Below are 72089 nucleotides of genomic sequence, written 5' to 3'. Positions count from 1 at the left end.
GAATAGGTGTCCAGACAGATAGGATAGACATACAGAGATACTTTCCTTTAATGTCAGACTGCACTGCTTAGTTCATTATTTTAATAGAGATTCTGCTGTCGTTCTGATGTAACATCCATGAGAACATGGACTGAAGAATGATCTTGGCATGGTAAACGCACTTGAAGTAGCGTTGCGACAGTTTGTAAGATAGTGTCCTGTCTATAATAGCTGAACGACTTCAATGCGTTTTGTGAACGCATTGAGATTGATTTTTCCATGAACTGATGTATATGGATGGGATCATATGTGAAAACTGAAAGGTCATGGGAAGTTCCCTAACTAGATAAGTCCTAAAATATGTTCTCGTCGCTAAACAGCCCGGGCCATGGCGAATGAGATGGCCTGCTCGAATCCAGCCTTCGCCTTTCTTTGTTATCGACAAATGATATTCTCGTATGGTACACGATTTGAATACTGGTTTCACTTAGTTGCCTAGAACAACTATTAAAAACTGTTGACTGCTTCTCTTGGTATGATATCGCGCTATTTTCGTACTTTATGTACTTTCTTAGTTCTTTGGTGATTTGTTTCATACGTCGTTTTGGGAATTGGCATTGCCTTTATTGACCTGGAACGTCCTTATTGGTTGAAGAGGGTATACGAATGTCTGTTACGACGCATAGATTCTAATTGAGGAAGTTTGTCAGGAACAAAGCAAGGGTTTGTGGCTCTCCAGTCTAACGCCCGCCTTCCCGGTCTTACCCTTGCAGGTCGTCGTAAAAGTTCCTCAGTGTCCTCTTAAACAAAATGAAACAAATTAACCACTTATAACGCAATTATTACCTATAGTGAAATCTATTTTTGTTGTCAGCAGAACCCAATTTTTACCCAATATAAATTATGAAACTTTCCAAGAATGAAAGTAGGAGTCTCTTTTTGAGAAAAAGAAACAAATAAATTACATCTAAAAATATCTTCACATTTTGTTTTTTTTATTTTCTTTATTATTATTAAGTCTTTTCAGGTTGTAGTTTAAGGTGAGTCTCACTGGATATACTTTTTATATTGTTTACATATTTGCAAGAATCATATTACGTATTGTGACAGCGCCCTTAAAACCAAAATCGAACCCCCACCCATAGATCTCTCCGCATGATGGCAGAGGTACTTGTCAAGATATCACAACGCGTACATGGATGAACTGTTTGAAAGTTATATCCTTAACGTTCAGTGAGCGTGTGTTAGGTTGAGGTGTTCGTGGTTGTACTTAATATTTACTTATATTTACGTCTTTTTCTTCGCTTTAGCCTAGGCAGTACTGAACAATATTTCACTCACAGGTCTGCGCTCAGTTTTATGGAGGTGGGGACTTTGGTGTATATCCTGGAAAAACTACCGACCTCTGGCAAGTTACATTTCTGTGAATGATGGAACGATATGCAGATCATGTTGGAGGCAGAGAAGTGGCCACCACCGCGAAAATTAGACCGCAGAATGCAATGGACGCCAGAGAAGAATTGTCATCAAAGCACCATCAAGCGGAAGAATATTTCTTAGTTTTAACCAGCCCACGTATAGACAAGACGGCGATAGTAATATATCCATCTTAGCCGCAAGCCAAGGCTGCTCTTTCACTCTATTATTTCGTCTCTGTGAGAAAATAATTTATGTATCTTGGATTTTGACATTGTAAATTATTATTTCCTAAAAAGCAACAATCAAACAGTCCATCCACATTGTGTGTACATGGCATGTTTGGATGCCTTTGTCTGATCCTGTTGATTATAATATGGAATCACAGCATGTTTTAGATATTGTCAAACGTCAGCAACATGCCCAGAATATTTATTATCAAACAGACACCTTTATTCTAAGTTACTTCAATTGCCGCGTCGTGTCTGAAGGAACTAACCTTCTTAAGCTGTGCTACCAATACACAAGTTGAACAGCCATTTACAATAGTGGGGTTTGAGTTCGTACTCTTTTATCTCTGAAGGTAAAAAAGTTTTTCTGCACCATATGACCTGTCAACTAAGTTAAGCAAATATTTTCCTTACTTTTACTATAACATGGGGGGAGGAATAAGGTCCGGAAAAAGTTATTTAGAGTAGATGAATGATGGAGAATAAATGCTGAGGGTTTGTAAACTTAAGAAGTTTCTGAATGAAAGTTTTGTCATTTGTATATCCATATAACCTGGCGAAACGTGATCAGTGAATTAATGTCAACAAAAGTTGGCATTTTTGACAACTCACATGATGGAGAAGGACTATTTTTACCTTTAGTATTCAAGAATTTTTCACTTTTACGATGGCGGCCAGCATTATGGTGGGAGAAGGAAACCCACGGCCATCCGCAGGTTGCTGAAAGACCTTCCTATTGCTGCGTGTCATCGCGCCATCGTTTCATGCCATCGTGCCATTGTGATGAGCGGAGGAGGATACCGTCAGATTCCCCAGCGTATACTGTGTACGTATTGGCGCCATCTGACGTCAGTGGGAGTGAACCAGCCAGAGGAGACTGGAGTTTTAGAGGAGTTTGAGGTCTGCAAATATTGCTATTCTCACAGCTGGAATCCACAATTTGTGTCTAAAAGAATTCTGCTTAATAGATGCGCATAAGATTTTCTGGCTAGAAAAAGAAAACGCGACGTGTGACCGCAAGCTTTATGACCAACAACAGCATAACAACACCATCAACCCATTAACCTCCTTGTTACAGCCATTATGCTACAATACGTAGCTGACATTGCAGTCTTGCCTCGGATTACTCGTTACCAAGGTTACAATGGATACACAAGCAAACTGATTGCTACAATCGATACAATAAAAAAAACCCCACAAAATTGTTAGCTGAACGGAGACTTTTGTGAGAAACTCTCCTATACTAACATAAGAAACAGTGGTAAACTCGATGCTTTAAACTTTACAGGAGAATGTCTTCAGAGTTGTACATGTGCACTGTTACACTTGTTAGAATATTCTTAAGGAACTCGCCAGAAAAGTTAAACATTGCAATAGTTTGCATGCAACATCAAAGCGCCTTGGTGTGAGTGAGGGAGTGCTTGGGGTTTAACGTCGTACTCAACAATTTTTCAGTCATATGACGACGAAGGAATCCTTAGGGTGTAGGTAATGTGCCTCCTTGTCGCAGGTCGGAGTTCCACCGCTCTTTTATCTAGTGCTGCTTCACTTAGACGACTCACCGAAGGCAAGTAAGCTGCCCCGCCTGAGCCATTATACTGATACGGGTCAACCAGTGGTTGCACTATCCCCTTCATGCTGAAAGCCAAGAGAGGAAGTTCCAACTTCCTCTTTTAAAGGTGTGACTCAGGATTGATCCCGGATCTACCGCTCCCGAAGCCGACGCTTTACCAACTGTGCTATCCGAGCAGGTCAAAGCGCGTTGGATGACAGTCATGTTCCTAATACACATGAGGTATGAGTTCAATCCTGGCCTTGGATAGGGAATTAATAGATTCCCTCACCCTCTCTGTTTATTGGGCCTGGATGACAATAAGCAGTCAACGACACTCATGTGGCCGACAATCATGAGGCCGACACTCATGCAGCCGACACTCATGAGGCCGACACTGATGTGGCCAACACTTATGAGGCCGACATTCATGTGGCCGACACTCATGTAGCCGTTCGTGAAAAACGCTTGTTTTCCATCTTATGGTGTACGTTTGTGTATGTGCACTGTACATCACATATAGGAAGATTCGTCGGTAAACTTGCCACGTGTTGGTGGTATACGTAACTATACCATTTTGACACGGGTTTGACATATGTTATCGTGCAATTGGTAGGTTTACAGTCACATTATACTGACACCGGGCCAACTAGTCCTATTTCCTTGCTCTAACCCCTCAGTGCTGAGCGCCAAGCAAGACAGCAACAAGTATCATTTTTAAATTCTTTGGTATAACCCGATCCCAGATTTGTAACTTTGCATTGTTGACAATCGCTGTCATTCTTCGAAGTTCTGTTTCATACGCTATGTTTCTGCACGCCTCTTTGACTTAAAACCAAAATATATATATATATATATATATATATATATATATATATATATATATATATATATATATATATATATATATATATATATATATATATATATATATATATATATATGTTTTGGTTTTAAGTCAAAGAGGCGTGCGGAAACTGGTCAGAATTCCTGACTAGTTTCACCAGATTTGTAGGTTACAACATCCTTGTATTGTCATAAGTAGAAGAGATATGTCGCATACAACTTATGCTAGGAGATACACTCTTCGTCACATGAGCTTGTCGGCGAGATATCTTCAATAGTATTGGGTGGATTCAAATTTGGTTTAAAATTTTATTAAGGATACTTAAGACTACGAACCATAGAGAATAAAATCAGAGCAGCGATGGCAGAGTTAGTGAATGCATGATCACGTTTAACTGGTGAAAAATTTTCTTGAGTTAGGGTTTTATTTAAACTTTTCACGTAATTGGTTAAAAAGCAGGGATTTACGCGGGATCCCCGGCAACATTGCTCAAGCAAAATTAGATAAAAAAAACGTAGTGACGTTAATCACAGTGTATTAGACGTCACTGGTATGGAATTACTCGAAATACCGAGTACTCGTGACTTTCAACGGACAATAACATGGACACCTTAATAAATGATTAGACCACGTTGCACGTAGGTTCCATTCAACAATTTTATTGGCTACTATTTGTTTGTAAGATATCTCCAAGGTTGATTGAAGGAATTTAATCAGATTTGGTTCCAGGCTATGTAATATTTGTCTGGAACGTATCTGCTGTGAACTATCTGGCTTGCAAACCTGTAGTCCAACCGATTCTCTGAGTATATCTCACGAGTAAAATGTCTTATTGTACGCTCCTCACATCAGTTGTTTGAGAGTAATCGTTGTTCGTACAGTTTAATTGTGACTTTCCACTCCTTTCTCGTCAGTAACATGTTAACAAAAATTCTATGCAAAGGCTTTAAATGTTTAGAAGCCTATATGCCATAAAAACATAATCAATCAATCAATCAATCAATCAATCAATCAATCAATCAGTCAATTAATCACAAGGAAAATATTTAATGCTTTAAAGTTGTTGTATGTTAAAACTGATAACAACACAATATTTTTAGTAATTCTACAACAGTGACATCTGATATATTGCAACTGACATTAATGCAGTTTTCTTACTTAATTCTGCTAAATCCATGGTGCTAGGGTGAATAAACCTTAACTGATGAGGTAATTGGACAACATGCCGCATTTCACCGTTTGCGTGTAACCATTTGCCAGCTATCACACTGTACGACTTTAAAAGCAAAGAACACACTAAAATAAGGTGTACGTAAAATAAAAAGAGCCTTAAAAACTGTAAAGCAAAATAATTCGATTTACTTTTTTAGAATTGTTAATAATATAATGGTTTAAAACATCAGATTTTACTATGGTCTGTAGTAAACCAGAGGGTATCACTGACGTCACATCTATATTTTTAACTTAAAATAGATCATTTTAAGGTCCATTCGACGAGTGTATTCATAAATCTACATGTGTCTACATTTTAATGATGAAATATAGCAACATATGTGTGTTAAGTGGCAGAAACCCGATGTGATGTCACTGGTCACAATATTACCAGAACAGGCCACCTTAGAATTCAAACATTCCAATGCATTTTACTAGGTTCACAAAAATTCTAAGAAAATAATTTCGAACCATTTTCATGGACAGCGTTTTTTTATCTTGGTTTTTTATGGTGGTCTTTTATCTCACGTATACTTCACATTAGTGTTCTTTGCCTGTAATTCTGTTCTTACTGATAGTGGCGCTGTTATAGAATTATTCACGGGAGACATTTGTTTTGGTTATTGGCTTTGGATTTGAATATCTAAAATGTGAAAATTATAATAATTTAAATGGCTTGTTGTGAGATTCAAAGTATGGCGCTGGACCAAACGTTCGCAATTAACGACTGAATTCTTATGCGATCTGTGTACAAATCATCACAAAGTCAGATGACGTTAGATATGATATGGTTTCAATGTCTAAACTTCTTCGATTAAATTGTTCTCAGTTTTGTTTATAGGTTTGATTCTGTGGCTTATGGTTAGGGCTAGGGTTAGCGAATTGGCGTAAACAAATGTTTGGGAAGGATAATGGATGAGAATAAATGAGATAAAAGTAGATAACTCAAAAGGATTTTCAACTGCAAAGACAGTCAAACTTATAGCAAAATAAAAATTTCTTATCGGACCAAGACGCAACATCCAAAATATTACATGTTCCTGAAAAGTGAGAAAAGCGTCTCAAATATGTTTACTGAGTTTAAGTTAAGCTGATTATTTCAGGCATTTGTCGCTAGGGTTTGTGAAAACTAGGCTAGAAAATAACTGGGGTACTCTGTCCCATTGGGAGAATTGAGGCTGAGAGTGCATGAGGGGAGTGGGGTCAAAACAAACATAAGACAAACAAAATTAGATGTTTGCCATACAATATTAGCGCGAAGACGCCATTTTGCTCTCTATATAAGAATGTTATGGACATACATAGTTGTTATTGTTACAGAGAAGTCTGTGTATAGCTGAAACTGAGACCAGATATATTCGCTGCATAGCGACTGCTCACAAATGAAGAAAACCACGAGGTAAAAAGACACAGTAAACAAAAATAAAAAAAATAAAAAATCAAAACATACGCAAACATGGTAGACATAGAAAGGTACGAGCGTTCGGGCTAGACCATAACATTGGTAGCCTGTACACATTCCATTTAGGAACATGCACTTGTTAGTACTTTATAAACTTTTTTGAACAGTAGATTTTCTTTATATCCATTACGCAGTACGTGTTGAGTTCGTGCATATCGTCTTGCGTTGTTTAAACATATTTGCTGACTTTTCATAGTAACTGCAAACAGATACACAGCTGTGTGCAATGAGGTAAATTAACTGTCCAGTCTCCAGTCATAGAATTATTCACGGGAGGCATTTGTTTTGGTTATGGGCTTTGGATTTGAATATTTATTTATTTATTTGATTGGTGTTTTTTGGATTTGAATATGTAAAATGTGAAAGCTATAATAATTAAATGGCTTGTTGTTTGGCGCTGGACCAAACTTTTGCAATTAACGACTAAATTTTTATGCGACCTGTGCATAAATCATCACTAAATCAAATGACATTAGATTTGATGTGGTTTCAGTGCCTAAACTTCTCGCGATGCCGTACAAATTAAGCAATTGACGATAAAGCTAATTACATATTTTAAAAGACCTCACTTAAGTTACCTGATTAATCCTCTTCTAACAATAGCGATGAGGAGATTATATGTATAATATCGTCTTTTTATAAAACGTTTATTCTCCTCGGTTTCTAAAAGCCACTGAAATTAATCATGTTTGGGAAAGTTTACAATAGTAAATATGACAGCACACTGGGTAAAAGCAAAGAATGGTTTGGCAAAATGGTCAGATATATGCAGTGCAACATGGTTAAAGCAGAACTATAAGTGAAATACAGCAGTGCTGTTAATTACTATTTACCTGACGTCTACAAGTGCCTAAATACTATGTTGTTATTACATTTAATAAACCTTAACTGAAGACAAAGCAAAGAGACTGAACATCAGCCAAAATATTACTGAGGTAGTCGTACAACTTTTTAAACAAGTTTTTTAAAAGTTTTTGTTCAACACAAGATGTATGTTACGTAATTTGAATTAGGTATAAACCTCTGATTTTTATTACCAGTTTTAAGGATTCAAACATACCAGTAGGTTTGGAAGCGAGTATGCGACTGGCACAATGATGGGATCAAAAGTAATTATGTTCTGTTGTTGTTCAAAAATAACGATCTAATGTATAAAGCATGCTGTCTGAAACCCCAACTTTCCAATGACAAGATTTGTTGTCCAAGACATTTTGGTGACGCCTTGGCCCATTTTAAAGGCATTAAGCTTAACTTTAATGATAAAATCGGGAAAGTCAGAGCTTGGCTCCCTACAGGTGTGGCGCTGACTGTTCTTGTTTGCCTCCTAAGGTTCCTGAATAAATGTCAACCAGTTGAATGGTTTATGTCGTTACGGTGTGTGAGGACACATATAGTGAATTACGAAGCCACAATGTCGCTTCCTCCATTGCCACATAATGGATGGATTCCGTCTGGCCAGTGTGGGGGCTCAGACAAAGGAATCATTATTGATTTAACGTTCATTGTTTGCGTCATAAGTATCGAATAAATAATGATATGGCAACAATTAAACCATATTTTCCTGGTGACACGCTCGTTAAGTTCACACACGCTCAGCTTTTGCCCCCAATGGGCTATTTTTGGCTCCTAACGCAGAAGAGCTCCACTTGGTCGAGCGGGAAAGATGGCGCGTTGCTTGCAAGGATGTTCAAACACTTCACGTAACGGGTTAGCAAACAACGCTGGCTGACCAGCTTTACGGGTTATTGCCTTACGACGGCACCAGTAACCTTTGATTGAAATTCTGCTCACACAAACCTTGACGGAGTTTAATGCCCTCTGCACGTGTTATGAAGGGGCATTTGGTCTCTACGATCTCCCCCAAAGTGGGCGATTGTGTAACGGTCGCTTTTCACATACCAGATTGCCTATTTGAGAGTCTAAACGTCAACAGGTGGATACAAAGTCATAGAGACCGACGCCAAGAGGTCTACAGCTTGACATCGCCGGAAAATTTGTATTTTATTAAACAAAGGCAAAGTATAGTGTTGAAGGGAGGGAAAAAAGTTCAAGCGCCTTTCTTTAAAGGTGCATGTTATCGCGAATGACAGTCAACTGTTGAGAAAACAGGCAAAAGTTTGACCTGACCATTTTGTTGAGGGCAATCGGGCACTTAGAGTCTGTACTGATGAACTGATAAAACAACGGTAACCCACCTGTCTAGGTGCATAGGACGGGTGGGGAAAGAGCGACCAGCCGACCACTGCCAGACGCTATAGCTGCCCGCGAAAAACAGCTGCCCATCTCGGGACATTGATCTAAGTAGCGCCAAAACAATAAATCTACCATTGTTGGTGGCCGCAATTTAGAAAACAAACACTGTATTACCGTTAGAATGAATGACGAAACCCATCCCAGGTGATTCGCACGGCCCGCGCGAGCAAGAGAGGGGGTAGGGTGCCAACGTCAGGCCCCGCAATTCAAATTTGAAGGAGGGAAATCGCCTGGGTGCGGTATCTTGTAACATATTATTGCGTTTGTTTATTTCACCAGTAGTTATAACGGAACTGAACAAGCAAGGGTTGATAATTGAGCACAGTTTTTGGGGCCATTGTTGGGGGAAATTTAGGGTCCGAGAAATCAGTTAACACGCGTCCGCCTCTCCTGCTCACCTGTCGATGTGAAAACCGCTATTATGACGGCTTATTTACCGGCCCCTGTGTAACCCCGCCACCATCACTAATTAATCAAACAGATTCACAAATGGGAATTTCCATTAACGGCTGAACCCTTGTTATTTTCTAATTATTTCCCGTTTTACATGAAAATACCCCTTGTCGGACTCCAATCGCTTTCCAGAAACTCCCATCTCTGATTGTCAGAAAGCTCTCCGAAAAAAGCAGATGTCGGAGACGAGGCAGAAGTTTTCATTTAAAAAATCCCTCTAATAAACATGTTTGAGATGTCAAAAGATTTGAGAGTCGTTTATTCCATATAAAGAGGCAATCGGGAAAGCGGTTTCTATTTTGTATGCAGAGCGGAGTTTGTTCTGGCCGCACGGCACAGTCTGTAGCCTTCATCGCTCGCTTCCTGGCACACCCGTGCATGCGCGTAACTAGAGTTTCCTCTTAAAAATCATTCATAATAGAGAATCAAACAAGTGTTTATGATCCAATATCGGATCCGAAATTAAAGTCTGAGGCGAAAACGTGCGCAATATTCGGGCGACGCGCATGCTGCAATGTCGCAGCTGGTCTTAAACTAAAGTTTAGCATTTTCGCTCGACTCGAATTGACCAAAATCAACATCTTTGTACTTTTATTCGCGATTTAATGATCTCCAACCCAGCTGTGTGTTATGTCAGGTTTAGTTCAGGCAGAAATCCGCGCTGAAAACTACGCCTGGAAGACGCTGTTCGGTGTAAGTTAAGGAGGTGTGTCAAACAGGCGAACTGGCTTGAAAGTTTTGAATTTCCCTCGCGCTGACTGCGCTTAACTTTGTGCGCATGCGTGAGCTCTATTCAGCCGAACAGAGCTTGGCGGAGTTAACAGGGTAACTGGGGGTTGTGTTAAGCGTGCCGGAGGGTCGCGTCTATAGCCCCCTACAGCCATGTAGACTTTAGCCGGTCGTGTTTCACGTCTCAGATGATTTGAAGGCTTAATATGAAAGGATTCTTCGTCTACATTCTGTGTCTATTGTGAGGGACTTAGTGACGCGTAGTGATGAGGCGTTGTGGGGCTGTGATTGAAGCGTCAGAATGCCTATAATAATGTGAGGTATTTGTGAGACTTTTCTGTGCCTCTCATGCTGTCTTGTGCCCTGGTAATGCATCAACCAGTTGGTGCAAAACGGCCCAGAAGTTTTCCATTTGTGAAAGAGAAACATCTGTTCAAATGTATCTATAATCTCGCCCAATTATTTCATCCGTTTAACAATTATTCAGATGTTTTGAAACGCGCCTGGACTTGTGTGCTTTCGTTGAATATCACATCAAAAAGTCAGTTATTAAGGGGAATTTCCCCTGAACATCTTCCTTAGGGTGAAAAGAAACTGAGCATCCGTGGCCTGTAAGGGTGATTTATTACAACTGGTGATCTGGAGAATCAGTTGCAGAGGAAAGTAAAATAACACTTCAAGCTTTGATCGTGCAGTTGGTGTATATTCTGAAGTACAATAATAATTGATCCACTTATGCTTTGTCGAGTACACAAGGTACAACTTAATTGTTTACTAATGCAAATGTCATATTTGAACGAATTTTGTTCGAACTTTAAATAATACAAGATTTATTTCTTTACATAATCGGTGTTTTACGCCGTATTCAAGAAAATTTCATTTATACGACGGCGACCAGCATTATGGTTGGAGGAAAGTGAGCAGTGTCCGGTGGAAATCCACGACCATTCGCGAGTTGCCGCAGACCAGTAGTGAAAAGTGATACACGTGTTACCGAAAACAGAGAATTCTAGTTTAGGGTGTTATTTTGTAAAACGGTTATGTTAAAAACACCTTGCCAAATAAAGGATCATATTATCCTAGCTTCTCATTGAATTTAATGATGGTTAGCTATTAAATCTGCCATTACAGTGAACTCTGGTGATGTCAGATACGTTTTATCTCAGCGTAATTACTTAGACAGTGCATTTTTTTCATATTTGTTTCAATGAAATAGGCGGAACACTGGTGTAATATGTTTACTGTTTTTCATGTTAATGCACGTAATCTACGTATGCTGTAGATCTTGGTCAACACGTGGTATAAGACCACTCTCTTGTGGTGATCCTCCCCTTTACAGCGAAATAATACAGCATTATAATCCAAACCATGACTTCGAATGGTGCAAAAATGCATTCATCTTCAAATGAGTGGGTCTTTGTTTTTGTTGAAAAATCACTCTAGCGTGAGGGTAAGCCTACATATAAGGTGCGTGTATTTTTTTCGTTCCATGTCTCTCGCCTTTTACAAAGAAACACTGCAATTTAAGTCAGTAAAATAGATGGGTGTTTTGACACGACAAAACAAAGACAAAGCGAATCAAAGCTCTGACTAAAGAATGATTACTCGAATCCTCCTACAAATAATCTTTGGGGCCTGCCATTTTTGCAGACCCCAAACTCATTTAGGGTTGTTATTAAGACTGTTCAAGCGTTGTGGTGTTAACGCCGTGCTATTGCGCATGCACCATGGCACGCTATGATGATATAATGATTAATAACACTTCAGAAAATAATATTCCCTACTAGTGTCGTATTACACCGGGCTTTAACAGCTAACGTTAATTTTTAAAGTAGCAATGGAGCTTGGAAACAGTCATTGTGTGCATATATAATTGCACTGAATCGGCTCGACATTTAATGTGGAGAACGACAAGTATTTTGACGTTTTGATCAAGACTGATCAGAGTTAAATAGCCTGCCTGGTTTTATGAGCTAATATGAATCGCCGTTGAGTAAGTGTGAATGGTGTATGTGTGTATATAAGGTTTCATGGTATATCTAACAAAACAGTGTAGATTGCGTAACGGTCTAAGCGGGTAATCTTACGTTATGTGCCCATCTACACGGAGATACTTCTGTTTACATACTGTCTGATTGCGTGAGAGTCCTGCTGGCGGACGTGCAGCTGGGTAACTGTTGGCTCAGCAGCCTGACAATGAGTGAATGACCTATAGCTAACAGGCGCCTCACTAAACTGACAATATAATGGGGCTTCAACAAACGTGGATGTTCAGGCAAAGTTGTATGGATCGTATACGTACAAAAAGTGAGCACTGCCCACAATACTGTATGATCAATGCAGTCCATGATCAGTTGAGCAAAAGTGAATATGGTTAAATTATGGGTAAACTTATTATAATATAATTAAAGACGCACAGCATGTAGAGAAAACACCAGAGCAGTGTGATAGTTAGCAAATGGTCACACGTAACGGATCAAGTAAGGTCTCTTTGCCATTTTAAGTCGGTTAGGGTTAAGATAAACTATTTTGTACACAATTTGTTTTTGTACACACCAAACCTGTGTCTGCCACTTGGTACTCTGCATCCCGTAAGCGCCATCGCCAGGCGCTACGCACTTGACAAATGGTTCTGAGATCTAGAAAGCATGCTGATATCTGCCAGATTATAAAGTTACTTTAAAATGGTTTCTTTTTTCAATTATCGTCATCAGGGGACCTTGATGAGGTATCGCATGTGACGGCCATTGTAGTATGATAAACATAGAGTCCGACCAATGACCTCTACGGTCACCTGGCTTTGTATTGCTAATTAAACTCAGTATGGTTGTTTGAAAGCGGCCATTGTCATGAAACCCGATTCCCCTCACCGATCATTTTTTGACCAACGGTCAAGTCTGACCAGTCGCGTGACAATTGCACCCCCACGAGCCATCACCTGGCATCTACAGGAGAAAAGAAAAACTAAATGCCAAGCCGTGGCACGTTACCAACAAAAAAAGGGTCTTAGAGTCAATTTTTATGTTTTTGTTATTAAGTTTGAGTTAGTGAAAGTCAAGTGCTCGGACTGCCGCGCTTCTTGTTTAAAGACACAATGCCCAAGACGCTGTTTAAATCTGTTTTTTTTTATTCGGCATTATCCTAACAAATGAGTGACCACCCACTCCCACTGCCAAGTGTTCAGTCACACTCCGGAGAGTCGAATTATAACCCACTTAGTCACTCGATTACCTGTTAATAATCGACCAGTTAATATATGTCAGTTTTAATTAAGGTTAAAACGTTATCGACAGAGGTGGTCTACTTTTATTGCATTACTTATATAAATTCAGTATATTTACTATCATTTTATTTTTCTGTGATTTTGTATTCTTTTGTTTTTTTTTTTTGTTTCAAAACATCGGATATATTTTGCAAAATATAAGGAGGAAGTGACGAACTATACACGTAGCTTCATTACTTTGGGAAAGACATTATATTTATTAGCGTACAAGTTAAAGATAAAGCGGGGCCTCCGTGGCTCAGTTGGTTAGCGCGCTAGCGCAGCGTAATGACCCAGGAGCCTATCACCAATGCGGTCACTGTGAGTTCAAGTCCAGCTCATGCTGGACTGGACGACAGTGTGATAGTGTGATAGACGTACAGCATAGAGAGTACAACCACAACAGCGACGACACTGTGATAGAGGTATAGCACAGAGGGTAAACCAGAGCAACGACGACAGTGTGATAGACGTACATCATGGAGAGTAAACAAATCAGAACAGCGACGACAGTGTGATAGGCGTACAGCATAGATCGTAAAACCACAGCAGCGACGACACTGTGATAGACGTAGAGCATGGAGAGTAAAATCAGAGAAGCGACGATAGTGTGATAGACGTACAGCATGGAGAGTAAAATCAGAGAAGCGACGACACTGTGATAGACGTACAGCATAGAAAGGAACAACAGAACAGCGACGACACTGTGATACTTGGCAAGGGTCACAAGTAATCGGTGAAATACGGACTTCCCTAAATTTACCAGATTTACGGTTTTATTCTAACTGCTCATGTAAATTTTTAAATATAGTAGCAACTTATATGCCACCTGGCACCATGGTTTTAGCAGAATTAGTTTTAGAAATACATGCAGTGAGTGGATGTTGATTCCAGTTTATTGATGTCGCTGGTCTAGAATTACTCAAAATATTGTACTGTCATCACATTTAAAAAATACATTAAAACAATGCAAAGCACAGCGTTCTATGTCAGTTTATAAGTTATTGTTGTACAAAAATAAAATCTCTGCAGTCGCGCAAAGCTTCCAGCCAATCACATATTCAACGTCATGATATTACTGAATATGATGCATATACCCCCTACAGCTCAGGGTTAATCGCAACTTGACAAAATCATGAATTTGCATAATTTCTTAGAAGATAATTATAATCATTGTAAAATTCAAGAAACTTAGAATGGGGACTTTTCGTGGAGTAACATTCAAATTCCGCATGGAATACAATGCACAAGACTACAGCATGGAGAGTAAAACCAGAGCAGCGACCACAGTGTGATAGTTGACAAATGGTCACACGTAACCGGTGAAATCGGGCCCCTCGTCAGTACACCTCAGTGAAGATTTTATTCTGACTGTTCATGTAAATGATAAATCAGTAGCAATTTGTGCGTCACATTCTTATACAGGTTATGAAGAGTGAAGGCGCTGTCCGTGTGTCGTAAAACGTCGGCATACTTGTATACTAAAAATTAACATATACTGTTCTTATACATAGACTAGAAGCCAATATATAATAAAAGACTAATAAAACAGCATAGAGAGCAAATCATAGCAGAAACGATAGTGCAGGTGATAGCTGGCAAATAGTCACACACAAACGGTGAAAAGGAAGACGTCATTCCGGATAGCCAGTTACACTTCGCTTAATTTTCACTGCCCTTGGTATGTCTAGAGAAAGTCACAGGATTATTAAGTATAAAAAGGCCTATGTGTAAAATAAGACCACTGTGGTTTAACAGGCGTGTAAACTGTTGGTTTACACATGCAAACGTGGGGAGTTATTTCCAGTTGATCTTTGATTACAAGTCTCAAAGAGTCTTTATAAGCTAACTGCAGGGTGCTGTGATCACGTATGATGTTTTCACGCCAGAGGAGAGCGGGGTGAACACTTCATCTGGACTGTACAAATTGTCACGTACCGCCACGCGCCCGTCCGAGAACTCGCGCGACCTTGTCGGGCGCGTCTCGGCGGTTCCGCCTGAATGATTTCGCACACTATCATGATTTTCGCTTCACCCGAGCTTTTATTACGTTTTTGAGCGCACTTATTTGGTCGTAATTTCACCATATGCTGTCACATTAAAGTTTATCGAGGCGTTAACATGTCATCTTTTCTTCTGCACAAGGGATCACGGCGTGACCTGGTCATAAGTCTGTAGGTTTAAGCACGGAGTGGCTTAGTGGGGACTCGCCTAGGGTGCGGTGCCCTTAAATCTACCCCCCGGGGTCACGATGCTATCCTGAAAACGCAAAAACGCGGGGTTCATGTAATCCGACAGCAATATTCAGAAAGTCACACAACACGGTAATTATCGTTTTTCTTTTTGTGTATCAGACTATACGCCGTGTGATTCAGAAGATGAGTTTCAATTTAACGAAAAATTTAACGAAAGATAAGTTATCAAATATTTTACACTTTTTGTGTCAGAGACAGCATAAAATGGACACATGTCCTTCGACCGGTGTTACGTAAATCTTACTTCAGACTTCCTGCGCTGTATGAATTTGGAAACCTTTCGGAAGCTATAGGGTTTTGTCTCATATTAATATTAAACATGCTGTTATAACCACTGCAGTTTCAGTTGAACATCATACTTAAATACTGATTCGTAAAAATACAAATGTTAAAAAGTTTTGGGTTCGTTCTACATTTTTGTCGAAATATTTGGTGTTGAGTCAAACTGAAATGCTCGTAAATATTTGTGAACGTTTGTAAATTCTTGTGGGTACTTCCCACTTAATTCAGGGCCATTTCGTTTTCACAAGCCTCTTTTGTTCAGCAATCACGCCCACATAAGCTAAGCAACATGCGCCACTACATCCTGATTACTGATATCGTCTATAAAACGCCCAAGCCATCTCAGTAAACACCTAACTACAACGGCTTCAAGAGTAATGAAACTAACTGGTCACTCTTTCGCAAATTGCATATGGAAAGCCAAAATATAATCATAAAACGTCCGTCATAAACAGAAAATTTTTCAACCCCAAAATGTAAACTAGTGTATTCGATCTATAAATAGAGTACACGTGTTGTAAGGTCTGATATATGGTACACCGCAGCCATTTGTCAAGCTCAGTTTTCAGATAATCAGATTTTAAAAATCTGATTAATAACAGTTTCTTTTAATATGTTGATTTGCGAAAATGTGGACTCTACAAAGCAAATGTTTTACGTTAGAAATTTCCGCCTCTGCATATTCTATGGCAATTCCAGTTTAAACCTCTGTCTAATTCAGTATGTCTTTTGTCACACAGTGTTATACTTAACTGGATGTGCGTCAAATGTGAAGGAAAAATGTGACAATATAATTGAAGGCTTACAGATGATAACGATCGGTCTATATTTTTTAATCAATCCCTTAAGGGGTTAGGGTGGGGGTAGTAATGGTTTTTTTGTTACAAGCCTAATAACCACATTGCTTTGTGTTTCAATGCAGTTGAAGCGATTGTACACTGTATACAGTACCTATTTATCCTTTTCGCCGGTCATGTATAGATCTTTTGCAGAGCGGTCTAGGTGAACAAACACAGCGCTAACCAACTTTGCGCCCAAACCGGAATATAATGGTCGTGGTAGTTAGAAGTCTCACATTCAAATTAAGTCTCTATTCAAATCGTGTACCATGCTAGAATGTAAATACAACGGTTAACAAGGTGAATTCTTTTACATTTTGTAAATTTGTTGATAAGCTTGGTTGACTGGTGGTTTGTGCCGTGCCCCAGAAAAATTCGTTTCTATGAGAATGGCGTGGTTTAACATGGTGGAAACCGGTTCCAACGAAAACGTTTAGCTGTTAAGTTCCTGACATTTATTTTGGAAGATTTCTCAAACTTTGGGAACGATATATTTCCGCGGAGCCGTTAAGTCATATTCATTCATTGCGTTATACTATATGTGCATGAAATAAAATGCTCATTTCGAAAAGGTAGGTATATTTAGCATTCCTAAGGCTTCATACATAAACACTTGTAGGCTTACGACAGAAATAGCCTTGCGGACAAAACTTATACTTGCAGACAAGCTGTATAATTGTAAGCCAGTTGAAGCCAATGTATACCGAGCCTTAAAAATAATGAACACTCTCTCCACACAACTTCTGATGAAACTTATTAATAATTACTTACCGGTTAGGCTCAATGTGCGTTATGAAGAAGGCTAGGTAGAGTTCACATGCATCCATATTTACATGTTCTTAGCTTCACAGTGCGGCCTTCATTTTTCACGAAAGAAATTCCGTAATATTTTAGATACATGTAATAAAAGACCATAGATTTTTGCTTGGGTTGTCACTTTGAGGAAGCTTTTGCCTATACTATTGTCTTTGGGGAATAAGAACGCATGTCAAGTCTATTACAATGGGAAAATGGCGATAACAAATGTGGTATTTAAAAGTAATATAATATATAAAGAAAATGGCAATTAGTTTTACGTTTCATAAAAAAATAAGGAATAAAGAAAATAAATCACAGACAAAAAAACAACAACACAGTATTAGTTTATGGTCTTGGTTTATTTTAAGGCGCCGATATGCCAATAAAGTTGCACCTTCTGGTAAAATAGCCGGGAGCCCGTTGACCATTACTCATGTCGTGGGTGGTGGTGGCCACGCGCTTAACGCTAATGACCTTTTGTATATGTTTACCTGTCAGGTGCAAATAAGTATAACTTAATGAGCGCCATTCGGCCAGATAAATAAATCACACTGAAGTGAGGTATAATGTACGCTTTGGGGGATGGGAAATCGAGGGGCTGGCTGCGCGGCAGGGGGCAGGGTTTGTAGGAGAGCGGCGCACCGTCGGGCTGACATACATGGGTTGTTCTATTGGAGATAGACAGGAATAATTGCCCCAGACGGGCGGCAAATTTGCTCCTTACGTTGTATTATATACGTGGGCAATTTCTCTTTTCTCACCGATAATTTGCTGAGCGTGAACAAGTGGTGTTCGAGGGCAGATATAGATGACTTGTCAAAGCTGGGCCATTGTCAAGCCGGGTATTGTTGTCCCCGTGGATCCCTGTGGCCGGGCGGTGGGGGTGGTGTCGACGGGCGTGGGGGAAGAGGAGGAGGTAAAGGTATCTGGCTGGAACAGAGCGCGCGGCCCACCGACTCTCTTGTCGGACGCGTGTTGGTTGCGGTCAATGAACAAACCGCGTCTTTCCTCAAGATATCTTCATCAAGTCTTTGACCAATAGAAGCCAGAACTACCCACGGGCAGAACACAATGTCCCCAGGGAAAGCCTATACCTGAGCGCACGTGCCCTCACACAGCCCTAATTTATCAGGACCCACTCAGACCAATTTCTGTCCACTTTCTGACAGCGTTCTGCCTTATTGGATCGGACACCTTTCTGATTGAACTGGCCTTCAAGCACTTGCAAAAACGACAACAATTTGTCCTTAGCTGATGTATTATTATAATTTAAATATAAAGCATTTTTTACAGTTTTTTGAAGTGTTTATTAAACTTCAGAAAACTGGAGTGGAATATATTTTGTAATTACAGGAGATTTAAAAGCGATAATATGTCCATGTGTGAACAAAATAAAATTACTTTGTGTATACACATGAGTGTGGGCTGAAATGCGGATTGTTGAAGAAGAATGGCCACGTGATGTGTTTTGGCCTTCGTCACTTGGGAAAATTTGAATACAAACTTCATTTCATTTGATTCAGGAATAAACATTTGGTTTTGTTTGATCCGGATGCAAACCGCATGCCGCTTTGGAAAGTTGAATACAAATTTCATTTTTGTTTTAACTCGGCGGATTTGACGCAAACAGTATGCAGTTTTGGAAAAGTCGAATAAATAATTGTATTTTGGTTGATTCGGATCCCATTTTGGTTGATTCGAATCCCATTTTGGTTGATTCGGATGAGAATCGCATACAGTGTTGGAAAAGCTGAATACAAATTGCATCTTGTTTCATTATAGACGTTGGACTCGAATGCAAATCTTATACAATTTTGGAGACGTTGAATACAAATGTCTGTTTTATAATAGACGGTGGGTTCAAATGCAAAGTGTAAATAATTTTTGAAAAAGTTGAACGCGTCAACTTTGGTCTTCTTTGATTATAAAAGGTTATTATAATGCAAGTTTGCAACTATGGAAAAGTTGAATAAAGATTTCACCTTAAATTGTTTTATTATTAGGTGCCAAGCTTGTTTCGTGGATTCGGATGCCATGATTGAAAGACATCATTGCATCAGTGTATTTTAGCTGGAGAGGCTATTATTTGATGAGAAAATTTATTGCACTGATCAAGTGAATATAAGCTGTATACGTTACAGTTATTTATTTGTTGACAGAAATAAACTCGAGTATCTTCGGTTTAACCATTAATGGTTTTCTTTCCAGCTTCAAGGACAAAAAGAGTTATTTTTTCACCTGTGTCATGCATGACGTGCATATGATGTCAGACAGGCTTCTTGGCCTCGCGTTACCCATAAAACATAGTAGCATTATTACATATCTTTGATGGGCTGTTGGGGTATATAGACTGCCATATGTTCTGTAACGTATGCATCCTCTCACTTTGTATCTATCAGTACGTATCATTATGTTGATGTGCACGATATGTAAGCAAGGTTCAGAGTTCCAGATCCCATTTTGTGATGGCTACTGATGGAAAGCTACGAATCATATAAGCAGGGATTGTTCATTCAACTTGTTATAGAAAACACCATGCATTCGGTGTGAACGACGCTATATGGTTCAATACCTGCATATGATTAATCGAAAATGGCTTTTCTAGGAGGTCAAAGTTCAACGGATTCCATGGATCAAGTCCTGTGACGTATTATATCGGAAGTGCATACACCTTTTTGGTTTCTTAGTGTCAGCTGTTGATTTTAAGTTTAACTTGCACACCAGAAATCCTGTGTATTTCTTAATGTTTTTGGATTTGTAAAACTGCACTAGTTCATATAACACTATTCTGTGGAGAATGAAATGCATTACCGCATTATAATAACAAATACATTACTATCTCTAATAATTCGAGGTCGATTCCAGAATACCGAGGTGAAATCACTTTTAAGCCATTGTGGCTATAATATAGTTTTACGTAGCCTGATGAATTGCTGAAACATGCTCTCTGGCAATTTACATACCCAAATATTGCTATACATTTGAAGACAAATACTCTCAAAAAAGTAATCTATTAATTTTAACAGAAAGTCAGTTGTCTGAGTGATGCTAGAAAGTATTCTGTTATAATAACATGATACTGTGTCATATTCAACATAATATCATGTTATTCTAATAGAATCTCTATTTTTTAATTTATTTGGTTGGTGTTTTACGCCGTACTCAAAAATATTTCACTTATACGACGACGGCAGGCATTGTGGTGGGAGGAAAACGGGCAGAGCCCGGGGGAAACCCACGACAATCCGCACGTTGCTGGCAGATCTTCCAACGTACGGCCGGTGAGGAAGCCAGCATGAGCTGGACTTGAACTCACAGCAGCTGCATTGGTGAGAGACTCCTGGGTTAGTACGCTGCGCTAGCGCGCTTACCGACTGAGCCATGGAGGCCCCAAAAATAATCTCAGTGTTGAATTAGAATATAATATGTGTGTTGTATTTAACTAAATAACCTATTGCAGTATCAGAATACATTCAAGCATCACTCAGATAACAGACTTTCAGCTAAAATTAAAAGATTCATTTTTTTCCAGCTTTTACCCCCAATGTGTGACTGAAATCACCAAAACTAAGACTCTAATGGCCAAAACGGTGTATGTGACAGCACAGAGGGTGAAACATTTATCTCTATCAGTGCTGTATTTAAATATAATAACTCTATCAGAAACAAAACAGTTGTTAACTTTAGTCAGATCAAAAGCAAGTAAAGAAGCACTGGTATGCGTTGAAACCAATCATATATGTTTCTAATAATGCTAGGACAACAGTTTTTCCGGCGAATCAAAAATGAATAAGTTTATATCAGTTGTTATTTATGCGAAGAAGAACACAAAAGTCGTAAGATTACTTTATAAATAATTTCCAACATTAACAAAATCGGGAATCGTTTTTTCTACAGCAGGTTTTGGTAGAATCCTGTACAATAAAGAGAGCTGGCGTGGCTGAAGCCCGCGGGAGATTTCGGTTGTGGCGAAACAGATAAGAGGCTGTATACATACAAGAGCGGCAATTAGTCAAAAAGTCAGCTGTAATGTTTTTTTTTCTTCTGCGTCTAACAAAGTAAATATGTCCACAAAGCCTCTGGTACAATGTCAGATAATATATTATGTCTCTGCGTCACCATTATTAAGTTGTTGCTATAATCACCCGACACCCTGTGGGGATATGGCGCTAAGCAGCGGCTGGACAGGGGCCAATGATAAATGGCCACACCGGACGTAAGGCCGACACAAGAAAATAAACATCAAAGTTTTTTTTTAGCTAACGCTTACAAGGGGCAATAATTTATACCATTGAACAAGGAAAGGGGAAAAATGACTTGCGGGTTTGCAAACGACTTGTTCGAATGGCCTGGGTCCCCGAGTTGTTTTGTGTCCGATCCAGGATATTGGCCAGGGTGAAGCCTTGGAAGGCTAAGGTCTCCCTTTTGGGTCAGTGTTCCATTGATGCCCTCCCGTGGGTCGGGGTTAGAGGTCAGCCCGTTCTCCGTAGCCCTGACCAGACGGTCACCCCGCCACTTGACACAACTCCCCAAAACGTTCACCAAGCCCTGTTGTTTCTCACTATACAGACGCAGGTAATCTTGGGGCATTGTTCTCTCAAGATTTGCTAAGCTAAACGGCCGTCAAAAGAACTTTCCACCTTGGGCTAGGTCCCAAAACGAAGGGGCCACGGTTGTCCTTTTTGTCAAAAACCTTAGTCCAGACAGGAACAAATTGACGCCAATTAACGTTACTGAGTCGAGGGGTCAGAGAACGCGTGTATGTGTGTATATCTATGAAGACTATATCATCTCTTGTCCACACCAAGCAATGGTCCGGCTTGACCGCCAGGGGCAGGACACGGAGTAAACTCTGTCTGGGTCTAAATGAACAAAAGATTGCCCAGTGTCCATAAGAATGACTATTGTTCATCCGTGCCTACGACTTGTGCGTTAAACCAATGTAGTCTCAACAATAACATCGCCAGTGTCCCAGTGGTCAAAAACTGAGCATTGTTTTCATTCAGGTCCGAGCTCGTATCATTGTTTCTTACATTTAATTCGTTCTCAGCTGTGCACACGACAGTATTCTTATATACCCTAAGCAAATATCTACAACGTTTTTGGAAATTTACGGGGCATTCAGAGATTCCAAGTAGAAAATAATGGCGAACACACAAAGTTTCTCCAAATTAAATGGGCGCAAACCTTTGAAAGAAACCCGAAATGTTCTTGTTTGAAATAAGAATGTGATAGTTTTCAGCAGGTTTTGTGCAAATAGGATATTCCGGGAGAGAAATTAAATGTATAAGGAAATTTCTATTGATGCCTCCGATCATGAAATGTACTTTGTAAAGCAGTGTAAGCTGTAGGAAAATTCTTTTATGTTTCAAATGATTTAGCTCTAGTAACATGTATCTAAGTTATAATCCTTGGAATTCATAGCCAGATTCGTCTTCCAACATGTACACAAATGTCTAAGATCATGAAATAGGTAAACTGATTTTTTCCTAATCTTTTTTTTGTGTATTTCACCAAAAATGTATAGTTCTTAACCAAGTCCTCCATTTATACGTCATCTTTGAAAACTTTGAGTTTTACACTCTTAACGTTTCTGTTGTTAAAAGAAGTCGTGTTTGAATTAAGGGGAATTAAGTGTGATAGTTGGCGAATGGTCACACGTAACCAGTGAAATATGGCCTCTGGTCAGTTTACCTCAGTCAGTTTTAATTTAAGTGTTCATGTAAATGCACAGATAGTAGCAATTTACACGCCCCCCCCCCCCTCCAACCCAACGGCTTAAGCGGAATTAGTTTTAAAAAAATGCAGTGATGTTAATTGCAATTTATTAGACGTCACTGGTCTAGAATTAAAGACACAATAAGGTTATAAATAAGAATGGGTTTGTGTTGAGATATATTGTTTTTTAAATGATGCCGTCGACCTCTATGCTAATAAACGCCCCCGCCACCTCCAACTTCCAACTGCTGATGATTATAAATTATAAAAGCCAAAGGAGAAAGGCTTGTATTACAAACTTGTGATGAACACGACCGGTCATTCGAGTGGACAATGGTTCTTAGTTCCTCAATGGTAATCATCACTCATCCAGTACTGGTCAGTTAAGGTTCCCTCTGGCCAGAGAACTGGACTGGTCAGCACAACTGACCAGTAAATCCAAACAGATGGCCAGAACGAAGTCTCCGGCCGTCAAGTACCCGAGCTCTTGTTAATATACCGTTTGTTTTATTTTTCACAAAAAATACCGAAACCAGAAAAGACAGGTCCAAGTGGCGGGAGTGTTTATATCAGCCTCCGCGGTCCAGTTCCGAGCTTGAGTCTCAAGAGGCTTTCTGAACACGAACTCTGAATACTCATTGTTTTCCGCTGACCACTGCGGACAGTCCAGTCCGGACAAAATCACCAGGCAACAGGACACGAACCCTCTAGCTGGAACTCTTTGATGAAGTGAAAGAAAATCGTGAAAAGAAAAAATTCACTTTGATTGTCCACTTCAACAAAGACATGCATTTCACTGACTCGCCCCCTTTTTGTTGTTAAAAAACAGAATGACTTCGCTCAATGCTCATAGCATTGGTTTGAATTATGTCGCAGGTTTCGTCTCTCCGGACGTGGCGGTAACTCCGCGCGTGCAGGCTTCTCTCTGAACTAAATATGATCCCGTTTTACGTTTAAAACATAAAAGACGTACACCATGGAGAGTACAACAAGAGCGGCGACGACAGTGTAATGGCTGGTAAATGGTCACACGTAACCAGTGAAGTACGGCCTCTTGCCAGTTTACCTCTGTCAAAGTTTTATTTTAACTCGTCAGGTAAATGCCTAAAAAGTTGCGACTTAGATGACAACAGTTCTAAATCTGATTAACTTCTGAACATGAGAAAAGTGTACTTTAACAGATCGAAAACTTAATTACGTCATGGATGGTTTGCCACAAGGTCTTATTGGTACGTGTGAACACCGGTTCCATGCCTTGTTGCTGCGTTAGAGAAGCAGTTCTTTGAGTTGTCGATAATGCACAATCTGGAACACGTTGCATGTTAACAGCGAGATTAAACAGCTCCCGAAAACCGCACACGTTAATCTTTAAGGGACCCTCACGCTGACACGTTCAACTATTTGGTTCTTGTCTAAAGTTGTCTGTTCGAATCCAGCTCTCGCTGCTTCGTCTTTGGTTTTAAGTCATGGATTTCATCAGGTACACCTAGCAAAAGGCAGTGGTTTACACCTTCTGTTTCCTGCACCCATAAAAACTGATCGACGTCACTTAAATGAAAAGCAGATATCACGTTATACACCAACGGAATCACAAACCGATCTTAGACTCAAGCCAAAATTTTAATCATTAAATTTGGTATGTCCCTTTCTGTTATTTCAGCCAAAATTTGTCATACAACAACTTCATTAGAATTGACTTTATCAAGCAATATTTTGACCTTGTTACATGAAAAAATAACAATTTTTGCGTGATTTGAAATGTTGACTAAAGTCTTAAGATCGGTTCATGATGCCGGGACAACGGAATAAATAAAATAACACCGTATACTACATCATGACAGCACACGAGTACAACGTCAACGTAAACACAAATTCAATTCCAGAAGGTGTGGTGTATGCCAATGGTGTAATATAATGGCAGGTTTATTACATCTGATCAGTCTTTTTCAGCATGGAAAAAATCAATCGAGGGAAGATAAACCTCAGAACTAGTCGGAGTTAAAAATCATAACATAAAGGCATTTAGGTATTAAATCATAAATAAGAGGCCTATAAAACAAGCTTCTAGGTAATATATGAATCTGTTTGTAATTTTGGGGAAAGGATTTTTCTCCTTCCACCCCCCCCCCCCCCCCCAAAAAACAGACAAACAAGAAACAAACAAACAAAACCTAATTTACTACAACACCAGCAGAAGCTAGAAAAAAGGGGGGTAACTCTACACTGATGCTGTTATATCAATCTATGTAAATGTATTTCACACAGATAAAAAAATAAAGTATACTGTAGAATTTATAATATCGGAACTGTACAACATGAATATTTACAAAATTAACAATTAAGCAAGGCAAAACAATGTCTTTGATTTTAAATAATATCAGCATTTAAAGCAAACAAATGTGCTGTTTCAGTGAAAAATTGTGCACTTATACATGTACCCTGGCAGTGCACACAAAGACCCTCCAAAGACACTGAGGGTAAGATTCATGCTTTCTTTGAACTTTTCCATACCAATGTCAGAAATTGCCAGAGTATCGAAGACCAATGACTAAAAACAAATTTTAGTCAACGACACAAGTAACAGATAGATTAATACAAAATCAATTTGTCTTAGCGGTAGCCTAATTATTTGTTTCTTACGTTCCTGCTATTGCATACTGACTATGTGGGCTCCATATATCACCCAAGTCATGCTCTCTGCTGATTGGCTCACATTTGAGACACCCTAGGAGATGCTAGGTTGAATGTGATAAGTTGACAAAAAAGATAGGTTAAATCTGATTGGTTGACAATAGAGACAGGTGATGCTAGGTTAAGTATGAGAACCGTAGGTCACAGTGAATTCAGCACCCATCAGACAAGACTAAGTAATCGAAGTTTACAGCTTTGGGACGAACATACACATTCAATGTCATTCAGTGCTAAAGGAACAGCAATTCCATAAAAGTAATTTAGCTCTTACGTGTCAAAGTTTCAAGCTAGATTGCTCTACAATGCCTTGTACACAGGAAACCAATTTTGATTTCGTATCTCAATATTGCGATGACACAAAGAGACATTTTTTGCAAAAAAACAGAACTTAAAATCTTAAGAAGCTTTAGTTTGACATATCAAAAATTTTCACCACAATACAATAAGTAGGCCTACAGCAAATCTGATCGGGCAATAACACTGACTATTACCTCCGGATAGTGCATCATGCCAGTTTGGATCTTGACGGGACAGTTTTCATCATTGATCATTGATCACAATTATGAACCTTTCAGCTACCAGTACATGTAGTATTGCCAGATAAATGAAAAGGCATTTGTCAAACTGATGAAAATGACTCCCTGTGAAAAATTACAACCTTGTGGACAGCTTTTTTTGTAACAATTTACAAGGGACCTGACAAATCAGATATTTCCCCCATGAACCTATCGTAACACAATCAAACTTACAAAAAAAGTTTACACATACAATGTATGTACAACAAATAATTTATAAAAATGTTAGAGTAAAGTTAGTTCAGACATTCACCACATGCGGTGAATTTTGGAGATTCCATAAATATATTTAGCAGACGGGACCACGAAACATGTATGCCTGTTTTATTGAGGTTTTAAAAATGCCTCCAACTTAATTCAGCTTCATCATGGCAATGTCTCCACATATCATTGCTCAAGACACCATGCTCAAGACACCATGTTCAAGACACCGTCTTCAAGACACCATGCTCAAGACACCATGCTCAGTAACACGACAGTAACGCATCTAATGTACATTCTAAATGGACACTCCGTCCAATGTCAGACTAACTTTAAGCTAATTTCTTTAGACCATAACTTCAGCTTAAACTTTTCTGACTACATCGTCAAAATTTGATGTTGTGATTTAACAGAGATAGAAGTTCATATACCATAATTGATCTATGCCAAACAATACTTTTAATTTGCCTCACAGATCTGTGCATGTTTTACTTGTATAATAAAATTTCTAAGAAAATTATGCTTCTTAAGTCAGGCAATAATGATCTTGTCCAATACAAGTACTATATATGACAGGCCTTTATTTCTGTTTTTCAACAAGCATCTGCTTATGTCACCCTTTTCAACACCAGAAATGTCATTTTGCTCACTTAAATTCACACTCCCACCTCGTCGGAGTGTCTTTTCTAGAAAACAGTTAACAAATGACTGCTTTCTGCTTGCTGTCCAATCATAGTACTTGTTTTTGAATTTATCTCCACATCGGAACTTGATTATGTCTGGTACGAGTTATTCGCATGCCTAGATTTAATTTCAGGAGTATCAAAAGGTGTGGCTGAACACCTCAATACTACAGACACGACATGTCTGTTCATGGATATGACTGGACAAAATATCCCCGCAGCAGGCTCACTAAATTCCCTTCTCGGATTTCCTCCAAAATATTTCATGCTAAAACAGTAATTCTTCTTCACGGAGGCAGGCATTTTTTTAATGGGTAGGCTAGAAAAGGTTTTCAATTTTATTTCCGGGCCACATCCAAGGGCACAGATATACATTTGAGATCACAGTCCAAGCTTCGTAGCATCTTATGTTTTTAGATGTTTCAGCCAACTCTGTGCCAAGTCAGACCTTTGAAAGCACAGCAAGATGCATGCATTTCTTGTGGACAGCTGAAGTTGAACAGATTTTAATTAAACAGATTATTGAAAAAGTGAACTATTCTCTTGATAAAAAATAGGAATTCAATACAAATGAGAATTTCATCACCTAATGTGATGCAGGGTGCAGCTTCATGGTTTTACACAGCACAAGGGAGATAACTCTCGTGGTACTACCATCAAATGTTGCTGGCTGAACAGATCTCTGCAAAAGTCACACACATGAAATCTCTTCCGTTATAAGAAAAGCGACACAAACTGTATTCAAGGCTAACTCATTTTGTTTTCTATGATGATCAATGCCCCAGAATAAATAGACTATAATCTTCACATATTTTACAAAAAAGGGGGTTAGCATGCAAAATAATACTGCAAACAATGCATGACAAAATTATCAAAAATCTATATAATATTCAAATGTATTTACAACTGCTAAAAAAAACAAGCTTCAATAGAAATGGATATCTGCTATGCTAAATGTATTATAAATTTAAAATCAAAACAAACAAAATTAAAATTGCAATAAATAAATTACATGATTTTGATAGATACATTTCACACGTATATCTCTTCAAGCCTAGATTATGCAGGACCTCAAGAGTTAATCAATCTGCTAGTTTGTTGTTTTTTTGCGGGTGTAGAAAGGCAAGTCTATCAAGCTGTTTTGGAACAATCAAAGGACTGATGAAACCAAATGTGTTCTCAGAATGTAACCAATTCTATCCCTTCATCAGTAGCAGAAATTCTGTGAATTTCTTTCAGTCTCCTAAAACAGCTTATGTCCAAAATGTGCTGCATGTACATTTCTTCAAGAAAAAGTCAAACTACCAAAACTGAAAGTGTGGAAATATTTCTTGTACACTAGTTGTGATCTGAAGAAAGCTGAGAAAAACTGATGTTATTTACCACACCTTGTATAAAATCTATTGTAAATTGCCTAAAATTTTGGATATTACAGTCCATATATGGAGGCAAACATATATCATAAAATAGTACTTTTGAGAGCATTATGATGGGAGGAAACCTGGCAGAGCCCGGGGGGAAACCCACGACCATCCGCAGGTTGCTGCAAGACCTTCCCATGTACAGCCGGAGAGGAAGCCAGCATGAGCTGGACTTGAACCCACAATGACCGCATTGGTGAGAGGCTCCTGGGTCATTATGCTGCGCTAGCGCGCTAACCAACTGAGCCACGGAGGCCCCCTGTAGACTTGGTGTGCATGTTTATGCATGACAAGCCGTAAAGTTTATAAACCAAAGTTGCTAACCAAAGGGGTAAAGGGATATGTGGTAACCCTAGTGGGAAATTCTTGCAGTACCCATGATGAAATCAAAATTAAACACATAAAAAACACTCCTAACCTTCCATTCTAGGTATTATTCAAACAGTATGTAGTTGTACAGGAATTGGTTGTCTCCTTACAAAATATCAGAGAAAGAAACTTTCATGTCCTTAAAAAAAAAAAACCCATCATTTTGTTCCTCTGCATGCATGTACGTTTTTTTATATATGCCCGGTACTTTCTGTACAGCCTATACCTGAAGAGCCTCGTAAGGTACACATAAATACATCCTCTCCTCTCACATCTTTGTAATGTTGTGGAAAAAATGTGGCTGAGTTTGACAGGAACAGCATTCTGAGATCAGTTGATGGAGGGTGTGTGTGAGTTTGTCCACTTGATGTCTATGGTGGGCCATTTTGTCTGCAGACAACATTTGATGGGAGATGTGTCTGTGATAAACTGCACTTCTGGCTCCTCTTCCAGGGTCACCTCAGCCTGCTGGTACACCACCTGGGCACACAAATAATACACTCTGTAAGACTGTCGCAGATACCAACATATTTATTCCATTCATTTATTTCACTGATATTTTATGCCATACTCAAGAATATTTCACTTACATGTATATGACTGCAGTCAGCATTGTGGCAAGAGGAAACTGGGCATAGCACAGGGGAAACCCATGACCATCCGCCGGTTGCTTGCAGGCCTACCCATGTACATGTACGACCGGAGAGGAAGCCAGCATGAGCTACACCTGAACTCATACCTACTGCATTGCTGAAAGGCTTCTCTGCCATTGCAATACCACAATAAGGAGGCCATAGCTATTGCCCTATGCAGGCGTAGGTAAGGGGCATAACTCTGCAGGTTTTAATTTCAATAAAGTTTTTGATTATAATCAACATTCATTTTGGATTTAATGAGAAAATTCATGAATTAACCAATATAATCAAGAATTCTGTGAGCACTGCAAAAGCCATATATGTCTTCTACCTGTCAGAATAAAACGATGTGGGAACCAGAGGTAGGAACAGCTGTCTACACTGTTCAGGCCTGAATGACTTCAGGAGGGAGAGATTCTCCACCAGGTCTGTGACTACCGTAATTCTTCAACCTTTTCCCGTGTTTGCAAGGTGTTTATTCAAGCATATTCTGAAGGCATTTTTCTGTGCAGACTTATAATATCCCTCTTTTTGTGAAGCCCTGAAATTGGCCAACCCAACCAATGTAGTTTTGTCTCCAATATCAACTTAAAAAATCAAACTTAAAAATGAACAATTGTTCAAATGAACAGTTGATCATTTTTATGCGAAACATATTGAACATATGCAAAACGGTGGAGGAATTAGCATAGTAAAGAATGTTAGGACAAGAGCTTCTCTTTGTAGATTAGTCTTCATACACATTTAAGTCCTATCACACAGGTCTATCATAGTGAATTTTTCACTCATGCATTTTTACCTGAGAACAAAACCAAATTGTTTCCAGGTAAAAAACCATTCTCATTTGGCAGGTTATGTAGGAACTTTTCCACAGCATATATGAGGAAGACAAGCCGTATTTAATGATCGTTATGCAAGTGGAAATGAATTCAAACGTCATTAATGTATTAGCAGTCATCTCATTTATTTGTTATAATCTTTTGTTTCACTTCACTTTTCAGGTAAAGGTTAAGAATAGTTAATGGACAATTCTTATAGTAGTAGGCATGGCCCCAGGATCACAAAGTGATCTTAGATTGCTTATTGTCATTGATTGTTGATTGCTTATTGTCACTGATTGCTTATTGTCATGGATTGTTGATTGCTTATTGTCATTGATTGCTTATAGTCACTGATTGTTGATTGCTTATTATCACTGATTGCTTATTGTCATTGATTGTTTGATTTCTTATTGTCATTGATTGCCTATTGTCAGTGATTGTTGATTGTTTATTGTCATTGATTGCTTATTGTCAGTGATTGTTGATTGTTTATTGTCATTGATTTCTTACTGTTACCATAAGCAGTGAGACTGGGGAATCTACAAATTCCCTGTCTAAGGCTAGATTTGAAACCACACCTCAGAAGACAAGCATCTTTGACAATAATACAATAATGATGGCCTGCCCCTAGAATAACTAGGAAATGACAGAAACCTTGTTGTTGAAGCAGGATCGCCTGAGGCCGTTGTAGTGGAAGAGTATGAAGTGTCGAGGTGTCTCTGGCACCATCTGGCCGGGGAAGAATTCCTCCAGGAAGCTATTCATGGTGATGATACCAAGGTGCTCTGGATCTAGCTTTGTCCTCATCAGATCTACACTGAAACACATAAATATAACGAACTGCTCAGGTACCATTGGCTACTCTCCGTGGGGCACATACCACAAGCTGGACACAGTTGTTCACAACTGTATCAGAAGTGACGGTAAATGACCGTTACCCATGACCAAGTTGTACATTTTCTAACAGTCTCTGAAAAGGTGTTTCGAAGTTTGATTGGAACGTACATGTATGGCGATACCTTACTGGAAAAATGTACCAGTAATCTTAAACACCCCAAGTCAAATTTTATGGCATGTATTAGTCTTTAAAATTTCACTTTTTAGGTCATTTGTTGTAAGCCCGGAAACTGCTTATGACTAGACAATTTCGTGTTCTTGATTGGCATATTGGAAAGGTCTAATTGCGACGAAGTAAGATTAGTGCGCACTGTTATGTTCACATCAGCGAAATCCGTCAATTATGAAGTTTGACCTGAGAAAAAAGGTCAAAGGTCAAAAAGGTCAGTCAACCTAAACACAACTAAATCTGGATTAATGGGACCTGAAGTGAGTCTGAAGTTCCTCTGAAACTGGCTTAATATTTTGGGGGGAATGTAATATAAACAAAATTAATACTCAGACGTGAAATGTATGCATGTTAGGAGGTGTATGCATATATTTTCTGTCTAATTTTCGGAGAAGGGCGAGTTCATGTCGCCATAGTTCTGCCACCACTGAAGTATCATGCCGACGACACCAGACAAAGACACCACACTCAGTCACATTATACTGACACCGGGCCAACCAGTCCTGTTTCCTTTCTCAGACCTCTCAGTGCTGATCACCAAGTGAGGCAGCAGCAAGTACCACTTACTACAAGTCTTTGGTATGACTCCACCCGGGATTTGATCCCAGATCTCCCTGAGATGTAAAATGGGAATTCTGTGGATCATATTTGTGATGAAATGTATGACTGGTAGGTAATACAGATACTTACTATTCTTTTTCCGAGACCAAATCTAATGCTTCCATTAACGGACCTAGTTGCGTCGACTCTATAAACCCATTGGCTGAAATTAAAAGAAAAAATGGGATAAAACATACAATCCTTGTTCAATATATAATCCTTGTTGAAAGGAAGATGAAATGTTTACTATTCTAATACATTCTGTAAATTATGCAAAGCGAGTGAGTGAGTGAGTGCTTGCGGTTTAACATCGAACTTAACAATTTTTCAGTCATATGACGACGAAGGAAATCTCAGAGTGCAAGTAATGTGCCTCCTTGTTGCAGGAGGGATTTCCACTGTTCTTTTATCTAGTGCTGCTTCACAGAGACGCCTTACCGAAGGCAAGTAAGGCGCCCCGCCTGAGCCATTATACTGATACGGGTCAACCAGTCGCTGCACTATCCCCTTCATGCTGTACGCCAAGTGAGGAAGTTACTTTAGGTTAAGCTCTTAGGTCTGACTCGACCCAGGATTGACCCTGGATCTACCGCTCCCAAAGCAGAACTGAGATGAAGATTGCTAACTAATAGTTTGAGAAATCTATATACAGGTAGCTTTGTTTGACATATATCTTCTTCCTTTCAAATGTTATATCTAAAAATTGTATACTCCCTCAAAATGGCCCATGCGTGTGTAACAACAATGCCTTTATTTTTTTCAAGTAAAACAAAAAACAGTTTTTTTTTCCTTTAGCTTTTCTTTTCAAAAACAACTAACACAACATAACAAATATATGGATCCTAACTTCTGTGTATTCAGTGAGCAACATTTCGTGGTGGTATTAGTGCCTATACTGAAAATTGCTCACTGAATAACTTGTGATGAGTTTATTTGTAATGTTAACAAACAAATCGGCCATTCACAGATAATCACAACAACAAACCTAATCTGCTGATACTGCCCATGCTTAATGTCAAAAGGCTTTATACATATACCTCTTAAGTCTTGGCTTAATTACAAAGATCTATTTATTTAATAGGTATATTACGCCGTGCTCAGGAATATTTCATTCATACGACAGCGACCAGCATTATGGTGGGAGGAAGCCCGTCAGATGTAGGGGCTTTATTACAAAGATCTATTTATTTAATTGGTATATTACGCCGTGCTCAGGAATATTTCATTCATACGACAGCGACCAGCAGTATGGTGGGAGGAAACCCGTCAGAGATTGTGGGTTTATTACAAAGATCTATTTATTTAATTGGTATATTACGCCAAGCTCAGGAATATTTCATTCATACGACAGCGACCAGCATTATGGTGTGAGGAAACCCGTCAGAGACTGGGGGTTTATTACAAAGATCTATTTATTTGATTGGTATATTACGCCGTGCTCAGGAATATTTCATTCATACGACAGAGACCAGCAGTATGGTGGGAGGAAACCCGTCAGAGATTGTGGGTTTATTACAAAGATCTATTTATTTAATTGGTATATTACGCCAAGCTCAGGAATATTTCATTCATACGACAGCGACCAGCATTATGGTGGGAGGAAACCCGTCAGAGACTGGGGGTTTATTACAAAGATCTATTTATTTGATTGGTATATTACGCCAAGCTCAGGAATATTTCATTCATACGACAGCGACCAGCATTATGGTGGGAAGAAGCCCGTCAGATGTAGGGGCTTTATTACAAAGATCTATTTATTTGATTGGTATATTACGCCATGCTCAGGAATATTTCATTCATACGACAGCGACCAGCATTATGGTGGGAGGAAACCCGTCAGAGACAGGGGGTTCATTACAAAGATCTATCTATTTGATTGGTATATTACGCCGTGCTCAGGAATATTTCATTCATATGACAGCGACCAGCATTATGGTGGGAGGAAACCTGTCAGAGACTGGGGCTTTATTACAAAGATCTATTTATTTGATTGGTATATTACGCCGTACTCAGGAATATTTCATTCATACGACAGCGACCAGCATTAAGGTGGGAGGAAGCCCGTCAGATATAGGGCTTTATTACAAAGATCTATTTATTTAATTGGTATATTACGCCGTGCTCAGGAATATTTCATTCATACGACAGCGACCACCATTATGGTGGGAGGAAACCTGTCAGAGACTGGGGGTTTATTACAAAGATCTATTTATTTGATTGGTATATTACGCCGTGCTCAGGAATATTTCATTCATACGACAGCTACCAGCATTATTGTGGGAGGAAACCCGTCAGAAATTGGGGCTTTATTACAAAGATCTATTTATTTGATTGGTATATTACGCCGTGCTCAGGAATATTTCATTCATACGACAGCGACCAGCATTATGGTGGGAGGAGATAGGGGTTTATTACAAAGTCTCATAATGAATAACTTTACTACGTTTACAGAGAGATGACATTTCTATCAGGGCCCTGCTTCACAGTTGCTTCAGTTGAGGAAAACATTATGAAAACTGCCTTAAGATCATTTAAGGTCTCACTAATAATACTCACAATCTTTATCGAAGTTCTGAAATATTCGTCTAGCCACTTGTTGCTGCGTTTCCTGAACAACCAATCGTTTTTCCTGTGAATTCAAAAGACATTCATGTATTAACAGTCAATTTATTTATTTATTTGCCAATAATTTTTGTTTTACTTCATTTTTCAGGCAATGGCTTAAAACAGTTAATGGACAAGTTAATTTATCAAGCAACGTAAGACTTAAGTCATAAACTGCAAGCCCTTAAAAATCCAAACTCAGAACAGGAAAGAGTTCAAATTGTGGTTAGTACACTGTCCTTCAGTAAAGAAAAAGTGTATGGATTTTAACATTTCTACAGCTAAGTCTTTTATCTGTAGCTGTGTTTTGAATATTTGACTTGAGTCTAAAGACATTTGATAAATACACGTAATCTTTGACTTAAGTCAAAATTTTAATCATTAAAATTTATGTTTCTTTCTGTAATTTTAGCTGAAATTTGTTATACAATAACTTACCCAGAATTTATCTTACCAAGCAATCTTTTGACCTTGTCAGATCAGAAATAAGAGTTTTATACTGATCTGAAATTTTGACCTAAGTCTGAGATTGCTTCATGACCCCGGGGCCTGATGACATCACAAAAACCCTTCCTCACCTATATTCACCTTAAAGCACATGTTCTGTGTACTCATAATATATTCAAACATGAAATATTCAGTATGGTCTGGAAAAAAAGACCTACTTGGTTTGATTCGCGTTGCTGGTGCTTACCGTCATGTGCAAGACTTTCCCACTTACATGTAAACAATGGTGGTCTGACAGTTTTATGGCTGAACAAAACTGCAGAGTGAACAACTGACCTTCTCCAGCAAGAAGCAACGAGAGCTGGATTCAAGCACCTGACCACATTGGCCAAAGGCCTTATGATCTCAGCTAGCCAGCCTTCAAGATCACAAATGTGTGTCAGCTTGAAGTCAGACTTAATCTTAACATTATTTCTGAGCTTAACTTAGAATTTCAGTGCTGATTTTCAATTTTAAAATGAAAATTTCTCTGGTAATTCACTTTTTCTGTGGTAAAAAGTTTTTAAGATACGACTAGGTTTGACTTCAGTCTAAAGACATCTTCATGATCCTTGTGCCACTGCTTTACCATTCAGTGAGTCAGTGAGACCTAGCTGATGTCACTCAGAAACTCTTAAATCGTTTCAACCTCACAAACCATATACTGCTGAGCTGTACTAAAAATTCTGCCTATCAGCTGGCCTTTTGGCAAGTCTATTCAGCCTAAAATTTCACAAAGTATCTGTACGTGAAAAGGAAAGACGTTCGCTAATTTTAAAAGTAAAATCATTCTACAAAATTATACCTTTGAGAAAAGCGCAGTTAGATGTGTTTCACTGCCTAGGAGCCAGATAGGGTACATAGGGTTCTTCAGGTACCATCCCACCTTGTAAAAAACAAAACAAAACAAATATACACATTTATTCAGTACACTTTTTCATTTAATTGGTGTATTTTCTTCCCACAAAACGTTTCATTTGTATTTATTTTATTTTTTTATTTGATTGGTGTTTTACTCCGTACTCAAGAATATTTCACTTATACGACGGTGGCCAGCATTATGGTGGGTGGAAACCAGCAGAGCCCGGGGGAAACCACGACCATCTGCAGGTTTGCTGGCAGACCTTCCCACTTACGGCCGGATAGGAAGCCAGCATGAGCTGGACTTGAACTCACAGCGACCGTATTGGTCGTTTCATTTGTATAACAAATTGTCTAATTTAAGGGTTGAATTCATAGAGAGCTTGAAATAAACCACACCCTGAAAACACAACATTACTGGCCAAATGTACACATACTGAGAAAATCTGTACTGATCAGCCAGACAGGCCTTTTCACAACAACAATGGGTTATATATCACCTATTAAAGGCACATATGATGGAATCAATGTACAAATGTAAACTCAGCTAAGACTAGTATAAGCCTGGATTATGCATCCTTTTGACATGTTTCAGCAGGAAATTTTATTAATATTTTGCCTTGATGCATTTTCGTGTGTCAAATATAGTTTGCCACTATCAGTGGCTATTTGGCCTTGTTCCATGGTTTATTTATTTATTAAACAGGTGTTTGGCTACACATAAGACTTTTTTTTACTCAATGTCTTGCCATTGTTAGTGTTATTATTGGTGAAGCAAACTTGTCAAAACTTTAGAAACCAGCACAATTCATACGACCCCAAATAAATCATGTCAGCGATCAGCACTGGATAAAAACTAACTCACTAATGACAGTTTAGGGGTGTTTCATTCAGAGTCATCCAGCAACTTTGTATTTTCAGCCATGTGGATGAAGGGAGATAACTCCTGTTTTGGCAGGACAGTCCACGTGGTTTATGAACAGGTTTCAACTGAGTGACACACCATTTATAGCCATGCACACTCTTTCAAGTTTGTTGGGTTGACAAATTAATGAATTAACAAATGGCAATTTTTCGAATTGGCTGATGTAGTAGTCCAGATTATTTTGGCTGACAGCAGTCATCAGTGAGTTTTGAACAACATCACGCTCGATTAACTCAGACAGAAACGGATATAATGACAGAAATATAATACTTTGTAAGACTCACTGACTCACCTCACAGTATCGGTAGTGTTCTAACATTGAAAGAAATCCTATTTTCGACTGCTTACATATTCCTCGTAATTCTGAAAACAAAGATAAAATATTACTCTCCAATCAAAAATCACCTACTACCGACTCAGACATTTCCAATAAAATCAATACTACTTCAGCAGTACTTGGCATCCACAAATGGATGATACCACCATAAGTAGTTTCCAACCTTAAAACACGGGCTGTGTCAACAAATCTGGTAAAATTTGGCCCATGTTCATGTTCCTGCTCCTGTTTGGTTCAGTCACAGAAACTTTATGACAGCAACATTTTAGGCCATTTTGGATTATGTTAATTAGCCATCTGTATCAGATTTGTGAGTTCATTCTGCAGAGATATGTGTAGTAGACGAAAACCTAAAGGCTTCTGTACAAGGATACTCCAATTTCTCAATTTTTTCGCGTATGAAAGAACTACTCCAACGTAATTTCTGCACATTTTAAACTTGGTTTCGAAGACAAAGCTACCTTGGTTGGATTGATTAACCTCAGAGCTTCACAAGAAAAATAATTTTATCAGCCCACACAGAATAATGCCTTCAGAATATGCTTGAATAAACACCTTGCAAACATGCGCAAAAGCTGAAGAATTACAGTAGTAGAGGTGGCAGAACTGTGGCACAACTCCAGGAGAAGTAAACAGAAAGACGTATTTAGCAGTCAGTAGTAAACATCGGGACAAAGATGGTGGCATTCAGTGTCACTGATTAACACCTTGCAAACATGCGCAAAAGCTGAAGAATTACAGTAGTAGAGGTGGCAGAACTGTGGCACAACTCCAGGAGAAGTAAACAGAAAGACATATTTAGCAGTCAGTAGAAAACATCGGGACAAAGATGGTGGCATTCAGTGTCACTGATAAACTTAATTACACCAATTGCAACTCATAACATTAAAAGACATATTTGTCTTTAAGTGAATAAAGGGAGATAACTCACTCATCCCTGAGATATCTTTGTCATTGTCCCATACATTAGATACAGCTTTGCCTGTCAACAATAGGTTGATTAGAGACTGGCTGAAATAGAAAAAAAACATGAAGATTTTTAGCCAAAGTTTAAACCTCCACTCACACCCAATACAATCAGTGTACATGTATTTCATTAACTAAACAACAAAATCAACGGCATGTTTTAATGTCTTGTATAATATTTGCACAGAAATTTCACAGTATCTGATTGTACTTCATTGCCGTCTCCACATATATGCAAGTATTTGGGCCTATGGCCTCTTATACTAATCATAAATAAAACTTAACATATGTATAGGTAAATAAAACCTGGAGTTTCCAGAGTAAACCACCATCTGGAGCGCCTGACAACCCTCATGACTCCAGTCAAATCACCACTGAAAGCAGTGTCAGAACCTGGGATGCGTTTGGCAAACAACTGATCTGATTTGGCAAGAATTACTGCTTAAGTTGAATGAGGCAGTGATGGCCTCAAGAAAATTGTGTCAGTGAGGCTTCAACCATGTTGGAATTTGCTGGAGTTCCCTCTGTCTAGTTTATGGCCCGTTCTTGTTTATTTGTTTATTAGATGCTCAGGAATATTTCACTTCTACGACAGTGGCCGGCATTATTGGTGAGGAAACCCTTAGCCACCTGCATGTTGCTGGGAGACCGTCCTGCATACAACTGCAAGAGGACGCCTGCATGAGCTGGGCATAAACTTCAAAACGACCAAGTCGGTGAGAGCTACTTGAGTCATTGTGCCATGCTGACACTTTAGAAAATTGAGCTGGTAATATTGTTGGGAGTTCCCTATATGTTGTTTCCGGCAGTTTTTGATATGGTAACTCACCTTCCATGACCATGTATCCCATCTATTAAAGCTTCCCCTGGATCCTCAACTTCATTTTTGATCTGTTCAACACCCTGAAATGATAGAGTTACATGCGCTACACATTTATCACAGGCAAATGCAGTTAGTGATAACAGCCCATGAGTGCATGATTTTTTTATTTGTTTATTTGATTGGTGTTTTATTCCGTATTCAGGAATATTTCACTTATATTATGGCCCCCAGCATTATGGTGGGAGTAAACAGGACAGAGTCCGGGGGAAATCCACGACCATCCACAGGTTGCTGGCTGACCTTCCCACATGAAAAGGTAAGAGTTTTAACTGCCAATTGCATGACTGTATACCAGTAATTATTAATTGATTGACAGGAAGGGATGGTACCCTGATAAAGCTCGGATTAACATTGGCCAAGAGAGGTTGGGATTAAAATGTTTCAGTATTGATTGATTAAGATGGTGGTCAGATTATTTGCTCATGAAACTGTCTTCATGTTGAGCATATTGTCTATCTGAGTTAATGTAAGGTAAATTTGCAGATTCTTTCTAATTATGGAGAACTGGCAAACAGTTGCATACATTGCAAGTTATTTTTATCTATGCAAAACTATTAAATCCGTTTGGCCTACACACACGTACTTACTTTTGTGAGGACCACAGAGTAAAGGAATGACAGCACCCCAAACTGTTTCCCATAGGCTTGCGAGACGAGTTTTGATTTCTACCTTCAGATCATCTGCATTGTCACAGTCCTTACACCTGAAACAACCAACGTACTGCCACTTGAAAGACTGAATTGTCTCCCCTGTTAGTGTGAGAGAAAGCGCATTACAGTACATAACATAGCTACACACTAAAAGTTGTTATCACAACCATAGTTATTTTCATATTTGAAATATTTCAACATTTTTATGTCAGCGATGCACCCAAAATTTATCACACCAGTCAGCTTTACCAGTAAAGGAAACCACAGTTATTTATTTATTTGATTGGTGTTTTACGCCGTATTTCAAGAATATTTCACTTATACGAAGACGGCCAGCATTATGGTGGGAGGAAACCGGGCAAAGCCGGGGGAAACCCACGACCATCTGCAGGTTGCCTGACAGACCTTCCCACGTACGGCCAGAGAAGAAGCCCAGCATGAGCTGGACTTGAACTCACTGCAACCGCATTGGTGAGACTCCTGGGTCATTACGCTGTGCTAGTGCACTACCGGCTGAGCCACGCAGGCCCCCAAAGGAAACCAGAGAGCCAGCCCACAGTAAAATTAAATTACCACTCCATCAATCACCATTTTCTCCAAAATGAAAGCAGCAAACTTCTCAGTCAGGGGGTAAATGGTGCACAGAAACTTTAGCTTTGTCTAGATGAGCCTGTGAAGCCTTCAATAATTAATTCACGAGCTATCAATCATGTCACCAGATACACATAGCAGCAACTTTAAGACAATTACGAGGCTCTCTTTGCATATTTCACAATCTTGGCAGAGTGGTGAAATTAACCAATGGTTATAATTTAAACATTTACAGGTAATGCAATGTAACAGAGTATGTATTATCACAAAATCAAAATTTTTTAACAATGAGAGATTCAAGGACAAAAAAAGGTTCAAGGCGCCTGTGCCTGTGTACTTCATGTGTCTTATGAGGACACATGCACAGATAATTGTGATGTTATAAAGGAAAACACAAAAGCTTTTTTGGAATAGCTTTGGAATACATCCGTCCACTTCTTCAATTAGTTCATAATAGTTCGCTTCTTCAAGAATATATATATATATATATATATACACATATAATGTTGTGTTCTACCTTCTCACATTTCTACATTGTTGTATTCCAGTTTCTCACATTTCTACATTGTTGTATTCCAGTTTCTCACATTTCTACATTGTTGTATTCCACCTTCTCACATTGTTTTTTGTACCACCATCTTAAATGTCCGCATTGTTGTATTCCACCTTCTCACATTTCTACATTGTTGTATTCCACTTTCTCACATTTCTACATTGTTGTATTCCACCTTCTCACATTTCTACATTGTTGTATTCCACTTTCTCACATTTCTACATTGTTGTATTCCATGAAGTAATTTGCATGTATAAAACCACCCTAATTCCTCAACCTTTTCATATATAAAAGAGTAATTTACAGTGCAATTTATGCATATTTATAATTGGATTTTTGAGACATAACTACATTTGTTAGATTGGCCAATTTCAGGGCTTCACAAAATCAGTCTACACAGAATAATGTTTCCTGAAAAGACACGAAGAGATTGAAGAATTACAGTATTTTCTATTTTACGTCATGGTCAGTTCACATTTTGATGTTCATGGTCTACACTGAGTATTTACATGACAAAACGTTGAATAATGAATGGGAAGTGTTTATCACAAGCCAACCTCAGACTAGAATGATAATGCTCCTGGTCTAAACGAGCTTTCTTGGCAGTTGTCTCCCCTTCTTGTTTCTTCTGGTTATCCTCAGTCTCCAAGGTGGATGATTCACCATCCTCCTCTGTTACCATGTCGACAAGGATGAATTTCTCAGCTGAGATCTGGGTGAGAATGTCAACCAGGGCATCAGCCAGATATCTCTGTACCTCTGCAGCTGAGGGAAGGAGAACATTCCCAATTAGTGATTTTTAACTCCTCATTTGATCCGTACTGTGGAAATTTACATGTACATATATCAAGAGGATTTATTTATTTATTTGATTGGTGTTTTACGCTGTATTCAAGAATATTTCACTTATATGACGGCGACCAGCATTATGGTGGGTGGAAACCTGGCAGAGCCCAGGGGAAACCCACCACCATCCGCAGGTTTCTGCGAGACCTTCCCACTTACGGCCGGAGAAGAGGCCAGCATCAGCTGGACTTAAACTCACAGCAACCGCATTGGTGAGAGGCTCCTGGGTCATTACGCTGCGCTAGTACGCTAACAAACTGAGCCACAGAGGCCCCAATATTTCTAGTTTTAAGTTCTCCTTTGGCCAGTCGTTTAATAATTTTTAAAACTTCAACCAAGTATTAAGTTAAGCTTAACCTAATTATCTAATAAGTATTCAAATGAGATAACACGTCCTTCTGACATAATATAAGTTGGATTTACCACTTTTTGTGTTCTCATAATCTCTCACAAAGAGACATCCCATTACACCTTACATACCTGAAGTAGTCTGCAGGTCAGGGGTGGGACTCTCTGAGAAGAGGCAGTGTCTGAGGAGGTAGGTCTGCACAGGGGCGATCACAGCACATGGCCCTCCCTCATGTTGGATCAATGCCGTCGGCTCATCTTCGCTGAACACAAACCCTGCACAAACAAACACAGGGATGCTGTAAACACCAGGTTGCAGGCTGTGTTGATTCTTTACTGAATTGATATCACTTTATCATGTGGCAGCAACCTCAACTTAATTTATTGATCTGGTTGGTGTTTTATGTCATACTCAATAATATTTCACTTGGCGGCCAGCATTATGGTGGGAAGATACTGCTGGCACATTAACCACCTCAGCCACGGAGGCCCCACCTCAACTTTACAAGTTCCCAAACATACAACTGATTGCTATGCAGAACACTGTCAGGGGGTTTTAAAGATCAGATTCCTATTATTGTTTGTTGTTGACCCCAATGGCCTGAACAATAAGTCTACACATTGCTATTTGTTAAATGAGTATGCTCACAAATCTGGCAATCTTATAATCCTGATCACTGATATGTACCAATACACATACAAGTCGACAAATAGGACACCTGAATGTCACTGCACACAGTGAAATCTTACATGACAGAGTCTGCATCAGACGTCCGACTTGAACGAAAGACTCAAACACACGTCTGTGATCCAATTTCAAATGCATTCCTTCCTTTCTATGGATAGCAGTCACTATTTAGCTATGGAAACCTCGACTATGACGAAAGGTTGAAATACTGAAATCGTTGCAGCCAAGATTTTTTGGCTATTGACCCACTTGGTACGTTTTTCAATAAAATGACGTCACATCCCCTACTACGTGACCAAAACAACAACCTCCATCTACACTTTTAGTAAACCACTCCAGACTGAGAAACAAAAATGGAATGTGTCCATAAAAATTTACACCATTTTAGTTTTTGTGCCAAAATCAGTGTCTGCATAAAATTTCTCATAAACATTTATCGCAGAAATTGATATAAACTAACTGGTGAAGTGGCAATGAATTGTAAAGCACAAACAAATACACGACATTCGGCCTTCCTACTGGGCACCAGCCCCAAACACTACAAAATGGCGTTGTTGTTGTCGTACATACCTTGAGTCCACCGGCTAAACACTTCATCTTTCAAGTTCTCTCCCCAGAGCAAATTAGCGGCATCCGATATCAGTCTTTGTCCTGGCGATGTGCTTGACGATGCCATATTCGATAGGAGATATTTCTGAGCAATTGACTGAGTAAAAACTACACCATTTTCGGTTTTCCCGGCAACTCAGACGTCCCTACTTTGCGTCGTTTCCATAATGTTATTGTTTTCGCTTCCGGTAGAGCTGCGTTGAATATATAAACCGGGAATAGTCGAGTGCGGACTCTTGATTTTCTAAGGACTTTAAGCCACGACGTGGAAGGTATCTCTGTAACTTATATATTTTTAGTCTAAACTGTATTTATCTCAATTATTTCTGCAAGTATTTTGATTTTAATGGCCATGGCTCTTTGCGAACAGCGGAAAAATCTTCGGTTAATGTTTTGGAAATGAGCGCGTCTTTTTTTCCCCAGTCATAACACATGCACGTGGGCGAAGCTTGTTGTAAAACCCAGATGTGGATGGAAACACTTTCGTTGTAATCATTGGATTTTCCTGAGCCATGCCAACTTCAAATGCAAAGACTCAAAAATCAAGACATGATACAGCTGTAAGAATTCAGGGTTCAAACATGTACATGTGCATTTAACCTGTGTATGGAATGATTGAGATCATAGCATTTCCAACGTGTTCAACCGTTCGTTTTTACCCTTTGCCCTTTCTCAGGGGAATAAGCTATTTTTGTTTTTAAGAGCCTTAAAAAGCTGTGTCTACATTGAATGCTGCGGATCATGTTTAGAAATACATGTGAATAAATGTATATACCAGTATAGGCCTATGCACTTCATGCAACTGACACAAAATAGTTCTAACACATGTATAGAAGTATAGTCATAGGGATTTACATGTTTGAGCGAGCTGAAGGGTATAGTTTTCTAAATTACGGCATTCTCAAAAGTTACAGCTTTATACAGAATGTCAAAATGCTAATAGGATATACCATAATTTCACAACGTTCAATGTACTAACTTAATTCATATATTCTATCTCACATTCATTCGGTCGGTGGATTAAAGGCTGGCTAAATGTTGACTGACAAGGTAAATGGCAGAATGTTGAAAAAGGTGGGAGATCAATTAGCTTTCAGAATCATAGGATATACCAATTTTTACACAAACATGCGCACCATTTACTAGTGCAGTGATGTCTTCAAAGATACTCTGTATCATGTTTTTTTTAACTTAGTAAAGCATTAAGTAATCAATTTCATTTTGAATATGTTATCTGCATTAACTTTTTAAATGTTATAATTCTGACAATCAATCCATTTGCTAGTAATTTTGAATTGGTAAAACATCAAAGGACAACGCCCACCATTCACAACAGGTGAAATATTCTTGAGTATGTCATAAAACACTGATCAATTCAATAAATGAACCAATGAACAAGAATAATGATGCTTCAGGAGCTGTGCCTTTAGCCATAGGATAATAAGGCAGTGTACAAAATTTTGTTGCAGGTGCAGGGTACAAATGACAGCAGCATTGTTAGTAAATGCTCTATGGCCAAGCATGGCTATTTCCGGGATGACTTCCTTCATAGATTTGTGGCCAAAGAAGCTCGAAGAGCACCACTAATTCACAGGTTAGCACAAAGGGCCACTTTTACAAAACCTTAAAACCGTTTTCTCCTTTTTCTTTTTTTTGTCTTCTGGGAATGAAATTTGCATGTTTTATCACCACATAAGGCTTTGTGATTTAGTAGACGTATCATGGAAAAATTATATGTTCACAAGACAGTGCTCAAGGTTAATGATTTGAAGTGAGGCCTGTCAACATGGCAATCCTCTGAGATACAGTGTACAAGTACACTGTGTAATCATGTGAGGTATGGCCTGTCAACATGGCCATCCACTGAGATACAGTGTACATGTACACTGTGTAATCATGTGAGGTATGGCCTGTCAACATGGCAATCCACTGAGACACAGTGTACATGTACACTGTGTAATCATGTGAAGTATGGCCTGTCAACATGGCAATCCACTGAGATACACTGGACATGTACACTGTGTAATCATGTGAGGTATGGCCTGTCAACATGGCAATCCACTGAGATACAGTGTACATGTACACTGTGTAATCATGTGAGGTATGGCCTGTCACCATGGCAAACCACTGAGATACACTGTACATGTTCACTGTGTAATCATGTGAGATGTGGCCTGTCACCATGGCAAACCACTGAGATACACTGTACATGTACACTGTGTAATCATGTGAGGTGTGGCCTGTCAACATGGCAATCCACTGAGATACAGTGCACTGTAGATAGCACTGAGTTTCCCATGCTACAAGGAGACACTGTCATGGTATGGTAGAAACAATGCTGACATATAAAACCTTAAGCGAACCTTGTCACAAGTTATTTTGGGTTTGTGTTTCATTATAAAGCAGCATGATAATTATTTGAAACATCATGTTTTGTTTTTTTCTTTTATATAACAACTGCTTATAAAGTTACAGTACATGTAAAATATGTAATTTTGTTTTTCCACAGAGGTTACTTCATTCGTGCCCGAGCCATAGATTACATCCTGAGAGAGTTCTTGAAACAGTCAACTCACCAACGAAAGCAGGTTATTAATTTGGCAGTTGCACATCGCACCTTTGTCTTTCCGCTAGTTGCATAACAACTTTGTTACCAATTCACAGGCATTCTTATACATACATATCTTTAGGTGAAACAGCGCATAGAATGCACCTTTCTCTTGTAAATGATTGTCATATAAGGCATGGAAATAAATACACAGATATCACAAACCCATGTGAGCCAACAATGCATTCTGTTTTTAAGAGCAGGATCAACACTGACTGTGTCAGTGTTTTAAACTAATACAATGACAGAATGACAACACGACTAATACAGTAACAGTGACAACACGACTAATACAGTAACATTGACAACATGACTAATACAGTAACAACATGACTAATACAGTACCAGTGACAACATTACTGATACGGTGACATTGCCAACATAACTAATACAGTAAAAATGACAACATAACTAATACACTAACAGTGACAACCTTACTAATACATTAATAGAGTGACAACATCACTAATACATTCTCCTGACGTACATGGGTCTGCAACCTGCAGGCGGCCATGGGTTTCCCCTGGGCTCTGCCGGGTTTACTCCCACCATAATGCTTGCCTCAGTCGTACAAGTGAAATATTCTTGAGTATGGCGTAAAACACCAATCAAATGAATAAATAAATAAATCACTAATATATTATTACAGTAACAGAATAACAACATTAGTAATAGAGTAACAGACTGACAACATAACTAGTACAGTAACAGATCAACAACATAACCAGTACATTAACATAGTGACAACATAACTAATGCAGTAATCAAAAGATATTGTAATTTGTTACAGATTATCTCCCTTGGAGCAGGGTTTGATTCCAGCTTTTTCCGGCTTGCATCTGAAGGTCTTCTGGAGGACACGGTATACATAGAGGTATGGAATATACAAGCAAACTGTAAACTATTTGTTACAGTGATTTATGATTCATGATATATACATGCATGCATTTAGTGTTTTAACTATAAGAAATTAAAAAGAACCCTTTGCTTCCAGAGAGTAAATATGTTATTCTAAGTCATTGATGTTGTTAAATGGCTTCACTGTTTTTTTGTTATAAAGCACAATGAACTCATATTTCCGTTCTTCTCTATTAAGTAATTGTGATGCATTCTTGAGTTAAATATATTAAGTCAAATTTAACTGACTTCACTGAAATCTTTCCAGTTCACATTTATAACAAAAACACCCTTTTAAGTATTTGGCCTCAAAAGAAGCAATTCATTTTTTCATGAAGGACATAAATGTAATTCAGATAACAGTCTCCTATCTTTCAGTATGTCAGTCAGTAGGTAACTTTAATTTGATTTAATTAAAGGTGCTATACTGTTTTTGGCACAAAATCAATCAGAGCATATCCAGGAAAATTTTTGCTATTACGTGTATTTTAGAACAGCCCAAATGATTACATTTCACAAAATATCAGCAAAATATCTCTGCCCTTGTAACTGTCATAAATCAGAAATGAAGCCACTAAAAACAGGGTGGCAATATAACCGTTTGGAATTTTAAAATCATTTTAACACTGTGTATGGAGCTGTGAATTGTATCTTCTTTTACAAGTTTATGTTCTGCAATGTTTGCTTTAGTGCTATACAGTATTTTACTGATTTTGTAATTTATATTTTTTTTTCCATCCTGGTATAAAACTTTTGGTATGTGTGTGGAAAAAAAGAGACTTCATATTTTGAGATATTATCGGTCATATACGTTTCAGTATTCAAGTATTATTCATGTGTCCATTAGTTCAGATAAACCAAAAAAAGGAGAAATATGTTAATGGAAAAGTATTTGACAGGCATATTTCTGTTTATCCACATTTCTGTTTTGTGCGCATGTCACTGACTGCTAGATGGCACTATTGATAATAGCTATATTTTGTGGAGCTTTGTGAAGCCGGCCATTGCAATAAATCCTGTGTCGGAACATACCTTTTAAATGTGTGGGTGTGTCTGTATCTTTTTATCGAGAAATACCAATCAGGACAAGTCTGATTTACTGAATAAAAATTTTTTTGATTCGACATTATGGATTTTTTTTAGCCAAAAATCTCCAGTATGACCTCTTAAAGCAAAGGTCAATTTTGTGTTGTTACCAGGAAGTAGGTAATTCATTAAATTAATATTTCTCTAATTAAGCGATTTGATTGGAGTTTTATATTATAAAAAAGAGAGTATGTCCCACCCTGCTACACTAGTAGTCAGACTGTGATTTGTGGTGGACAGCTGGCAGATCCTTTAAAAATAGCTGTGTTTCCTGTAAGGTCAGCAAGGTTACTTTCTGTCCTAATGACGGATTCAAACTTTTAAGCTGGCCAAGGATTCATTTGACTTCAGTGAGAGTGACAACTGAGTCAACTGAGCCAGAGAAGGCCTATTTAATAAATTATGGCCTTTTAACAGTTGGATTTTCCAGAAGTGGTGAAGAGGAAAGGGGAGATAATTCTGCAGACAGACTGAAGCACTGAAAACCCTGGTGAAGATAGACAGCCATTTACAGTGTCAGACAGACATCGGTGGGTTTATCTTTTATTTGTCTGGAGTTACATGTACATTTAGAATGTGTATACCTGTCTAGTAAGAAGTTCACCTTAAAGTTGATAGAAATGATTTTTTTAATTCCACCCAAATGGCAGGTATTTAGTTTCCTAATGATCTATTCCACTGGAGGAGAAAATGTCAGTGATTTATGTATTAATAAGAATGGAAAATGGAAAAAGTTTCTTCATTGGAATCCTCATTACGCAAGTGACAAATGTTGTGGACAACTTGACATTGTTAACAATAAAATACCTCAAAATCACAAAAAACTTGGTGAATCAGCCCATATGTTACAGATGGCTGCCAATGACTGTAATGGTGACCAGCATTATGGGGAGAGGAAACTGGGCAAAGAGAGGTCTCACAATATGCCCATGCTTCTAATCAATTACTGAAGACAATTCTCCAGTAGCCTGACTGTCTTGAAAATGTTAATTATATTCCCTTGTTGTTGGGTGGTCCATTTCTTACTTGCTTACCTCCCCTTTTAAGTATTGGAATTCGTTGATGTACTTTCATTAAAAGATCAGATGAACTTATGTTCTCGAAGTTGAAAACATCAAATATATTGGAAGCTGCATGACTATAATTAAGCAGAAGTTTCCGTACTCAACCTTTTGAAAGCTACAAGTACTCACGGGTCAATTTATAGCCAACTAAAGATTCGTGTGCTGTCATAATTTCATAAGAAATGTTTTATCTCTTCACCATGGTTAGACCAGGCCACTAAACTCCCATGATCAATGACAATGGACAAACCTGTGATTTTATATCGGGTGGTTTTCCCTAATGCAGTTATTCTTGTGCTTGGCCCTTGCTTAAGTCAATCAAGCTGAATTCCATCATGCCAGTGAGATATATGGCTCTTGTTTGGAGGCTAGTGCGGCATTGCGTCACATTTGCTGCAGCCAATCAGCTCTTGAACAGTCAGGTCCAGGTTCTTAATCCAACATCAACTGATTCAAATAAGGCTGCCTTGAGTCAGGAGGTTTATCACTTACTCAGCGGGGTGATGGGTATTGTGCTTCACTAGGCTCTGCCCTGATTCTTCCACCCATATAACCTGTCCTCCACTCTATAGCTGTAAGAAAATTTTTCTTAAATACAAAATCAATCCCCAGTTGTATAAATAAGTGAATAAATGCAAGCCCTGTATACCCTTGTAAATCTGTAACTTGAGTTAAATATAGTTGGAGATCTTTTACTTCGTTCTAGTGCTTTGATGTCAAGCTGAAGAGAAAATCTCACTTTTTTTTACCAATATCTTCATTAAATTTTTTTAAGCATGACCTAAATTATGAGGCTGTATTTCTGGTTTTCTGATTGTAGTTTTAAACACAGACTGCTACAAGCTAATTGGTGTAGACCTCAGTGATCTTCACAGACTTGAGGAGCTGATGAGGCTGTGTCAAATCAAGGGAGATAACCCAACTCTATTACTCTCAGAATGTGTATTGACTTATATGATGGCTAACAGGTATGGGTACAACATCATAGTTGTGGTGTAAACTGATTGTTTGTGTGCTTGCTGTAGGTGTAACATCTTTTCAACATAATTTTGATGTTAGCCCAACAGTGTTGCCTTACTAGGGCCAATGACATTTCTCTATGACATCTATCGGTTCAGTATTTAGTCTTATGGCTGTGTGTGAGGCTCTCTCTGGTTGTCAGATGGTTGAAGCACTTGCTCACTGGCATGTCATATATCGCCTCCTTGACCAGTGTGGTCGTAGGTTCAAATCCATCTCTTGCCGGTTCATCTGGAGCTTTGAGTCTAGAATGAATGAATGAATGCTTGGGGCTTAACATCGTACTTAACAATATTTCATATGACAACGTGGAGTACACATACTTTGTTTTGTGGCAGGCCAAGTCCATGCTGCCAAAGTGCTGCTGCCACTGAAGTATCATGCCAAAGACACCAGACATGACACCCCACCCAGTCAAATTATACTGACACTGGGGTCAACCAGTCTTGTTTTCTTGCTCTTACCTCTCAGTGCGGAGCACCAAGTGAGGCAGCAACATGCACCATTTTTAAAGACTTTATGTCTCCCGACTTTGAGGCGGGCGGTGTAGCCGTTAGGCCACCGAAACAGTCTTTGAGTCAGTGGTTTACTCTGGGCGCTTCGGTTAACTCCACACATAAACCAAACTGTCATTGTATAACCGAAACGTTCTTGAATGAAATATTGATAACAGTCAAGCAGTTAAACTGATTGTGTTTCCAAACAATATTATTTTATTCTGTTACTTTGTACTCTTTTGTTCATTTACATGTATGTAAAGTAAGTGCTGATATGTAATTAAACGCAAAAAACGCCCAATATCAAAACAGGCATCATTAGCTAGACCACTGAAAACTGTGCATTTCACTTATTCAAATGTTCAAATGCTAAGCTGGGTTTTATGAACCATGTTGCCAGAGTTTAGGAACTCTGACATCAAAGGAAGCTTTTCTAACTGTAAACACGACATTAAATGTAATTTCTGCATTAGTGAAAGATTACTGAAATAATGTTCTCAACAATTCTGTCCTTATGGTGAACATATGGAAAAAAGACAATATGATGTCAAAGTTCCTAAACCCGGTCTGTGAATATGGTCAGAAAGCCCCACCATAAAATTCAAACATTTGACTGTTTAGAGCACTCTTCAAAATATCTAAAAAGATACTGTATTTTAGGCATAGTTTTCAGTTGTCTGAGGGAATCTTACTTCATATTTTAGCTTTTGTTTTTGTTTAGCTTAGGTCTGGAAATCAGGTGTGACTTGCAAAGCAGTTTGTGGTGGGCCTCCGTGGCTCAGTTGGTTAGCGCGCTAGCACAGCGTAATGACCCAGGAGTCTCTCACCAATGCGGTCGCTGTCAGTTCAAATCCAGCTCATGCTGGCTTCCTCTCCGGCTGTACGTGGGAAGGTCTGTCAGCAACCTGCAGATGGTCGTGGGTTTCCCCCAGGCTCTGCCCAATTTCCTCCCACCATAATGCTTGCCGCCGGCGTATAAGTGAAATATTCTTGAGTACGGCGTAAAACACCGATCAAATAAATAAATAAATCAGTTTGTTTTTATTGATGAGCTGGAGCTATCAGTGGTCACTGTCTGTTTACCCACAGGGACAAGTTGACATTATTGCATTCCTTGCTGTGCCTGTTACTGTTGTACATGTATTATTGCAGTTATTAATCATAAAAGAATAAATTCATTCTTTCTTGTGCTTTTTTCAGCTCCACCAAAATCATCAAATGGGCAAATGAGACATTTGGCTTTGCTACGTTTGTGTTATATGAACAGGTAAGCAGTTTGCAAGTATGATTATCCTAATTTACATATCATTAACCTATATCACATGCAATGAGATGGTTTATCATCAAAAATAAGTACACGTGCATGATTGAATGGCTAACTCATTCATGAGGAGAGACCCTATTTAATAATGGCTTTCTATAGATAATTTATTATTCTTACTATGCGGCCACTGTGAGTTCAAGTCCAGCTTATGCTGGCTTCCTTTCCGGCCGTACGTGGGAAGGTCTGCAGCAACCTGCAGATGGTCATGGGTTTTCCCTGGGCTCTGCCCGGTTTCCTCCCAACCTAATGCTGGCTGCCATCATATAAGAGAAATATTCTTGAGTACAACGTAAAACACAAATCAAATAAATAAATAAATAAATAAATAAATTATTCTTACTAAGGGGCTTGAATGGCCAAGATGGCTTGCATCTCAGTACTGTGCAATGACCCAGGAGCCTGTCACCAACACAGTTGCTGTGAGTCCAGCTCATGCTGGCTCCCTCTCTGACCATACGTGAAAAGATCTGTCAGCAACCTACGGATGGTTGTGGATTTTCTCTCAGGCTCTGCCCAGTTTCCTTTCACCGTAACGCTTGCCACTGTCATATAAGGGAAATATTCTTGAGTATGGCCTAAAACACCAATGAAATAAATTTTTCTTACTAGCTTGACAATCTTTTTTTTCTTCTGGATTGCCATGTATTATTTTGACTCTTTATAGAAGACAAGCGGAAATGTGACTGGTGCATCAACAGCATGCAAACATTGATGCCACCATTTTCAGATCACATGACTGAAACTTCTGTCTCAGATTATTTCATACATTAGTTACTTTGATGGTAACAGTTGAGAAAAAACTGAGTTATCCAACAAAGACCAAAATAGATATAGAACCATTGGAATGTTGTGTAAGGGGAGACAACTTGTCATGTGTTTAATTTCTGTTTGTTCTGTTTTTTTGTTTTTTTTTTATTTAAGATTAATCCAGATGATGCTTTTGGACAAGTCATGTGAGTAAAATGTGATTTTAATTTATGTTAGTCTACATGTCAGACCCATAGCCATTAAAGGTTCCCCCAACCCCCTCCACAACCAGAGCTCCAAGTCCCTATTCACAGAAAGTTGGCTTAACTTCCACCTTATCTCACACAGTTTATGAGATTACTGAGTACTGTACACTTTTTTCAAGTGGAATTTATGCATGCAGTTATTATGAAAATGACATGGAACATAGGCTTCATGAAACTTAGAAAATTATTTCTAAGCACCCTATAGTCCTCTTGCAATGTTTCAACATTGGATGCAGAGTTGCCTGAAAAGGTTTAAAATTAGGTTATATTGTATGGTCTGTGCATTTGTAGGGTGAATCACTTCACTAAGATCGGCTCCCCTCTCCAGTGTATACATACCTATCCCACACAACAGTCACAGCTGGAGCGCTTCAATCAGGCTGTAAGTATAAAGACAGCCAGAGTAGACCATAACCAGACTACATCTGTATGAAGGCATACTCTGTAGTACTTAATTTATTTCATTCTGAACTCCAGACAAATTAAAGTTTTTCTTTGAGCATTCAGAATTGTATGTGAATGTGATGTTTTATCCGGTATAACTCCTATTTTTTAGGGGGCCTCCGTGGCTCAGTTGGTTAGCGTGCTAGCGCAGCATAATGACCCAGAAGCCTCTCAAATAAATAATAAATAAATCCTATTTTTTGACTAAAGAATAGATGTTGTGACAACTGATCAGTCCTTTAGCTTTGGCTTATTTTTATCTAAGCTAGGTTCAGAAGCTCGCTCAGATTTGTCTGTGTTAACATTTTTTATATGAATTTCATCTGGAAAGGCGTGACCACAGATTTAGAAAAAATCACCTGGAAAAATGCGTGTATTTTGTATGTTGATCCAGGGCTGGGAAAGAGGAGAAGCTTTAGACATGAACCAGTTTTACCGTTGTTTGGTGACACAGGAGGAAAGAAGGAGAATCTGTGACCTTGAGCCATTCGATGAGTACGAGGAATGGCATCTGAAGTGCGCTCATTACATGGTGCTGTGTGCTTACAACAACGACAACCGTACCAGGCTTCTATGCGTTATAAATTCAAAGCCTGGAGCTAGTGGTGATATTGATGGTCAGTTGTGTGAGCCAAGGTCAGATGATGTCAAGTTATTGAATATCAGACCAGTACCACAACCGCAGAAGTATTTTTCTATTAAATCAACATGTTTACATGGCGGACATTCCAGTAAGTCATGTGATAGAGGTGACACAGATATTTGTCAGTCACCCAGAGATGTACTATCAGGTGGTGGGGAAAATTTGGGGGGGAAAGGGGATTTTAAAAGTGAACTTTGTTTGTTAGGTTCTGCAGAGAAAAAAGATTCAGGTTTCTTGGAAACGGAATCTACTTTGGAAAAAGTTAGAAGAGACATCTCTGATGCGTCTCACTTTGGTACAAATCTGTGTGAAGCCGATTCATGCGAGACAAATCTGGGCAAGACAAATACTGGTGAGATTATTTCCTGTGAGACAGACCATAAAGGATCAGACACCTGTGAGAAAATTCAGTGTGAGACAATTTCTAGACCAACAGTGTGCAAACCTCAACCTAAGCTTGTCTCATTTTCTGATGAACAGACCATTAATCCAAGCAGCTGCCTGCTTCAGCGATTCGGTCACTCCAGTGTTTTAATTGGACACCATATTGTGACAATTGGGGGGTTTGGTAACCATGCCAACAAACATTGTCGTCTGCAGAATGGAGTTGTGACTGATATTTTGACTGGGAAAAGTGTTGATGTGGCAATGCCAGGTAAATTTTGAGTAAGAGATCAATTTTTAACCTGTTGCCTCTACCTACATTGATTCATTAGCATAAATTGGGCTAAAAGAGTGCATGTATATTTTAATTTAGTTGTTGGGAAGCGGAGATGGTTAGCTCGCCAGTGCAGCGCAATGACCCAGGAGCCTCTCATCAATGCGCTCACTGTGAGTTTAACTCCAGGCCATATGTGGGAAGCGAAGGTCTTCCAGCAAACTGCGGAAGGTCGTGGGTTTCCCTCAGGCTCTACCCGGTTTCCTCCCACCATAATGCTGGCCGCCGTCGTCGTATAAGTGGAATATTCTTGAGTACGGCATATAACACCAATCAAATAAATAAATAAATATGTGGGAAGCAACTTGTGGATGGCCGTGGGTTCCCCTGGGCTCTGCCCAGTTTCCACCTACCATAATGTCATCATATGAACTATTCCTGAGTGCGCTGTGAAAACACCAATCAAAAAAATAAATAATTTAGCTGTTAATAATTGTTTTTGGTGAGATAATAATGCCATTGGGTGTAAAACTTCACAGATCAGATATTTCATTTATGCAAAATACAGCCTGCATGTAGATTAGTCTGATCATATGGTTGAATGAGTGATTGATTGTGCTGTTATATACAACCTTCTGTAGCCAATAATCTGGATTTGTTCTTGAGGAAAAATAAAACAGTTCAGTACAATCATCAGGTGAATTTGTTTTAATTTTTCAGGTGATTTTAAATTAGATGTGCTTCACCATACTCTGGTTGCCTTGGAAACGGAAGGGTCTATTCTGCTCTTGGGTGGGCGTCACTCTCCAGTGAAATGTAACACACAGATCACTAAGCTTGAGTTGACGCTTGCGCAGGGTCACCGTTGTGCTGCGAGTGCCTATGATGTACACAAACCACGTGATACGACAGCGGATTCAAGAGAAGGTTCCGAGAATGTGAATCTAAAGGAAGTTCCGGATCATTTGGATGATAGGCTTATGAGTTCCCAGAGTATAGAGCCAGGCTTGATTGTCAGTTACCAAGGAAACATGGAAAATGGCCGCTGGCGTCACACTGCAGTTACGCACAGATCTAAAGGTGTGTTGTAAAATTAGTGAAATGTGAGAAAATCAGTGCTGCTTAGTAAAACCCAATTGCTTCTTATACTTCAGAGTGTTTTTAGGCAAATATCCGATGATAAAAAATAGGCTGTAAAAAATTTAATTACCAACATACTGTGCAACTTTCAGAGTTTTTTTTTTTTGTTTTCAGATTTTTGTAATTAGTAAAATTGTCATCATTGTGATATTTCCACACACAACCAGGCATCTGCTACACAGTACTGTTCACTTTTTGGACCTTTCTGTTAAAAACAGCTGTGCACAGTTCACAACCATTCGGTATTGTTTGACAGTGAAATTTACATAAACATTACTCTCATATCATTTTGTGCTCCAGTACAGGATGAAAACCCTAAAAATGCTTGAACTTTATCTTTCATTCCCAGTGTATGTATATGGAGGAAGGAATGAGACAAGTCCAGTCCTGGGGGAGTGTCTGGTGTATGACTTAAGCTCACACACATGGTCACAGGTAAGCTGGGGGACTTTTTACTGTGAGGAATTGTTTCCAAAAAATGTCGGGCAGGAGTGAAGTAATACAGTGTGTAGCACACATTTCAGGTGTTGTGACATAAAGTTTGTGTTGGGTCCTTTCATGAATAACTTGTGGCTTTCCATACTTCAGTGTGTCCATCCATCCATCCATCCATCCATCCATCCTTCCATATGTTTTCTGTCCATCCATCCATCCTTCCATCTGTTGTCTGTCCATCTATACATTCTTCCATCTGTTGTCTGTCCATCCATCCTTCCATCTGTTGTCTGTCCATCCATCCGTCTTTCCATCTGTTGTCTGTCCATCCATCCATCCTTCCATCAGTTGTGTGTCCATCCATCCATCCATCCTTCCATCTGTTGTGTGTTCATCCATCCATCCTTCCATCTGTTGTCTGTCCATCCATCCATCCATCCACCCATCCATCCATCCTTCCATCTGTTGTCTGTCCATCCATCCATTCTTCCATCCTTCCATATGTTGTCTGTTCATCCCAGTTGTTCAAATGTGTATTAACTAAAACTTGTATTACTGGTAGGTCATATTATAAATTTACAAATTTACCACACTTCAGCAACTAATTCAGTTGTACAGAGATTAGATGGAATGGCAGCAGATTTAGGTAATATTTAATATACTGTTACACAATAATTTTTGGGCCAAGTACAAAACTGAGCACTTGGCTTAAAGTTAAATTCGGTATACAGGCAGTTTTCAACAACAAGATAAGTGAGAATCGCCTTTTCGTGAAACCAGTGGGAAATGCATTTATGTGAGAAAACAGTGCCAAAAAATGCTGTGTTTTCATACCATTGGTGCCCACTTTCTCCAGTACTACATTTGTTGGGGACCATCCTGCAGGACACATGTAGTCCCACATCAGTCCTATTATGTCCAGGGGCCAGTTTTTCAAAGGTTTATTAAAAGTTAAGCTAGACATACATCATAATACCAGTCTTAGTCCATTGCAAAACCAATTGGACTAGTCTGAGCTAAAGTTAATACTTCTAGGGCTTAGCTGCTAATCCACGTCTGATCATCTGGGCCCAGCTCATCTATGCCTTCATTTCTCCATGCTTGTAGTCTGTTAGAGCATTTTCAGAGTTTCCCAAAGTAATGCACATGTTTTCCTGCAGATTTCAGCCTTAGGACAGTGTCCAGGCTCACGCCATTCTCACACTGCAGCCTTGTGGAATGGTCAGATGGTGATTGCAGGAGGAGTGGATCAGGAGTTATTGCCCTTGAATTCCATCCACCTGCTGAATGTAGAGGAGCAGCACTGGGTAGAGCTGAAGCTCACAGGACATCTGAAGCCAAGGTTAGTATTCCACTGTGTGGCTGAAAGCTTAGCCTGACCATGTTATTTATTTATTTTATCTCCGGCTGTATGTGGGAGGGTCTGCCAGCTAAGTGCGGATGGCCATGGGTTTCCCCCAGGCTCTGCCTGGTTTCCCTCCACATAATACAGGCCGCCATCGTATAAGTGAAATATTCTTGAGTACGGCGTAAAACACCAATCAAATAAATAAATACACACCAATGAGCAGCATTACGCTGGGAGGAAACTAGACGGAGACAGGGGCACCCATGCTTTGTTCATCTATTTATTTTATTAGTGTTAAACACTATATTCAAGAATGTGTACATGTTTATTTGAATGTTGTTCGACGCCATACTGAGGAAGTTTTCTCTTACACCAAGGCAGTCAGTATTATGAATGAATGGGTGATTGATTGATTATGGCTTAACGCCACATCGGCAATATTTCAGCCATCTCATGGAGAGTCATTATTATGAGTGGGTGTCTGGCGAATTTTCAAGTATGTGAGGACAAGTGGCTTTCACTAAACAATAAAGTGCAAAGAGCAACACAAGCATGGTTGACCACAAACTGTGAGAGCTGTGAAATGTAAAAAACTTGTGTGTCCTATTGACTCAATGGCTATCACTTTAACCACTTATAGCCACAGTTGGCACCCATTCAATAATATATTTCTGATTCACCATGGCAGACAATTTGTTTGTGACATTCATCCGTTTGGTATGTTTAGCAATCCCAAATCAATTATTTCTGTCCACAGTGAGTGACTCCACACAAAAGAAACCAAATGTCGCTCAAAATGAAACAAATTTAGTTGTACATTCTTGTCTATCTGATAGTTCATCTCATTGTCAGTTAACTGCTTGACTCCAGTTATATTTATTAAATTAAATCCCATTTAATTCAGTGCCTGGTACACTGAAGAAGTGTACATTGCCGAATGTGTTAATGAGTTGTTTTCTCAAAATCATTGTTCTGTCACATTTCAGATACTCTCACACTTGTCATGTTGTTGAGGATTTTCTCATCTTGGTGGGCGGAGTTAATCTTGACCACTCCCCTCCTGGACTGGCAGTTGTCAATCTGCTGACTGGACACTGTGAGGAGTTTGATTTGCCCGTATGTACATTTGTATGTGTATGTATGTATTTTTAGTATTTTGCGTCATACTCTTTTCAATCATACGACAACGAGGAGGCATTAGGTGTGTGCACATACATACTACATCTTCCGTGCCGCCAAGGTGCTGCCACCACTGAAGTATCTTGCAGTGACATAATACAGATTTCTATACATTCTACCATCTTAACAGTTTCTATACAATCTACAGATTTAACAGTTTCTGTACATTCTATCACCATAACAATTTCTATACACTCTACTATATTAACAATTTCTATTACACTCCACCATCTTCAGTTTCTAAACATTCCATCAGATTACCAATTTACCTTAGCAAATTTTATACAATCTACCAGCTTAACCATGTCTATGAATTCTACCACCTAACAATTTCCATAGTCGGTAGACCTCGGGATCAAATGAGGGTCGGGGTCATAGAAAAGACTTTAAAAATGGTACTTTCTGCTGATGCGCTTGGTGCTCAGAACTGAGACGTTAGAGCAAGAAGGTAGGACTGGTTAGCCCGGTGTCAGTGTAATGTGACTGGTTGAGGTGCAGTGTTTGGTGTCTTCAGCATGGAGCTCGAGTGGTGGCAGCACTTTGGCGGCATAGACTCGCTTTGCCACAAGAAGGCACAATACATTGGCACACACTTAATGATGTTGTCACATGACTGAAGGATTGTTAAGTACGATGTTAAACTCCAAGCATACATACCATAACAATTTCTAAACTTTCTACCACCTTAAACAACTTCCATACACGCCACCACCTTAACAATTTCTATACTTTCCATGACCTTTCTTTACACTCTACCACCTTAACAATTTTTATGCTTTCTATGACCTTTACAATTTCTTTACACTCTACTGCCTTAACAACTTCTTTACACTCTACCACCTTAACAATTTTTATACATTCTACCGACGTAGCAATTTCTATACACTCTACCAGTCTGCAAACGTCTTATGTGACTGTAACAGTACTTTGTCCTTAGCCCGTTTCTGACTTGAACTCTTAACTTGTTTCCAGCAGAAGAATGGCAGGGATGTGGTGATGTACCACAAGCACAGCAGTATAATGGTGGACAGCTCACGGCTGATGGTGATAGGGGGTGGCGGCAACTGTTTCTCATTCGGCACACACATCAACACTACCCCAGTGGTTCTAGACGTTGGACCATGTCTGCGGTACAGTCAGGGCTAGGCACGGAGTTGCCACAACGGATGATGAAACTAATTTATGGATGAAATATACATTATCATTTGTAAATAAACTGATGTTAACCATGGAGATGTTTTGCCTTTTTTTTTTTCTTGTTTTGCACTGATCGATGTTTGTCCAAAAATCTCTGGTGAAACAAAGATGGAGTCCTCCTGCCTCACGACCGTGAGCCTCTGACTTTGGCATTCTTCAAGGTTTCTGTACAAAATTTGCCAGTGGTAGCGGTAATATTAAGTAAGCGCAGAGAGCCACGCATCCGCTGTTAAAAATAGCTGAGCGACAACCCAGGAAAGTGTATGTACATGTAGCAGTGTGGCCAAAGGCTGAGGTATGTTTTAGCTCAGGATTGAACCCCTGGTATCTTGCTAAGGAGCGGGACGCTCTTCTGTATGGCTGTCGCAGTGCAGTTTGAGTTATGCTGCGAGTGTGTACTTTCGGAAAAAAACAAAGGACATTGTTCTAACTCACAAAAAAATGAACTCAAGTTTGTCTTTTTCAGTTGAAATTTTTGTCTATGCTTTGTCATCGTCATTAAGACTGTCATGTGTCCTTGTGTTATCAACTATGTGTGAGAAACCATCCAAATTTATCGCAGGGAGCTTTGTTTATTTCTTTATTTATTTGATTAGTGTTTTACACTGTACTAAAGAGTATTTCTCTTCTAGGACGGCGGCCAGCATTATTGTTGGAGGAAATCGAGCAGGAACCATTTGCCGGTTGCTGGCAGACCTACCCATGTGCAATCAGAGAGGAAATCAGCATAAGCTGGACTTGAACTCACAACGATCGCAATAGTGGGAGGTTCCTGAGTCATTGCGCTGCGTTAACACGCTGACTACCAGACAACGGTGGCGCTCATGTGCCGCTCGAGGAGTCTTCATACATCACTATATCGGGTGGGCATAAAAAATGGGCCGTACTTTGATGCTGCATTGCCCCATTCTCCTTTGCTCAAACCCTTTCAAACTTTAGACATTGAAATGGCATGATTTTGTCAATATACTAATAATTTTTCAAGGCCATAGCTTGAGTAGTCTATACACAGGGTTAAAATGAAAACATAGCCTCAAAAATGAACGTTCCAGTGATCCACATTGCATCACCTGTCAGGTGTCATGAGTAGAGCGCGCGCTGCACCTGTGTGACACGCGTCAATCAAGTGTCGTCTGGAAAAAATGTCTGGCTCTTGTGTCAGAGAAACCCTTCTGCCAGACACAAGAGACACAAGTTTTGCTGCATCAAGATGGTTTTCTCTGCGGCGGACAAGGAATCACATTTTCAAGTGAAAAAAGGTAGAACATCATTTTGAAATGAGCATGCGTTTTTGACTCTATTTTGATTTTGGTCCCATGAGCAGGAATCTTAAAGGATGAAATTTAAATTTGGTTTGTATACTTAGGATATAATGGCTTTGGAGTTCGAATTTTTAGAAGCTGACATAAGAGGATTTCGGAGATATTGAGTGTCAAAGTACGGCCCTTTTTTTTATGCCCACCCGATATACCTTACAAGTCATACGAAGGCTATATACATATGGGCCTAACTTGCCAAATATCGCTGGTTTGCCCCACCCTGAAAACTGATCGCCATGGCATAAAATATTCCTCAGGCTGAACAACGATCATTCAGTCAATCAATTAATCAGTCAGTCAGGACGATCCATATTCCCACTGTGGCTCTCCTTGCCTTGAAAAAACACCCCAACAAAACGGCTTGTTCAAACATATTTAAGTAACGTTTTATTTACTTTTTTATATATTTATTCCAGCCAGATCGAATTTCCAAATTATCTCGCCAAGAGTGAATGTGAACTCATCACTAATCTAAGGAGGAGTGAGAGTATAGAGTGAAGTAATTGCGTGCATTTTTTTCACGTTTTGTCCCGGTGCATATGAAATCTCTAATCACTAATCAGCCAGCCTAGAAACTCCACGTGAAAAAGCTTGGAAATGTGTTTTAGAATTAAAATTCTTAATAGCTTTTATGCCTTTTTAAGAAATTAATATTTTGAAAACTATCTTTCCATGGTAAGTAGTTTGTCAGATATATTGCTTTCCTCTGGATCAAAATGTCTGCCTATACTAACATACTATATACTATATATAAAATAACTACAGAAGAATCATGAAACCCACGTGTATGCGAGACCTACGATCAGGTATGAAATCTAGTCATATTCTTGGGTAAGTTTTCCATATTTAATGAATTGTTGATTGTGACTGGTCTGTAGCTGACGGGTCAGTATGTGAGATCTGAGATGAATATCAGAAAGTATCCCAATCCGTATTTAACGAATTGGCAATCCGGTTTTTATAAAACTTAAGTGTGCAGTTTGACTTTAAGGATCTTCAGATTAAGTTTGAATCTCTTCGGATCTGTGCGAAAAGTCATATGTTTTGCATATTCAACGCTTCAGGTGATCCTTGTTGATGGTTGGTTTCTGTGCTGTAACTGCTTCAAATATTGTCTGACTTTGATGCAATTTTGTTTCCAGATTTTTTGGTGGCCCCACAGATGAATTTCCAATCTAGCCGGATGTCTGCTTTAATAAACGGTTGTTTTGACGTAACTCTATCCAGAAACCGTAATTTTCCCTCAGGAAAGAACAGCAGCCATACTTTCCTAAATTCCTGAATTGTCCAGGCAAAAATATCTTGACCATGCCGCCATACATAAAGAATCAGCAAAAACACAAAAACACAGCCCCGTTCTATTTGTGCACTTCGTATCAGCGTAGCACAGAAATCGTTTTTTATGTAACACTAATGCAACCGTTTAAGCGGGAGAAAGATCTGGTAACTACAATCCTGGATAACAAAGTCCTCCGAGCTTGCTTGTACTTTCTTATCCAAGAATGTACAATTACTTGACCTTTCATGACAAATTTCGTGACATAACTGCTTCAAACATTGTGCATTTTTATACAATTTTGTGTGTAGTGTCAAAGCCCGCTCTGCGGTGAAGTTGTGTCTATTTAACAATGTCCTTGATTTTCACTGGTCTTTACTTTCCACGTAACCAATAACTGCTTCAAAAAACGTCCGAGTTTCATAACATTTTTTAAAAACAGGATTATTTTTCGTAATCTCAGAACAAGTTCAAATACCAGCTGTGCTTAAGTTACTCACGTCTTGCAATTTCGTTGATCAGTCGGTTGACATGCAATAACTGTCGAGTGATATTGCCCGATATGGATAAAATATTAGGTGCAGATTTCTGTGGAAAACCAGCTTGATCCATACATACGTTTTGCATATTTACCGTTTGATATAAATCCTCTGAAAATAGCTTTCTATGTCCCGTTCATAAAAATAAGTGGAACGTATATAGAGTGGAAAGTATAGGTTCTCAGTCATAATTCAGATAAGCTTGTCGTAATAGGCGGCTAACCATCAGAATAGGTTCTTTCTCTTTACATTACCGGTCCGGATAGCACATTTTTCTTTTTTTTTTTTTTTTTTTGATTGGTGTTTTACGCCGTACTCAAGAATATTTCACTTATACGACGGCGGCCAGCATTATGGTGGGTGGAAACCGGGCAGAGCCCGGGGGAAACCCACGACCATCCGCAAGTTGCTGGCAGACCTTCCCACGTACGGCCGGAGAGGAAGCCGGCATGAGCTGGACTTGAACTCACAGCGACCACATTGGTGAGAGACTCCTGGGTCATTACGCTTTATAGCACAGTTGGTTGAGCGTCGGCTTCGGGACAGGTAGATCCATGATCATTCCTGGGTCGATTCACACCTAAGACTTTTAAAAGAGGAAGTTGTGACTTCCTCGCTTGGCGTCCAGCATAAAGGGGATAGTGCAACAACTGGTTGACCCGTATCATTATAATGGCTCGGGCGGGGCGCTTTACTTGCCTTCAGTACGGCGTCTAAGTGAAGCAGCACTAGATAATAGAGCGGTGGAAATCCGTCCTGTAGCAAGGAGGCACATTGCATACACCCTAAGGATTCCTTTGTCGTCAAATGACTGAAAAATTGTTGAGTACGACGTTAAACCCCAAGCACTCACTCACTCCTCTTTACATTTAACTGTAACTGTGTTCTCGATTGGATCATGTCCCCCTAAAATGTTACATTTTAAATAGTTACATTTTAAATATGTTGTATAACATAGTCTGACTATATTTAATATTTTTTTTATGAATTTTGACTGATTTATACAAGAATGCTTTCTGTTATTATAACATTACACGGTGTTATATTCAACATAGTATCCTTTGCGTTTAATACAATCTTTTTTCATTTTATAGAACAGATGTGCTACATTCACCAGAATGTTATCTGCTCCATTAACAGAAAGCTTTCTAGCATCACCCAGATAACAGAATTTCGGCTAAATTTTGTACTTTGTTTTGGTTTGACACATCGATTTAAGCCTGTAAGTCGGATCCTTGGATCACGTTTTCCAGAATTTGCTGACCATACATTTTTGAAAACTAATCAGAGGGGAATCACGGAACTTTCAAGTATGTGAGACAGTTGTGGTTGGTGCCAAGATTTTCGTCAACATTTAAAATTCAGAATATTACAGATATATTTGAGTATGATGTATATACAGATATATTTGAGTATGATGTATATACAGATATATTTGAGTATGATGTATATACAGATATATCTGAGTATCATGTATATACAGATACATCTGAGTATCATGTATATACAGATATATTTGAGTATCATGTATATACAGATATATTTGAGTATCATGTATATACAGATATATTTGAGTATCATGTATATACAGATACATCTGAGTATCATGTATATACAGATATATTTGAGTATCATGTATATACAGATATATTTGAGTATCATGTATATACAGATATATTTGAGTATCATGTATATACAGATATATTTGAGTATCATGTATATACAGATATATCTGAGTATCATGTATATACAGATACATCTGAGTATCATGTATATACAGATATATTTGAGTATCATGTATATTCAGATATATCTGAGTATCATGTATATACAGATATATTTGAGTATCATGTATATACAGATATATCTGAGTATCATGTATATACAGATACATCTGAGTATCATGTATATACAGATATATTTGAGTATCATGTATATTTGAGTATCATGTATATACAGATATATTTGAGTATCATGTATATACAGATATATTTGAGTATCATGTATATACAGATATATCTGAGTATCATGTATATACAGATATATTTGAGTATCCGATATATACATCTATCATATGCCGTATGATTATCAGAATGAACGTTGGGGGAATTGATAATAAAAATCTTGCTCAAGATTCACCTTGTTACGTTTCTAGCACGTTCGTTGAGTTATAATTTGGAATGGCCGACGCAGTCATGTCAGTCTATTAATAGAACGTTTTCCAACTGACGCTGACCTTCGATTGGGGGTAATATTATAAGGTTTACTCGTGAACTTTTGACCCGCCCTTTTCGAATGTTGTGAATTACGTGTGTACCTGAGTTGTAGAATGGTTGTTATTGAAAGTTGAGCTAATTCAAGGTGTCTTTGGGAGTGCCATGTGTCAAAATGTATAAATTTTACCTCTTATTATTTGATATCCGCCAGTAGAATAAATGACCGCTGTCACGGGGTCTGTATTTACATACTTGATGGCCGTTGTTTTTGTTCTGCTTCGTAATCCACTCAGATGTGTACCAAACGACACTGTATAGCATTTTCAATGCCTTCGTCATCGGCAATTGTTTCGCTGATGTCACTGCTGATGTAATTAATTACCACTTTACACTTAATAACTCATTCACAGCATTATTGCGTGGTGTCAATCCGTTATGCAAATATCTCATTGAATTCGTGATAGTTGTACCTTACTTCACCATCGCGACAGCCCATCGGACGGACGCGCCTAAAGGTCACGTTCCGGGCGATTGATAAGGCTGGAAATCGATAGAGCTACTTCAGGACTTTGCGTGCTTGCTGAGCCAAACTGAATAACGTTTTTTTTATACAAAAGGTTAAAATTCGCGTAACTTTTCCCTAAGAAAGTATAAATCGATTGTTTGTATTGAATTACGCTTAAGTTAACACGGGTTCTTCAGAACAGGGGGTGAAGCCTTCGTGAAAATTAAGATTTTGGCGTGGTTTGGAGAGAAAGGCAAAAATGGGTTACATTATAAGGCGACAGAAAGAAGAAACACCATTTGTCAACTTAATTATTGCAGTCAACTCTAACGAAAGCTAAGTTCACTTTTGCGTGCTTTGTAACCGTTACTCTGTCTTCCACGTGTAGGCTTTAAGCTTGTTCACTGGAAGGAGATTCGGTTTTCTGGAAAAGTCCACAGGGGCCTAAGTATGTAAAATAGGCAATATTTGTGGACTATACACCACAATGAGGGGCCAATGTATGTCATTGCGTGGGACAGTCTGCATAACCGGTTGAATTTCAAATGTGACCGAACTAGGCTTTCCGGAGGACAATATTGTTTTCCGTATTGCCAACGCGAAGTTAACAGGTATTGATTTGATTGCCTCCCCTGGATCGGTGATCTCGATATGGCGCTGTTAAAACGCTAGCCTATGGAAGGCGAACACCGCCAAAATACATCTCATCTACATTATCATCTACTAAACCAAATAAACGTCTCCGAAACAAGGTGTGGATCTCCCAAAACAATACAGGCATCCTCAAACCGAATAAACGTCTTGGAAACAGGATGTGGAGCTCTCAAAACAAAACAGGTATCTCACAAGCCGAATAAACATCTCCAAAACAGGATGTGGATCTCTAAAAACAAAACAGGTACCTCAAGAGCGGGATAAACGTCTCCAAAACAGGGTGTGGATTTCCTAAAACAAAACAGGCATATCCCAAACCGGTCTCCCTAACAAACATCTCCCAAACGGAATAAACATTTCCCGAAGAAAGCGAAGTGAAATATGTAACTTTTCGATCGGAACAGAGAAACTGGTGATTTTCGCAACTGAGACAGGCGATGTAATTCTACGTGTCCCCGTGTCCCGGCTATTTACTGGGTACGTTATGCTTGACTATTATTAGCAGAACTTCTTCGTCCGATAGGCCGTGTTCTAAATTCTCTTTACATCAGGTACCTATTTTTTAGTATGAGCAGTATTAAGACTACTTTGCTCAGTTAAGGCGACTCTCGTCGTAATATGACTGAAAAATTGTTGAGTGCGACGTTAAACCCCAAGCACTCACTCACTCACTCAGTTAAGGCGACTCTCCTGAGTCAAGACCACCAGACCCGTTGTTGAATATACCCACCAGAAATCGTTATGTAATCGCTCCTCATCCGAAGCGCCCTGTTTCTGTGATAAATGCTTGGTATTTTCGAGAGATGCTTAGTTCAGGAGAGATGCTTGTATGGGGATGCTGATTCGGTTTGGCAGATGGTATTTGGTTTTATAGATCCTATTTGGTTTTATAGATGGTATTTGGTCTGGGAGATGGTATTGGAGTGTGGGGTGAGGTGGTGGCTTGTAGTGTTTGAGATATTGCATTTGGCTTGAGAGATTCTCTTAAATTTGGGAGATGGTATTAGGTTTTGGAGATGTTATTTGGTTTCAGGATGTTTATCCATTCGGTTTGGGAGATGGTATTTGGTTTTATAGATGGTATTTGGCTTGAGGATTTTTATTTATTGGATTTGATAGATGGTATTTGGTTGTGGAGATGGTATTTGGTTTGAGGATGTTTTTAATGCGATTTGGGAGATGGTATTTGGGTTGGGAGATGGTATTCGGTTTAGGAGATGGAATTTGGTTCTTTCATTCGCTTGGGAAATGTATTGTGTTCGCCTTCCATACTCGTCTGACGGTCCCACAGGAAACCGTCCCACAAAACTTAATACTGCCTCCGAAGTGACACTGTGCAGGTGCTCCAGTCATAGTTCCGGCTCAGACACAAGTAGGCTGCTGTGAGGTAAACAGATCCATTCATTCAATAAAATAGATCGGTTTCAATTAGCATTTATGTAGTTTGCTTTAAATAGACTACATGCTCGTTCTCTTTGTGTCCAGGTGATGTAGATAGATGACTTTTATGGCAAACGTGGGCGGACAGAGCAAACTCAGTCCTTTGATTACATGATGAGCCATTCATGTTTCATGTATCTTAATAAATGGATTCTTTAGAGTTCTATATTAAATTCGCGCGCTGTCGAACTTCATTACTGGACCTTTGTATTGTAACGTGTTAATGTTTTGACAGAATTCATAAATCACCACGAATCATTTTCAATATTGTGACATCCAGCAGAGAAACCACAGAAAGATCAATTGCGACAGCGAGTCTTTCAAGAAGGACGTCTAACGCGCATTCTCGCCTCACAACTGGAGAGAACGTACAGGATAGACATTATGATCACAATATCTTTGTTACCATTTCTGATTCTTCTTGGTAAAAGTGGGAGTAGCACTGCCTTACATATATTTGGTCGATCAACTCAGCAAAACTTATTGTATTTCCTTTCAGTATAGGTTCGGAGATATGAGGCTTACAGCAGTTTAGCAACAATTTAGCTGATCAGTATGCGAATTAATGTAATTTTATATTTGAAAAAGGCGAAAGGCAAACGTATGAGTCGCGATGATAATCTCTGCAAAACGCAATGAATTGCCTTTTGATAACTTCAGCCATATAGCCGTGACAAAGATACAGACAGGCAGACAGACTGACAGAGACACAGGCAGACAGGCTGACAGAGACAAGGCAGGCAGACTGGCAGACAGGCTGACGGAGACACAGGCAGACAGACTGACAGACAGACTGATAGAGACACAGGCAGTCAGACTGACAGACAGACGCAGAGGCCAAAACAATATGCACGCAGCTTATCTTTAACAACCCTAACAGGCTGAAGAGTAAATAAAGCGAAAATTTTAACATTATCAAGAAACAGACAACCGAAAATGTAGAAGTCGTCGTCAGGCACACAACTGAAAACAGCATCTCTGCCTGTCGTTCCATCGGTTGTTTCGTCGGTCCGTCGGTCCGTTCGGTTGTCCGTCGGTCCGTCCGGTTGTCCGTCGGTCGGTCGGTCGGTCGGTCATTCGGTCGGTCGTTCGGTCGGTCGTTCGACTAGTTCGTCAGTCAGTTGATCGAGCAGTTAGATGGACGGTTATTCGGTCAGTTGGATGGACGGTTGGTCGATCAGTTGGATGGACAGTTGGTCGGTCAGTCCGTTTGTTGGTCAGCCGATAGGTTGCCTGATAGACCAGCACTCGGTGGGTCGTTGGGACAGTTAGCTTGTTCAGTCAGTCGGTAAAGAGAAGGGTAGAACGATCGATCAGTCTGCCGATATATCGGCTGATCAAGTGGAAGGACAAACGGATGAAGGCAGTAGGATGGGTATACTGCTGTTTTAACGGGAGTTTCTTCGGCCAAAAAGCTGGCAAAGTGAGTAATGAATGCGGCTCACACCAACAGCATTAAATTAAAAGCATTTCAGTCTTGTGACGTTTTTGGCCGACATTGCCAACAGGGTTGGATTCCTCTATAAAGTCTACTTTGTGGCATTTCTGGCCGTTGTGACATTTCTGCCTGCAAAGCACAATGTCATTGAAGTTACAGTTAAGATTGCCAAGTTTACAGTACTGGCACAGTATAAGTTTGTTCCGGCTCAAGTTTTACCTTGCCCCCCCCCCCTCACGTGGTGGATTTCATCTAAAAAAGGAGATAAACAGAAAAAATATATGTTTCTTTGCCTTAAAGGCATTGCAGCTAACCTTGGAGATAGTTGGGAAAATGACAGGTTTGAAAATACCAGCAGTGAATGTTATATAATGGCGTCTAAGCCCAATGTAAGCTGTTAAAAGCAGAAGCCTCCGTTCATTCCGGGGCCCGTTTCACGAAGCGATTTCGGGCTTCAGCCCAACATTGTACTCCAAAATAATATCAGACTGCTGATTTTATTTAGCAAGATTTCAGTTAAGTGTAACGGCATCCAAATTCAGTTTCAAATATTTTTTTTGTAAAGAAAGTTAAAAGTTTTGGACATTAGCCCAATATGGCCTTGTAAAACAAACCCGACAACTAACAACTGACTGGTTATTGAGATGGCATGTGGCTTGAAGTCAAGAGGTGTGTCCAGTATACCTGGGGATGTGCTATGGTTTCTTCAGGTTTCCCCTGGGATTACCCTCTACCCATTAACTGGACCGTCGTCACGTTAGTGGAATATGCTTAAGTGTTGTGTAAAAACACCATTGGAAATCTTGAAAAGATCAGTACGGTTTTATCCTAATTTGTATTCTTTGGTGGATTTTGCTGGGGGCACTGAGCATCCTCGAGGCCTGGTCCTTTTGCATTGTTTTAATGTGATTGTATGTTAAATGTGATGACAGCACAGCATTTTGAGTATTTCTAGACCAGCGACGTCTAATAAATTGCAGTTAACACTGCATTTATTTTTACCTAATTTTGCTTTTAAGCCTTGGGGCTAGGGGAGCTGGATTAAAACCCTGACTGAGGTAAACTGACAAGAGACCATATTTCACCCGTTACATGTGACCATTTGCCAGCTATCACACTGGCGCTGCTTCTCTTGTCTTACTCTCTGTGCAGTACGTCTTTAATTATACTGCCAAGCTTCTTTGACTCACTTTGGGTTTGGCTGGCGTTTCACATGACCGTGTTACTAGTTGGCTATGTTGTTGGTTTTAAAAGATTTCTCTATATCGTACACATGGAAAATGCGGACTTTGATATTACGCTTTTACCCGCTGTGCCTATGTACCTGTGGGTATTCAGTTGGCCTGCCGCTTGACTATTTTTAACCATCGAATAAACGTATGGATATATTTATAAGCTAAGCATCCTTAAATATGTTAGCCAGACAATTAAGTTGGACGTAAACATATCATTTCCATTCATTCATTGATTCAGATACATCCGGAATGCTCTTGATCTTTGATGTACCTCTAATCAGTTTTCCTTGGAGGTATTCCATTGTTTCATATTGTACCGGTGTTTGCCACGTGTGTATCGGTGTATACAACATTGCTACCCTGTCAGTAACGGTTTACGGCATCATAACGAAGTTTCCACCCACTCATACAGTTATTTACGGATAAAGCACCTTACCGACATCTGGAATGTCGTTATGGAAGCCCACAAAATAACAATTCTTAAAGAGGCTACACCGCAGATTTTTTGGCAAGAACTCCATATTCACTAATCAAATCAAATTTTCTGTATTTAACAGCGTAAATTATTACCATTTTGTAAATATCAGACTCCTACCACTACTATTCATAGTGCAAAGATGAAAACGCGACACATATTGGTTGATTTTGTGTAATGTAATTATTTGGTCTACTCTAAAATAATCGTAAAAATCTGATTTTGTTTTCACTGATTGATTTCTTTGCAAAAAAAAATCCCCTGTATAGCCTCCTTTAAAGAAAAGTTTACCAAAAATAAAGTCAAAATCATCAGACACAACACTAAATATTTTATCTAAATATACCTTCACCTGTTTGTAAAATCATTCTTGAACAGAATAGACTGCATTTAACTGATTGAAGTCTACGGTGGGCTTTACGGGCCATACTTTTATTGTTAATCATCGGTGTTATCATTTGGTCGACAAATTCGTATGGATTCCTTCATGTAACATGCACTAAATCTGATAAAATAACTATCATGAGAGCGATGATACATGATTAGGACACGAACCATATGACATCATAGGCCCCCAAACTATCAATATTGTCCACAAAATGCACTTTGAAATTGAAATATCTGAATGCATCTAATTTCGTTCTGAAGCTTTCTTTAAACGTTGAAGATATTTTAGTTGTAAATGTATTGTTAGATGATAGTAACTATGTTATTACGTGTGTTATTATTAGAACCTGGAATGT

At 39.1% G+C, this 72089-nt stretch overlaps 2 protein-coding genes across 2 annotated transcripts; one reads left to right on the top strand and one right to left on the bottom strand.

Annotated features, from left to right (window-relative positions):
* Positions 1 to 28354: 28354 nt before the first annotated feature.
* LOC135477505 (ubiquitin carboxyl-terminal hydrolase MINDY-3-like) lies at positions 28355 to 43847 on the bottom strand. Its single transcript, XM_064757630.1, is given in 13 exon segments — positions 28355 to 29707; positions 31338 to 31500; positions 32440 to 32512; positions 34906 to 34978; positions 36245 to 36325; positions 37518 to 37588; positions 38494 to 38573; positions 39358 to 39431; positions 39999 to 40052; positions 40054 to 40114; positions 41763 to 41970; positions 42532 to 42675; positions 43658 to 43847. Coding segments are annotated over 13 exon segments (1338 nt in total). The 5' UTR covers positions 43764 to 43847; the 3' UTR covers positions 28355 to 29557.
* A 276-nt stretch (positions 43848 to 44123) lies between these two features.
* LOC135478097 (tRNA wybutosine-synthesizing protein 4-like) lies at positions 44124 to 60215 on the top strand. Its single transcript, XM_064758368.1, has 15 exons — positions 44124 to 44256; positions 45166 to 45290; positions 46206 to 46284; positions 47095 to 47178; positions 48705 to 48759; positions 50172 to 50319; positions 52069 to 52135; positions 53114 to 53145; positions 53497 to 53587; positions 54044 to 54947; positions 55671 to 56030; positions 56440 to 56525; positions 57686 to 57867; positions 58860 to 58989; positions 60025 to 60215. The coding sequence occupies exons 1-15, from the start codon at positions 44209 to 44211 to the stop codon at positions 60196 to 60198; spliced, it is 2565 nt and encodes an 854-aa protein (XP_064614438.1). The 5' UTR covers positions 44124 to 44208; the 3' UTR covers positions 60199 to 60215.
* Positions 60216 to 72089: the final 11874 nt, after the last annotated feature.

The sequence above is a fragment of the Liolophura sinensis genome, chromosome 11 (genome assembly GCF_032854445.1).
Source record: "Liolophura sinensis isolate JHLJ2023 chromosome 11, CUHK_Ljap_v2, whole genome shotgun sequence".
NCBI lineage: Eukaryota > Metazoa > Mollusca > Polyplacophora > Chitonida > Chitonidae > Liolophura > Liolophura sinensis.
This window is presented reverse-complemented; position numbering and strand designations above follow the sequence as displayed.

Coding starts and splice junctions, on each gene's coding strand:
- LOC135478097 (XM_064758368.1), top strand. CDS start 44,209: ATGCCAACTTCAAATGCAAAGACTCAAAAATCAAGACATGATACAGCT. Junction 53,588..54,043: donor TGGAGCGCTTCAATCAGGCT/GTAAGTATAAAG, acceptor ATGTTGATCCAG/GGCTGGGAAAGAGGAGAAGC. Junction 54,948..55,670: donor TGTTGATGTGGCAATGCCAG/GTAAATTTTGAG, acceptor TTAATTTTTCAG/GTGATTTTAAATTAGATGTG.